General features: G+C 44.8%; 2 protein-coding genes and 1 non-coding gene across 3 annotated transcripts in view; 1 reads left to right on the forward strand and 2 right to left on the reverse strand.

The window, feature by feature from the left end:
• Positions 1-33,338: 33,338 nt before the first annotated feature.
• ZNF599 (zinc finger protein 599) lies at positions 33,339-47,071 on the reverse strand. The gene is made up of 4 exons (XM_047078278.1): positions 46,762-47,071; positions 43,935-44,061; positions 43,489-43,584; positions 33,339-35,338 (listed from the first exon to the last, which is right to left on the reverse strand). Exons 1-4 carry the CDS (start codon positions 46,777-46,779, stop codon positions 33,813-33,815), a joined length of 1,767 nt encoding a protein of 588 aa, XP_046934234.1. The 5' UTR covers positions 46,780-47,071; the 3' UTR covers positions 33,339-33,812.
• Positions 47,072-51,676: 4,605 nt separating this feature from the next.
• LOC124511964 (U1 spliceosomal RNA) lies at positions 51,677-51,840 on the forward strand. The gene has a single exon (XR_006962005.1). It is a non-coding gene; the product is annotated as a U1 spliceosomal RNA (small nuclear RNA).
• A 14,893-nt stretch (positions 51,841-66,733) lies between these two features.
• The window catches only part of LOC124511764 (histo-blood group ABO system transferase-like), an 8,255-nt gene continuing 2,899 nt past the window's right edge, over positions 66,734-72,089 (reverse strand). The window contains 2 exon segments of the mRNA XM_047079131.1: positions 66,734-67,554; positions 68,291-68,301. Of these exon segments, the coding sequence (XP_046935087.1) occupies positions 66,734-67,554; positions 68,291-68,301 (832 nt within the window).

Genomic DNA, 72,089 nt, shown 5'->3' on the forward strand with positions numbered 1-72,089 from the left:
AACTCACTGGGCTATTTCTACCAACTCTGAAATTACCTTCCCTTCGAATCCTTCTAATTTTTGGAGGTTTTTATGGATGTCTGGGGCCGACTGAGAAACGAAAGCCATGTTAATGGCTTTTCGGTTCTCTGTTGCCTCGGGGTCAATAGGAGAATATAAGTGGTAAGCCTGGTAAAGCCTTTCAAGGAAGGCTGCAGGCGACTCATTCGGTCCTTGGACCGTGTCAGGAGTTTTTGTCAGAAGGGTGGGCTTTTGTGCCGCTGCGCGAAGCCCCTGTTACAATCTGGCGATACTGAAGTAGACGCTCCCTACCATTATCCGTGTTAGGGTCCCGCTGGGGCGGTGCGGAAGGGAAAACATGCTCAGTTCTGTGAAGGTCTGTGGTAGGCATTCCATCCGGGCCAAAGACGGCTCTCGTTGCTTCCCGGAGCACTCGGGCCCTTTCCTCGGAAGTCAGTAAGACCTGCAAGAGTTGGTGACAATCTTCCCAAGTAGGTAAGTGAGTGGTGAAAATAGAGCTCAATAAGTCAATTAGGCCCTGGGGGTTTTCAGAGAAAGGCGGGTTCTGAGTTTTCCAGTTATAGAGGTCCGTGGTGGAGAAAGGAGTGTAGACAAGCTTCGGGCATGTTGGCTGCCCGTCTGGACCGGGAGCCGGAGCCATTTGCCTAAGAGGAAGGATGGGAACTGGGGCATCAGAGGACTGGTGTTCTCCTCTACAGAGGGCTCCTGATCTGGTGTGTGGGGGACTAGTCAAAGGGTCACCTGCGGCTTTTGGTTCCTGGGGAGCTAGTGGAGTCTGGGGATAAGGAGCTGGTTTCTAAGGATCGGATAACAAGTCCCTCCCTTGGGTATCTCCTGAAGCACCGGGTAAAGCCTCTTTGAAGGCTGAGTGATGGGAAGCAAGGGTTTGGAGTTTGGAGGAGAACAGGAAGGGGAGTGGGAAAGGGAGATGCCGGATGACAGCTTTTGGCTGTTTCTGGCACTCTCTCAGCCAGGAAGGTGGGTCTTCTAGGAGGTCGACCCAAGTCACAGCATATGGCTCCTGGTGGGGATGAACATCATGACAAATCCTGCGGACAGCATAAGCAAGGTTAAGATTCTAGGAGCCCTCTGGGGGCCAGTCAACCCCAGAGAATGTCAGCCAGTCCAGTTGGCAATATGTCCGCAGCCAGGATGGCTTTAGGTTACAGCCATAGTTCCTTCCTCTTTTTCTGAAACCAGAGAAGTTATTTAGCATGCATTTAAGGGGGAGCAAGGCTCGGACAAAGACTGACCCATGACGGAGGTTAAACAGTGGGTCACACCAGAGATAATGATAGGTTAACAGGAAACGTTTAACAGGGCACACAGAGCACTGAACGTAGAACAAATGGTTGGGGTGATCAAGCCCAACCCAGACGGTCCGAAGACCCGGACGGTCCGAAGACCCAGATGGTGCTGGGGACGTCTCCACCAGACACCAGCTAGGGGGAAGTTAAGCCATGTCCAGCCTTCCCTCCTAGAATCAGATCTGGCCAGTAACAGAAAACAGGCGCCACCTCGCATACCTTACTTAAGCCAGGTCTGAGAACGGAAGTCCGGGGCCGAGGAACGTCTCTCAGAGCTCTCCCCTAGCTGTTCCGCTTCAGCCTCCGAATCTTGGGTGGTCATAGAATCTCGGTGGAACCTCCAAATGAAACAGGGTGCTGTCGAGAGGCAAAAAAAAAAAAAAACCAAAAACCAAAAAACAACAACAACACCAGACGCTGAATAGAAGCAACACAAGATTTTATTCACAGCTGGGCCAAATCTCATCTCCTGATCTTAAGGAGAAAAGTGCAGAGAATGGCCCCCGAACAAAGGTAGCAGCGAGCTTATATGGATTTTAGCAAGTCAGAGTACGTCATTATTTAGTTAACCAATTACAATTTACAGCATTTCATCAGACTAACACACAGACGTTAGTCTTAGCGGGAACCTATCAATTTAAAGTTCTTTGTCCTAATGGATTTTTAAAATGACCAATGATAGTTCGACACCTAAGATACCGTGGAGCAGTGAGTTCGTGACTTTTTACACGTTGGTCTTGACCAGGCTATATCTTGGTAGAAGGGGTGGGGGGAGCGTTTTGCAACCTAAGTTATCTATTTAGCAAGCAGGCGAAGTTACAGAAGCGAGATAGGGCAGTTAGTAATTTCCGATAACCCTAATAGGGAACCACATAAGCTTTTATCTCAATTATTCATGAAAGGTGAGTTTAAGCCGAACTTCTATACAATAAGCTTTCTGATAGCTTATAAGTTGACCTATTACAATGACCTGAGTGGAAGTCAGATGCTCAGCTGACTGAGCCACCCAGGCGTCCAGTAACTTCAGTTTTAAATGTATTTGTTTATCCAACCGACCACTGTGTAGGTTGCACAGGCTCTTCAGATAGGACAAACCAGGACCCTCTGTCCAGCTGTTCTGCTGGCAGGTGGCTCAGATATTAATGGAGCACTTATAGCAATTTTGGGCATAAACATAATAGGAAATTTGGCCTTTGTCAATGTTTATGCAATAAACACCCCCGGTTCTAATCCTGCCATTTCATCCTTTCCAGCCCAACAAGGCTCAAACCATTTCTTTGGGAACAGAGAGAAGAAAGTACATTCACTTCTTAAGATAGCCCTAAAAGGTACAAGGAAGAAAGTGTTTGAGGGAGAAGACTCTAATTTACTTGAAAGAGGAAAACTTACCCAGTGAGCCCAAGTTACTACAGTTCTCCAACATCACATCTCTGTATAAGTCCCTCTGAGCAGAATTCAGACTCTCCCACTTCTGCTGAGAGAAGGCTACGGCCACATCCCTGAATGTCACTGATCCCTGAAATGGCAAACCCACATATTTCTGGTGCAGTTAAAAAAAAAAAAAGTTTTTAAGATGAAAGAAGAGGAAATAAAAAGTTTCAATGTGGCAAGGGAGCAATCAGAACAATCAAGTAGGTTCAAAGCTTATGACCTAAAAAGTATTATGAATCAGAATATCTGCATGTTCTGGAAGAACCCTGTTGCTAGGGACAAAATTTTCTGTATGTTGTAGGATACCACGGGACTTCAGACCTGTTGAGAAACTGACAAAATAATCCAAGTTTCTCTGTTAAAGTAAATAACAGACACAAAGACTGCCTGCTCAGTACCCAACCTAAAAAATTCTCAAGAAATATTAATCTCTGCACTATTTTCCCTTTAAGAGAAGTTTTTTTTTCCCAAGCATAAAATCTTTATTTTAGAAAATAGGTATTATACAAATTTGCTAATTTCTGAAACTTCAAGATTATTATGTCAGATTACATCATCAACATTTTCCTTTATTAATAGAAACATTTTCATGATGAAATAAAAGTACCTTTCATGAATATATGTCAGAGTTAGGCATTATTTTATATTTTTATAAGACTGGACCAAATGTCTCAGATTTCCCCAATGCTGGTAATCTATGTTAAGCTACTGTTTATGATAATATGCTCATAGTGTCATTTAACACTCATCACTCAACACTTCTGCTGTTCCTCAGTTAGACTACGATGAAGGTGATTCAAATCAAACGAATGCCACCCGAGTCTAGTAGGATCCCCCGCCACCACAAAACTGACCTAGTACACGCTCTCGGGCATCGCCTCGCAGGAACGGTATCAATGTTTCCAAGTCATAGTTATGTCCCCACTGTGTCCCTAAAAGCCTCACAGAGCATGCGATCTCATCATATTAAGAGACCCATTGGTACAAAATTGGTAGGTCTGTGGAGATTTTTTAACCTTCTGACGTATGGCCAAATGAGGCCAGTATCTCAAACTCACCAAACCACTGACTGACACAAAGGAGCTCCAATAATTCACGAAGCTTCACATCTTCACTGCTCCATCACAGTCCTTTAGCAAAGACTCATCACGTAGGGCCTGTTCTGTAATTTGCTCGATGAATTAATGAACACCAGTCAGAAAAGGCGACCTTGTAAGGAGGAAGCAATCGTTTGGCACTGTTTCAAACAGAAGGAACCAAGCAGGTAATTAGATAGTGCCCGCTTAGGAAGAACGCCTCAGGTTAATTAATGAAAATATCTACATAGTTTAGGGGCGCCTGGGTGGCTCAGTCGGTTAAGCGTCCGACTTCGGCTCAGGTCATGATCTCACGGTTCATGAGTTGGAGCCCCGCATCGGGATCTGTGCTGACAGCTCAGAGCCTGGAGCCTGCTTCGGATTCTGTCCCTACCTCTGCCTCTCTCTCTCTCTCTCTCTCAAAAATAAACATCAAAAAATGTTTTAAAAAGAAAAGAAAATATCTACGTAGTGTAAAAATCCCAGTATTTCAAGGAGTAACAACTTACACGGGCTATGCTTTTAGAAATGTAAGAACCGATCAGTCTTCCTGGGGATTCCTCTGGTAGAGAAGTTCAAACTCTAGAAAACCCAGAGCTGAGAGAAGAAAAGGAGGTTTTAGGGTTCCCAATAGCTTCAGCCAGTAAGCCTTCTTGTCCCTCCATTTCAGCTTCCACGTTGTGCTACAACCACCCTCACATAAAATTTTGGAGAACAGAGGGATTCTGGATAAAGCCGAACCCCAGTGAACCGAGCTGCACACAGCTGGATGCCGAGCCAACAGCACTTCCTCAAGGAAGACAGAGTTAGACCTTCAGCAGGACGCTTTCTGGCTAGGCCTTCATTCTGGGGACGCTGATCTGGAGCTAATATCCGGCTACACCGTTCTGCTTTGAACAGATTCTCCTCCTGACACTCCTACATTCTTTTTTTTTTTTTTTGGTTGGAATTTTTTTTTGTAATTGAAGTGTGGTGGACATATAATGTCAGTTTCACATAACCAACACGGTGACTTGACATTTACACACATTATGAAACAATCACCCCAATAAGTCTGGTTATCACCTGCCACCAAAGTTATTAGAATATTATTGGGTATATTTCCTATGCTGTACTTCACATCTCTGTGACTTGACTGGAGGTTTGTACCTTTTGATGTCTGTCACCAATCCTCCCCCCACCCCACCCCCTGCCAGTCAACCACTAGTTTGTTCTCTGTTATTTTTGAGTCTGTTTGTTTTGTTTGCTTGTTGTCTTGTTTTTATATTCAACATACAAGTGAAATCATATGGTATTTTTCTCTTATTTTACTTAGCATAATCATCTCTAGGTCCATCCATGTTATCACAAATGGCAAGATTTTATTCTTTTTTATGAATGAATACTATTCCATTGTATTCCAAGTATATACACTTCATCTTCTTTATCCATTCATCTATTGATGGATGCTTGAGTTGCTCCCATATCTCAGCTATTTTTCTTGGGCCGCCTGGGTGGCTCAGTCGGTTAAGCCTCCGACTTCGGATTTCGGCACATCTCCTGGTTCATGAGTTCCAGCCACCGCATGGGGCTCTGTGCTGACAGTGCAGAGCCTGGAGCCTGCTTCGAGTTCTGTGTCTCCCTCTCTCTCTCTGCCCCTCTCCTGCTCACGCTCTCTCTCTCTCTCTCTCTCAAAAATAAATATTTACAAAATTAAAAAATAAAATAAAATAATTAAATTAAATTCCCATCTCCAGATCAGCTCCGGGCTTTCCGGCGGCTCCTGCTGGGAAGCTTCATTCAGGGGCTCCCTAACCGACCTCCCTCTGGGGGCCTCCAGTCTAGGACAGACCACGTGGCTGCGAGGGGAGAGGGGCCGCAGGAACCTGGAACACGGGTCACAATGATACCCCTCCTAGCCTTGGCGGGCGCACACCCCTGGTCCAAACCACACAGTCCCCCTCCCGCCCCCAGCTGTTCCGGCTCACGCACGCCGGGGATGCGGGCAGCCTCGGCCCGACCCTTCGCCACTCCCCGCACGCCCCACACTCACTGTTTCCCTTCACTGAGGTCCACGTTGCCCTGTGGGCGGGTCTGACTCTGCAGAACTCTCTCCACGAGGCCGGGTGTTGGCTTTCTGCCGCGCCAACAATCACGAAACTGGGGGGGGGGGCGGAAAGGCTGAGGTCCAGGTTGCCCCCGCGGCCTTCAGGAAGTGTAATCCCAGGCTTCTTTGGCCTGAGCGCAGTAGCCTGCGGGAAACGTGGTCTGGCGCGCTAAAATCGTAAAACCTACGCGTTCCCGCCGCCCACAAGGACCACCCCACCCCGCTCCCGGGAGCCTGGGGAGTTCCCATCGGTCCTCGGATGGCGCAGGCGCAGGCGCAAGCTCCCGCTGAGCTGACGACCCGACCTTTTATGGGGCTGGGCGAGTTTGATGGGCTGCGGTCGCGGCGCAAAGGACGCGAATAAGTACCTGACCCCACCTGGGAAGGCAAGAGTTGAGGATTCAGGTGTTCGCTGTCGGCGGACGCTTGAGGCCCGAAGCAGAGAGCCAAGCCAGGGCACTGCCATACCAGACCTCCCCAAACCAGAATAATGTATTCTAAATTGTGTTTTTAGTTTAACATAAAAATATGAAAAATAGGTGTTTGAAATTATTTATCTTTCTGTATTGTTTACTTTTCTCTTACAGAAATGTTATTAAATAGAACATCAATAGAACTACTGGTGGCAATTAATAAGGGTAAGACAAACACGTGTGAGGGGCACCTGGGTAGCTCAGTCGGTTAAGCATCCGACCTCTTAGGCATCCCACTTGGGCTCAGGTCATGATCTCGCGGTTCGCGGGTTCGAGCCCCATGTCGGGCTCAGTGCTGACAGCTCAGAGACTGGAGCCGGCTTTGCATTCTGTGTCTCCCTCTCTCTGCCCCTCCCGCACTCTGTCTCTCTCTCAAAAATAAATAAACATTAAAAAAATTAAAAAAAAAGACAAACACGTGTGAGAAAAATGTTTCCATCCTCTGATACAGCAACTTCTTACTAGATATTTAAACTTTGTATGCTATATTATTGTGTATTTTTGTATTATGTATTCTTAAGATACATAAATGTAAGAACTTTAAAATGGAAAATGTAAATACAATAGGATTAATTAAACACATATCTTTAAAAGAAATGTTTCTGTACCATTATACATTAGGATATCTTTACTTTTTTCCCTTTTCCAATAATACTTGTCTGAATCTGTAGCCTTTATGGCATTCTTTTCTTTAATGTAGTGGTAAATCTGCATACAATCAAACAAAATTCGCTTTGACTTGTAGATCTGGTCTTAGTAAGCTTATATTACACTCATTTTTGGTGTTAGCTCAGTGTTATATCAAGCTAAATATCCTTTCAACAGTGTTTGCATATGGGATACTTAGGATTTTACTTATGAACAACAGTACATTTTTAGCCTTGTAGGAATTGGTTTCCAGCTGCAAATTAGTGGAAAAATTAAAGGGTCTTATAATATTTTTAGTCTCAAAATAACTCTCCCAAAATGTTTACTAATTAGACTACAGTTGTTTAAACATGTGATACTCCTCTCTTCCAGGTGGCAAAGCCTAATTTGTCTCCCATGGGGGTTGGGCATAGTGACTGGAATGTAACAAACAATATGAAAAGGGAAGAACATTAACTTTACAGTGGAGAAGTCTGGCAGGTACTGCCTTAACTAAGTGATCAAGGTTTGTATCACTGGACGTAAATCATGTTTATATTATGCATTCCTTGATATAATGAGGTGAAGACACTTCCCCTGTGTAGCGTTCTTCCCCAAAATATATAACATCAAATAATAATGAGAAAACATTGGACAAACCCAAATTGAGTATTATTCTATTTTTTCTGTTTATTTTATTTATTTTGAGAGAGAGAGAGAGTATGTGTGTGTGTGTGAGCAGGGGAGGGCCAGAGAGAGAGGGAGAGAGAATCCCAAGCAGGCTCTGTGCTGTCAGCCCAGAGCCTAATGTGGGGCTTGATCCCACAAACTGTGAGATCATGAGCCGAAAACCACGAATTGGATGTTTGACTGAGCCACACAGATGCCCAAGTATTATTCTAATATATATTCTAATATATATATAGCCTCTATATAGCCCCCTTCTCTCTCTCTAATATATATTATTATACATATCCATATAATACATACAATATATATGTGTATGTAGATAGATAGATACAGATTACTATTCCTCAAAAGTATACAGGTCATGAAAGACAATCCTGGAACAGAAAAGGATATTAGTGGAAAAACTGGAGAAAACCAAATAAGGTCTGCAATGTATTAAATAGCATTAAGCCAATATTAATTTCCTGCTTGGATAAATGTACATGGTTATAGAAGATGTTGACAATGGGAGATACTGGGTGACAGGCATAGGGAACATTCTGTATTATCACTAAAACTATTCTGAAAATAAATGTTTCAAAATAAAAAGATTTTATTTATCAAAATTTTTTAATGTTTATTACTTATTTTTGAGAGTGAGACAACGTGTGAGCAGGGGAGGGGCAGAGAGAGAGGGAGACACAGAATCCGAGGCAGGTTTCAGGGTCTGAGCTGTCAGCATAGAACCTGATACAGGGCTCGAACTCATGAACCGTGAGATCATGACCTGAGCTGAAGTCAGACTTAACCAACGGAGCCACCCGGGTGCCACTAAAATAAAAAGTTTTAAAACTTCAAAGAAATCTTTAAAAAAAATTTTTTTTTAACCTTTATTGATTTTTGAGACAGAGAGAGCATGAACGGGGGAGGTTCAGAGAGAGAGGGAGACACAGAATCTGAGACAGGCTCCAGGCTCCGAGCTGTCAGCACAGAGCCTGACGTGGGGCTCGAACTCACGGACTGTGAGATCATGACCTGAGCCGAAGTCGGACGCTCAACCGACTGAGCCACCCAGGCGCCCCAAAACTTCAAAGAAATCTTAAATTGTTGTATATTATCACATTAACAAAATTATCAGAATTTTTATTTGTAAAAAAATTAGCTTAAAGTAATAGTAGATGCAAATATAAAACCATAAATATTGAGTAGAAATTCTGCATTTCTAAATTGGTTCAAAAATATCAGCATAAACTTGAAGCATAATCTTTAAAAAATAGGTATATTAGCCCTTTCCACTGATAAGTTCTAAGTACAACCCAGTAGTTATAAGTCCCCCCTCAGAATGTGGAGGGAAATACTTATTGATTTATATGATATTATTTATTAAAATTTACAGTTATTACCATTACATTACCATATTATAATCAAACATTTTACACAATAGCCATTTTTATAGTAATCCAGAATTTGGAGTTTATTCCAAAGCGTTGGTGATTAGATTAATTTAAAGGACTGTCTTTCTTTTGGGGCTCCTGGGTGGCTCAGTTGGTTAAGCTCTCCATTTCGGCTCAGGTCATGATCTGAGTTCGTGGGTTCATGGGTTTTAGCCCCACATCGGGCTCTGTGCTGACAGTGCAGAGCCTGCTTGGGATTCTCTCTCTCCCTCCCTCTCTACCCCTCCCCTGCTCTCTCACTCACTCTCTTTCAAAATAAATAAACTTAAAAAAAAATAAAGAACTATCTTTTTTTTGAAAGCCATATCAAAGTTGCTCCTGGTATGTTAAATGCCTTATGTAATTTAAAATGTAAGGATGACATCAATGTTTTTAGTAGAAAACAATAGACTTTTTATAAACAAACAAACAAAAAACTCAAGTAGTTGGAACCGAAAAATTGGGGCATGGAGACACAGAGCTGACCAGCAATGATCTTTCGGCCTTCCGTGGACACCAATCTTATACATCTCATAGAGGGGTACAAGATGAATTACCACGAGGTCAAGTAGAGATTTAAGGGAGATTTCACTGAGAAGTAATAAATGAATAAAAGCCAATATTCTTTTTTTAATTGAAAAGCGCTTCTTAATATACACCGGTTAATGACACTGTTTACTCTTTGGATTCTTGAAATAGGAGAGAGGAACAGGGAACTTAGATAAAGAATATTCACATTAACTTTGTAAACATATGGATTTGTTAAAAATGTTTGTGAATACACTTTTTATGACAGCAATTAATATTAGAATGAAAATTTCAAAATAATAAGCAAAGTAAGACAAAAGACAGAGAGAAAGAAGCAGAAATCATTCTGAAGATGAGTAGGTAAATAACAAACAGGAAGTCATCTGACTTGGAGAACTCACACAGCTCATGTAAATCAGAGACAACTTTGCAGAAGCCTGTGATTCCAGAACCAGCTGTTTTCACTGATTGCTCCTGCCCTGCGGGAACTGGAGATATTCGAGGACAAATAAAGACCCATTGCATTCATTCCCCTGATCACAGGACTTTTCTTGGAGACTGTTAGAGCCTACATGTGTGCATTTTGCTCCCTGAGGTGGCGATCGGGAAATATCAATCAATACTTATCAGGACAAGAGTTTTATTTATGAGAACTGTCGGACTAATGTGTTCAGGGGTAAGGGGTGAGTACATTAGCAATTTGTATTTGGCAGAGGGGAATGTGAGTTCCTTGGTGGGAAGAAATGCAGTCAATTAGAAGGATAATTCTTAGATCAAAGAAATTTTAAAATCACGAACATTTTTGGGAAACAATTGTTAGTCTCATTTAACCATGACAGTCCCAATGGGGGGAGGAGCCTCCCCCACATACATACAAACTTATGTACATATCAGAAAATGTCCCTCAGACACCAAGTAACCGGTACTCCAGAATGAATGGTCATCATCTTACTGTTCTTCACTAGTGTTTAAAGAGTTCAGCATGAGCACAGTGATGTTATAAGTGTTTGATTAGTCAGGGGTAAGATGCAGATTTTGGACAAAGCTATGTCAGGGAGGAAGGATGCCTAGAAGCCCGAAAGCAGGTAGAAAAGCCCACAGCGTGTCTCAGAAAGCTCCCTGGTCTCTTTCTTTCTCTAACCCAGGAAAGCAGAACTTTTTGTCTATCTCGTGGTGTTTTTTTTTTTTTTTTAATGGCGTTTCCTGGAATATATTCTATTTCATCTAAGTTCATATATTTGTCTGAAAAGAACAGCCACTTATCAAATTGTGTTTCCTGCTAGGACAGTGGCTGCAGTTGTGGTTCATCTATACTTTCAGAGAATTAAGATGGTCTCTGAAACACATTTGAAAAGTGAGCCATTCCCAGCAGATCATTAATGTTGACTCATGAAGTGATCTAGAAAGACAGACAAGAATAGCTTGTCTATGGGGCGCCTGGGTGGCGCAGTTGGTTAAGCGTCCGACTTCAGCCAGGTCACGATCTCGCGGTCCGTGAGTTCGAGCCCCGCATCAGGCTCTGGGCTGATGGCTCAGAGCCTGGAGCCTATTTCCGATTCTGTGTCTCCCTCTCTCTCTGCCCCTCCCCCGTTCATACTCTCTCTCTGTCCCAAAAATAAACGTTGAAAAAAAAATTAAAAAAAAAAAGAATAGCTTGTCTATTATGTCTATAGCATTATTATCCTTATTAGTAATGGAGGGGCGCAGGGTCGGCGCTGTGATCCCAGCCAGCCCGGGGAAGCGCTGGTGGCCGGTGCGGCGTGGGGGCAGAAGGCGCGAGCGGTGTCAGCCTTAGGAAGGAGGTGGCGGCGAAGAGCAGGTGCGCGCTGCGGAATCTTCGGAGCGCGGGGAGACGCAGGCGAGGGGGTCTCCTCGCTCCCGCCCCTCCACCACCAAGGCCGCACTGCCCGGCGAACGTTGGGCTCCATCACCGCAACGGATGACAGAGAAAGGGTGCGCGAGCCAAGGGCGCGAAGAGCTAGCGGCTAAGGGCAAAGGGCGGGGTCCAACGGCCAGAGCCCGGCTGACTCGCTTGGGCTTCGAGCCTTCCGTCACCTAGCTCCAGACGTTGGGCACCAAAAGGGCCCCTCCAGGTGGGAGCTGTTCAGGAGGCTCTCGGGGCATCCGGCAGCCAGGCCTGTGAGCCCGCCAGCCCTTCCTCCTGGGGTCCCTGGAGGCAGAAGGGCCTCAAAGCCCAAGGCGGGAGCACGCCTGATCCTCCCACGGGGGGTTGCGGCTTACAGGGAGGGTTAGGGCGGTGCGGTCTCGCTGGGTGACCGACTGCGCCGTTGGGGGGGGGGGGAGGGGTGCAGCGGGCCAGTGCTAAGTGGGGGAGGACAGACCCGAGCAGCCGCGGCGCAAGAACAGCCGTGGAGCACACGCTTTCCCTCCCTCATCCCCACACAGGTAGTTCAGGCTCCCGACACCGCGGCCTCCAGGAAGGAACTGGTCTGGCGCCTCGCCGCGTCCCGCAGCCGGAGAAAGTACGAGGCGACAGCATCCCCGTCCGGCAGTGAGGTTTTCTGAGGCGGAAACAAGATGCCCCCGCCAGCCCGGATGCTGCTTTCCACATCTCTTCCTAGCAGGCAGGTCCTCTTCACGGCCTTTTTGTCAATTTGGTAAAACAGCACTTTCCCCAGGTTGTACAGGTGGCGGAGCCCCCATTTGAACCCAGTCCGTCTGATTCCAGAGTTCCTTAGCCATCCTTAGGCATCATGTATTACCATTACTTATAGTCCTCGGGGTACTTAGGACACCTGTAATGAGCCCATGGGCCGCCTACTAGGCGTCTGGATTGGTTCACCTCTTAAGTGGACCCTTGGCTACACTGGGCTCCAGGCTCTTGAGAAGATGCTGGGCAGAGACCCCAATTGCCAGCATATCCCCATAGGGCATTTCTTTTCTTACAGATCCTTGTAGCCAACCACATCGCTGTCTGTGCAGGGACAGGAGATACACATCAGATGAGTAAAGGATCCATCCTGGCTTAAAAAAGCCTTGTGCCCCAAGGGCACCCATATCCGTAGACCAGTTTTCAGGATCCTGGTCGAAACTGGCAATTTAACAATATTAATTTCTGCAGTCCACTGCATGGGACAGATCTGTATTAAATTCGGTGTTTTGAATTTTCTCTCCGCTATGTTTTGAAGCAAGGGTCAGCAAATTACAGCCTGTGGGCAAAATTCAGCTCATAACCTGTGAAGCTGAAGCCTGTTAACACACTAAGCATTGTGTTAACATTTTTAAAGAGCTGCAAAGAAAAATATGTGATAGAGACTATATGTGAGCCACAGAATTTATATTATTTGCTATCTGGCCCTGTACAGAGAAACTTTTCAACTACTGTTTCGTAGTTTTGTGTGTACAGGTCTTGAACAGCTTTTGCTAATTTATTCCTAAGTATTTTATGAGATTTGTGAACGTTATTTTTTTTTTCATGTTTATTTTTGAGAGAGACAGAGTGCGAGAGGGGGAGGTGCAGAGAGGGAGGGAGACACAGAATGTGAAGCAGGCTCCAGGCTCTGAGCTGTCAGCACAGAGCCTGATGCGGGGCTTGAACTCACGAGCTCTGAGATCATGACCTGAGCTGAAGTCAGATGCTTAACAGATTGAGCCATCCAGGCACCCCTGTAAATGTTTTTTTTTTTTATTTTATTTTATTTTTGAGTAATCTCCATACCCAACATGGGGCTCAAACTCACAACCCCAAGATCAAGAGTTGCATGTTCCACTGACTGAGCCAGCCAGGCACCCTGTAAATGTTATTTTAAATGATCTCTTTATTCTTATTTATTTATATTTTAGAGAGAGAGAGAGAGAGAGAGAGAGCATGGGCAAGCCAGAGAGAGGGGCAGAGAGAGAGAGAGAGAGAGAGAGAGAGTGTTTTAGGTAGGCTCCATGCTCAGCTCAGAGCCTACATTGGGACTGATTCCCACAACCCTGGGGTTATGACCTGAGTCAAAATTAAGAGATGTTCAACCAACTGAGCCACCCAGTGGCCCCCAAATGGTTTCTTTTAAATAGGTTATTGGTAGTACATGGAAAATACATTTATCTGTTTATCTGTATCTACACAACACTCACACGTAAAATATACACACTATATAGATACATGGATGATATATACATATACATATACATATACATATACATATACATATACATCCAGATATAGACCTTGCTAAATTTACTTTTTACTTCTGGTGGTTTCTTTGCAGACTCCTTTGAGTTTTCTACATCCACATAGTATTTTCTGTAAATCATGCATCTCTGAATAAACATAGCTTTATTTCTGTATGATCTGCATGTCTTTTGTTTCTCTTTCTTACCCTACATTTGCAGAGACCAACAATTATCCGCACAGCAATACTGGGCATTTCTCTTCCAGTTGAGCTTTGTAGCTGACAGCACAGCTGTCTATGAGTGATCTTATCCCCTCTGGGAGAAGGAGAGGAGATGCATTTCAGGTGGGTACAGTATCCACCCTGGCTTAAAAGCCAAGGACTGCAATATATCTTGTAATAATTGCATAACCAGCTTTTAGGGGCCTGGCTGAAAATGACTACTTACCAATATTAACTGGTCCAGTCCACTCGTATGATATATGGAGATATAGGTACAGCTAGAGATGGAGACATAGATGCAGATGATATATAGACATAAATATCTGTGTTTGTATCCGTATGAAGATAAGGTCTTTGCAATGATTTTTTGCATTTGACACCAAGAGCAAAGGCAACAAAAGCAAAAATAAACAAGGAGGACTGCATCACACCAAAAAGCTTCTGCACCGAAGAAAGAAGGCAATGAAATGAAAAGCCAACTTGCTGAATGAGAAAAAGTAATTGCACATCATATTCCTGATAAAAGATTAATATACAAAATATATAAAGACCTCGTACAACTCAATACCAAAAACACAGTATGATTTAAAATGAGCAGAGGACCTGAATAGACATTTTTTTTAATAGGTACATGAAAAGGTGCTCAACATCACTAATCATCAGAGAAATGCATCAAAACCACGATGAGAAAAAAAAAAATCGCCTGACACCTGTTAGAATGGCTGTCATCAAAAGACAAGGAATAACAAGTGTTGGTGAGAGGATGTAGAGAAAAGAGAACTTGTGCATAATTGGTGAGCATGTAATTAGTGCAGCCAGTATGGAAACAATTATAGACATTCCTCAAAACATTAAAAAATAGAAGGGCGCCTGGGGGGCTCAGTTGGTTAAGTGTCTGACTTCGGCTCAGTTCATGATCTCACAGTTCGTGAGTTCGAGCCCTGTGTTGGGCTCCTCGCTGCCTGGGCAGAGCCTGCTTAGGATTCTCCCTATCTCTGCCCCTCCCCGACTTGTGCTCGCATTCTCTCTCTCTCTGATAAATAAACTTAAAAAAAAAAACAAAAACAGAACTACAACGTGATCCTGCAATTTCACTTCTGGATATTTGTCGAAGAGAAGGAAAACACTGTCTTGAAGAGATATCTGACCTCATGTTCATTGCCACATTATTCACAGTAGCCAACCCATGGAAGCAACCAAGGTGTCCATCAATGTATTCATGGATAAAGAAGATGAATGGATAGGGATATTATTCAGCCCTAAAAAAAAAAAAAAAAGAATTAAATCTTGCCATTTGTGACAACATGGATGGGTCTTGAGGGGCCATTATGCTAAATGAAATAAATCAGACAGAAAAAGGCAAATAGCATTATGATCTCACTTCTTTTTTTTTTTTAACGTTTATTTATTAAAAAAAATTTTTTTTTTCAACGTTTATTTATTTTTGGGACAGAGAGAGACAGAGCATGAACGGGGGAGGGGCAGAGAGAGAGAGGGAGACACAGAATCGGAAACAGGCTCCAGGCTCCGAGCCATCAGCCCAGAGCCCGACGCGGGGCTCGAACTCACGGACCGCGAGATCGTGACCTGGCTGAAGTCGGACGCTTAACCGACTGCGCCACCCAGGCGCCCCATAATGTTTATTTTTGAGACATAGCATTAACAGGGGAGGGTCAGAGAAAGAGGGAGACACAGAATCTGAAACAGGCTCCAGGCCCCGAGCTGTCAGCACAGAGCCCAACGCGGGGCTTGAACTCACGGACCGCGAGATCATGACCTGAGCCGAAGTCGGACGCCCAACCGACTGAGCCACCCAGGCGCCCCTATGATCTCACTTCTACATGAAATCCAAAAAACAGTGAACTCCTATATAAAGAGAACAGATTGGTGTTTGTCAGAGGTAGGGGCTGAGGGTGTGCAGAATAAGTAAAGGTGAAGGTAGTCAAAAGGTTCAAACTTCCAGTTATAAAATAAATAAATCCTGGATATGTAATGTACAGCATGATGACTATAGTTAATCATATTATATTGTATACTTGAAGTTTTCTAAGAGAGTATATCTTAAAAGTCCTTGTCACGGGGCGCCTGGGTGGCGCAGTCGGTTAAGTGTCCGACTTCAGCCAGGTCACGATCTCGCGGTCCGGGAGTTCGAGCCCCGCGTCGGGCTCTGGGCTGATGGCTCAGAGCCTGGAGCCTGTTTCCGATTCTGTGTCTCCCTCTCTCTCTGCCCCTCCCCCGTTCATGCTCTGTCTCTCTCTGTCCCCCAAAAAATAAATTAAAAAAAAAAAAAAGTCCTTGTCACAACAACAACAAAAAATTATAACTATGTGTGGTGATGATCTCACCTAGAACTTGTGGTTATCACTTTGTAATATATAAATATCAAATCATTATGTTGTACATCTGAAACTAATATAATGTTATATGTCAATTAGAATTAATTCATTGCCAGACACCGTATCAGTAGAATTTTTAAAAAATCATGATCATCTCAACAGATGCAGAAAAAAGCGTGTGACAAAATCCAACATCCTTTCATTAGAAAAGAACAAAGAATAAAAGTGAATCTCCTCGACCTGGTAAGGCATGGACAAAAACCCACAGCAAATGTGTACGTAATGGTCGAAGATGGATGCTTTATCCCTAAGATGAGGAACAAGATTAGAATGTCCACTCTCCCCCCTTTTACTCAATATTTTACTGGAGTCTCTAGCCAAGGCAATTCAGCAAGAGAAAGAAAAAAAATGCCATCCAAATTGAAAAAGCATAAGTAAAACTATATCCACAGAGATATGCATCTTATATAGAGAGTATCTAAAGGAATACACTAAAAATATTTTTTAAAATGTTTAATGTTTATTATTTATTTTTGAGAGAGAGACAGACAGACAGAGTGCAAGCAGGAGAGGGGCAGAGAGAGAGGGAGACACAGAATCCAAAGCAGGCTCCGGGCTCTGAGCTGTCAGCACAGAGCCCGATGCAGGGCTCAAACCCACAAACCACGAGATCATGACCTGAGCCAAAGTTCAACGCTTAACTGACTGAGCCACCCAGGCGCTCCAATACACTAAAAAAATATTAAAACTAATAAACAATTTCATCAAAATTACCAGATACAAAACACTATACAAAAATCAATTATCTTTCTATATACTTACGCTGAACCAATAAAAAAAATGAAATTAAGAAAACCATTTCATTTTCAATACCATCATAAAAATAAAATATTTAGGAATAAATTTAACAAGAAGTTTCCTGTTTATACTCTGAAGACTGCAAAAACACTGTTGAAAGAGATTTTGAAAGATATAAATATGAAAAACAACTCCTGTTCATGAATAAGATTTGATTTAAGGTGGGAGACTTCCCAAACCAATCTGCAGATTCAACATGATCCCTGTTAGAATTCCAGTTGTCTTTTTTGTTGAGATTTACAATCTGATTCTCGAATTCATGAGGAATTGCAAAGGACCCCAATTAACCAAACATCCTGAAAAAGAAGCACAGCGTAAGACTCAGACTTCTCTATTTCAAAAGCTACTACAATGCAGTGGCAATCAAGACAGTGTGGTATTGGTGTAAGGTAGATAGATAGATGATGGAATAAATTAGGAGTCCAGAAATAAACCCATATGTCTATGGTCAACTTTTTTTTGATAAGCGTGCTAAGACCATTCAATAGGAGAAAAATAGTTTTTTCAATAAATGGTGGTGGAACAGCTAACTGTACAGCCACATGCAAAGGAATGAAATTGTCTTTTACCATTACCATTATCTTTTACCATATACAAAAATTAACTCAAAATGGATCAACTACCTAAATGAGTTAAAAACTTTATAGATAAAACTCTTAGGAGAAAACATAGGAGTAAATCTTCAGGACCTTTTGTTTGTTGTATTTGGCCAAGGATTCTTAGGTAAGATATCAAAGCACAAGCGAAAGAAACAGATAAAATGGATTAGATCAAAATTTAAAAACTTGTGCTTCAAAGGATACAATCAAGAAATTGAGAAGAAAAACCACAGAATGGAAGAAAATATTTATACATCATATATCTGATTAGGAACTTGTCTCCATATGCATGTAAGAAACACAACTCAATTAAAAAAAAAAACAGACGAAAAGAAGAATAAAAAAATAGGCAAAGTACCCTCAGACCAATTTGCACATGAGATGTTCAACAGCATTAGTCATCAGGGAAATGCAAATCAAAACCACAATGATATACCATTCCATACCAACTAGGTTGACTAGAATCAGAAAGTAAGATAACAAGTGTGGGGGAGAATATGGAGAAATTGGAAGCCTTAAACGCTGTTAATGGGAATGTAAAAGGGTGCAGACACTTTGGAAAACAGTCTGTCAGTTGCTCAAAATATTAAACATAAGAGTTATCCTATATCCCAGCAATTCTACTCCAAGGCATGGACACAAGAGAAATGAAAACATATGTCCACACAGAAACTGTATATGAATGATTATAGCATTATTTATAATGGCCAAAAGGTATCAACAATCTAAATGTCCATCAACTGATAAATGGATAAATGAATGTGGTGTATTCATACAATAGAACATTATCCAGTCATAAAAAGGAATGAAGCATCGATACATGCTACAACATGGATGAACTTTGAAAACATTATGCTAAGTGAAAGAAGACCATCACAAAAAAAAACACATATTATATGATTTCATTCATATGAAGTATCCAGAACATGGACTCTCTTGACACAAAAAGTAGATTAGTGGTTGCCTAGAACTTGAAGGGGTAGGGAGATAGAGGGTTGTAGCTGAACAGTAGGAGGTTTCTTTTTGAGGTGATAAAAAATCTAAAATTGATTTTGGTGATGGTTGCTGGCCCTTGGAATTTCCTAAGTAAGGAGAGTAATAAAGGCGACTTTTGTCATGTTAATGATGTGGCTTTTGGAAAACCCCCAGGTAACCTCAGGATGAGGGGGAAGTATGTCAATAGAGAGTTGAAAGTTTCAGTCCCTCCACCTACCTCTGGGGAGAGGACCTGGAGAAAATCAAGTTCAATCACCAATGACCAATGATTAAGTCAACCATGCCTATGTCACAAAGCCTCCATTAGAAACCCAAGAAGGACAGGGTTTAGAGAGCTTCCCTGTTTGTGAATCAGAATGCATTTATGTGCCTAGAGGGTGGTGTACCCAAATTCCACAGGGAAAGAAACTCCTGTATTTGGGACCTTTCCAGACCTTGGCCTGTGTATCTCTTCATCTAGCTATTCATTCATATCCTTTAATATCCTCTGTAGTAAAGTGGTAATCTAGTAGTGAGTAAACTGATGTCCTGAGTTTTGTGAGTTGCTCTAGCAAATTAATAGAACCTCTGGAGAAAGTCACGGGAACCTCCAGTTTATAGCCAGTCAGTCAGAAGCACGGGTAACAACCTGGGGTTTGTGACTGGCACCTGAAACAGAGGCAGTCTTGTGGGACTGAGCCCTTAACTTAAGGGATCTGACACTATCTCCTAGAGGATAGTGTCACAACTGAGCTAAATTTGTAGGACTCTGCTGAGAATTGGAGAACTTCTTGGTGTGTATGTAGAAAACCTACCCATCTGGTGTCAGAAGTAATGTGGCAGTGTAAATAAAAGTAGGAGAGAGACACACAGGAGCATGAGTTTATCCATTACAGTTGCACATATCTGTGATTCTACTGCAAACCATTGAACTATATACACTTTAACTGAGTAAATTGTAGGAGCATGTGAACTGTATCTCAATAAAGTTTTTTTTTTTTAAAAACCCAAATAACTACAAATATGAATAAAACTACAGCATGAATACAGATCTGACAGATATTGAAAGGATAATAAGGGACTAAAAAAAACCTTTCTAGGGGGTGCCTGGGTGGCTTAGTCAGTTGAGCGTCCGACTTTAGCTCAGGTCATGATCTCACGGTTTGTGAGTTCGAGCCCCGCATCAGGCTCTGTGCTGACAGCTCAGAGCCTGGAGCCTGCTTTGGATTCTGTGTCTCCCTCTCTCTCTGCCCCTCCCCACTCACGCTCTGTCTCTCTCTGTCTCTCAAAAATAAATAAATGTTAAAAAAAAAAAAAAACCTTTCCAAGAAAAGAACTGCAGGCTCAAATGGATCTACTGGAAAATTCTATCAAACCTATAAGGAAGAAATTTTGCCAGTGTTCTTCTTCTGCACATTCTTTCAGAAAATACAGAAAAAGGAATATTTCCTAGCTTGCTCTGTGTGGCCAGCATTACTCTAACACCAGAATTTAACAAGAAAAGAATACAATGGATTAGTAACTCTCTTGAACGGATATTAAAAATTCTTTCACAACATTTTAGGAAATTTAAATTCAGCCAAATAGTAATTTGTGTTCTCTTTCTCTCTCTTTTTTTCTCAGTTGGTCTGGTTAGGGGCTTATTGATTTTATTGATATTTCAAAGAACTATCTTTTGAATTCACTGATTTTCTCTATTTCCTGTTTTCAATTTCATTGATTTTTGCTCTAATTCTTATTATTTCTTTTCCTGTGCTTACTTTGGATTTAATTTTCTCTTTTCCTTCTAGCTTCCTAAGGTTGAAACTTAGATTATTGATTTTAGATCTTTTCATCTTTTTGAATATAGGCACTCAATACTATACATTTCCCCCAGGCACTGCTTTCACTATATCCCAAAATTTTTGATAAGCTGTGTTTTCATTTCCATTTAGTTCAAAATATTGTTTAACCTATCTTGATATTTCTTCTTTGATCTATGTGTTATTTACAAGTGTGTTGTTTAATCTCCTCGTATTTGGGGATTTTCCAGTTACATTTCAGTTATTATTTTCTAATTTAATTCCAGTGTGGTTTAAGAGCAGACATTGTATGAATTATAATCTTTTAAATTTATTAAGCTCATTTTATGGCCCAATATATGGTCTACCTTGTTGAATGTTCCAGGTGACCTTGAGAAGAATTTGTATTCTGCTGTGGTTGAATGAGGTGGTCTGTAGATGTCAATTATATCTAGTGAATCTATCATGTCGTTGTGTTCAACCTTGTCCTTACAGGTTTTCTGCCTGCTGGATTTGTCCACTTCTGATAGAGGGGTGTTAAAGCCTTCAACTATGATAGTGGATTCATTTCCTTCTTCTTGCTGTTTTACCAGTTTTTGCCTCCTGTGGTATAGCATGTTCTTGTTATGCGAATATATGTTCAGGATTATTATGTGCCCTTGGAGAATTGACCCCTTTATCATTATATAATGCCCCTTATCCCTGATAATTTTCCTTGCTTTGACATCTGCTCTGTCTGAAATTAATATAGCTACGCCTGCTTTCTTTTGATTGGTGTTAGCATGGTATAGTTTTCTCCATACATTGACTTTTAATCTATATGTGTCTTTACATTTAAAGTGCTTTTCTTGTACACAACATCCACTTGGGTTATGGTTTTTGATCCATTTTGACAATCTCTGTCTTTTAATTGGTGAATTTAGCCCATTGATGTTAAAAGTGATTACTCCTGTGTCAACTGAAAAATGTTAGGAGGCAATAACTAAGCAAAAGCCTTCATTTGGGATCAAATAATTACAATTTGGGGTACCCAGATTTGGGTAGCAACCCAAATAGTGTCCCACTAAGTAGGAGAAACGGGTGTTTGAAAGACAAAAGGAATGCATGTACATGTTTACAAAGAGTTTGTATTGGTGTTGGCAGCAGAAAACTAATCTTGGCCAAACGTAATTGCTTGCTAAAGCTATCACTAAGCAAAAACAAGTCGTTACTGTAGCCAGTTGTAGGTGTTTGTGCAGAGTCCTTGGAATATTTGCAGTTTGGCCCAGTTCAAGAGTTCACGGTTCCACTTGGTGAGGCCCTGCATTGAAGCCCATTTTGTTAAAGGCTCCTTTTTAAAACTCCTTGACATAAATGACTCCATTTTATTTCACCTTTTATATAGTTGGATTAACATTTACTTGATTTGTTACTGATTTCCTATTTATTGCCCTCGTTCTATGTTCCTGTTTTTTGTCTTCTACTCTCTTCCTGCCTCAACTGAGCATTTTATATTACTCCATTTCTTTTTTTTTTTTTATAACAGGTGTATTTCTCTTTTTCATTCTTAGTGGTTGCCCTAGAGTTTGCAATATACATTTACAACTGACCCAAGTCTACCTTCAGGTAACACTATACCACTTCACAGGTAGTGTATTTTGTAATAACAAAATAATCCAAATTACTCCCTCCCATCATTCATTTCATCTATATACAAGCATGTGTAATGATAGATAACATAATCCCATATAATCAAATTATTATTTTTAAACAAACTGTTATCTGTTAGAACAATTAAGAATGAGAAAAATAAAAACTTTTTTTTTACCTTCACTCATTCCTTCTTTGATGTTCATCCTTTCTTTGAGCAGAACTGAGTTTCTGTCCTATTTTACTTCTCTCTAAAGAACTTCTCTCTCTCTCTCTATATATATATATGTGTATGTGTGTGTGTGTGTGTGTGTGTGTATTTGCAAAGCAGGTCTACTGGAAACAAATTCCCTCAATTTTTGTCTAAGAAAGTCTTTATTTCTCCTTCACTTTTGAAGCATAATTTCACTGAATGTCGAATTACAGGTTAGTGGGTTTTTGTGTTTTTTTCCTCTCAACACTAAATTTTTCACTCCATTCTTCTGTTTGTACAGTGTCTGTGGAGATTCAGATGTAATTCCTTGTTGCTCTAGGTAAGGTGTTTTCTCCCCACACCCTGCCTCTTTCAAGATTTTTTTTTTTTAAATGTTCATTTATTTTTGAGACAGAGAGAGAGAGAGAGAGAGAGAGAGAATAAGCAGCGGAGGGACAGAGAGAGAGATACACACAGAATCTGAAGCAGGCTCCAAACTCTGAGCTGTCAGCACAGAGCCGGATGCGGGGCTTGAACTTACCAGCAGTGAGCTGAAACCAAGAGTCAGACACTTAACCTACTCAGCCACCCAGGTGCCCCTCAAGATTTTTTCTTTATCTTTGATTTTCTGCAGTTTGAAAATGATATGTCTAAGCGTAATTTTATGGCCTGTTGTTTTCTGAGCTTCTTGGATCCCTGGTTTGGTGTCTTTAATTTGGGGAACTCAGTTACTGTTTAAAATATTTCTTCAGTTACTCTCTTTCTTTCTCCTTTTGGTACTCCCATTGTGTGTATGGTACACCTTTTTAGTTGTCCCACTTTCTTGATTATTCTGTTGTTCTTTTTTTTTTTTTTTGTCTTTGTTCTTTTTGCTTTTCAGTTTTGTATGTTTTTATGGAGATATCCTCAAGCTCGGAGATTTCTGTCTTCAGTTGTGTCTGGTCTGCCGGTCAGCCTAGCAAAAGCACTCTTCATTTCTGTTACAGTGTTTTATCTCTAGCATTTGTTTTGGTTCTGTCTTAGGATTTCCATCTGTCGGCTCACATCACGCATCTGTCCTTGTATGCCGGCTACTTGATCCATTAGAGCTCTTAGCATATTAATCATACTTGTTTTATTGATAATTGGATCTGATAATTCTAACATCCTTACCAGTTCTGGTTCAGTTGCTTGCTTTCTATCTTCAAGCTGTGTGTGGGGGGCGCTTTTGGTTTTGGTTTTGTTTTGGCCTTTTAGTAATGTTTTCTTGCAATGCCTTATTTTAGTAATCCTTGTAATGTTTCCTTGATAGGTGAACATGAGGTACTGGGTAACACGGAGCTGCTGTAAGTAGGCCTTTAGTAATGTGGTGGTAACGTGTCGGGGGAAGACGAGCGTTTTAGAGTCCTCAGTTGTCAGGATTTTAGGAAGCCCGTGCTTCTGCACGGTGAACTTCACAAGTGTTCCTCAGCTTTTTTTCTCCCCTCTCAGGTGGGACAGGATGGCTGGAATAGGCTGGAGTTGGGTATTTCCCTTCTCCCACGTGGAAGGCTTAGAGTGGACCGGAGCGGGGTATTCTCTTCTCCAGTAATGTGGAAGGCTGGAGCTGACTGGCGTTATGTCTTTTCCTTGTTCAGATCACTTAGGCTCTGGTTAACTAGTTTCTCTGGAGGGTGGGCCTTGTTAAGAATAGAGTGCTCTGGGGGCGCCTGGGTGGCGCAGTCGGTTAAGCGTCCGACTTCAGCCAGGTCACGATCTCGCGGTCCGGGAGTTCGAGCCCCGCGTCGGGCTCTGGGCTGATGGCTCGGAGCCTGGAGCCTGTTTCCGATTCTGTGTCTCCCTCTCTCTCTGCCCCTCCCCCATTCATGCTCTGTCTCTCTCTGTCCCAAAAATAAATAAACGTTGAAAAAAATAAATAAATAAAAAGAATAGAGTGCTCTGGGGCGCCTGGGTGGCTCAGTCGGTTGAGTGTGGGACTTTGGCTCAAGTCATAATCTCACGGTTTGTGAGTTCAAGCCCCATGTCAGGCTCTGTGCTGACAGCTCAGAGCCTGGAGCCTGCTTCGGATTCTGTGTCTCCCTCTCTCTCTGCCCCTCGCTTGCTTGCTCTTTCTCTTTCTCTCTCTCTCTCTCTCTCTCTCTCAAAAATAAAACATTAAAAAAGACTTTTTAAGCATTTCAAAAAAAGAACAGAGTGCTCTGGCATATTTCAAAAATAATTCCTCATTCCCTCCTCACCCCACACACATCAGAGTACAAGGGGATTTTTCTCTGCTATTGACTATGGGGACCTGGTCAAGTTCCTGGAAATACTACTCACTGCAGGGGCCTCCCTGTGGAGGTTCTCCAGGAGTTTTTAACTTACAGATTTGTCCACATTGTGCTTCCAGTAATTTGTCAACAACGGTTCAGGTTTTCCACCCTGGCACTGGTTCCCACAGTGGTTCCCACTCATGAATCTCTGCTCTGGTAAACCACGACTCCCCATATTCACTTGTCTTCCCAACCTTGGACAGCTGTTTGCCCTGAGTCCTCACCTCTCTCACAGATCGAAGAAGAGTGGTTGATTTTTTCTAAGTTTATTTATTTATTTTGAGAGAGAGAGAGTGGGGGTAGGACAGAGAGAGAGAGAGAGAGAGAGAATCCCAAGCAGGTTCCCTACTATCAGTGTAGACCCCGACGGGGGGCTTGAACTCACAAACCGCGAGATCATGACCTGAGCCAAAATCAACACATGCTTAACTGACTGAGCCACCCAGGCACCCCAAAAGTGGTTGATTTTTTAGTCTGTTCAGCTTTTTTCCTTATTAGGATAGAGTAATGACTTCCCAACTCCTTAAATGTGGAACTGAAAGTCCCCTCATCTTCTTTTTTCGGTGGGGTTTCTGAGGGATAGGTATTCTTAGTTTTATGTCTTTCTTACCTGCTCCCAAATCCCTATCAGCAACCCCTCCAGTCTTATTCTTCTGTCTCTTCTACTATATTGTAAATTCCTTTGGGGAAACTCTATGTTATTAGGCTCTCGCAGCACAACGTCTAGTGTAGAATCATCACTGAATAAATATTTAATAAAATAATATGTAAAAGATGAGGAAAACACTTGTATTTTTCTTTTTTCCCCAGCTTTAGATAGTTCTTATAGTATGAATTGTCTTAGAAAATACGTTTTTAAGAATGAAGTCTACTGAAGACAGCAAGGACTCTACAGCCAGCCAGGACTGGGTGATATTATAACTATTGTAATTTGCTATTTTAGGGACTTAGAGTAATGCCAGACCAATTATTTCTTCCAAAAAGACTTATTATATCTCGTTATTCCCTGGAAAAGAGACTCTTTTCTGAATTTTTATGGAGCATGAAAACACTCCTATACAATATGAGACATTCTAGACCTAAAATTTCCAATAATTACAAAGCAGTAGTGAGCTTTTTCTTCCTTTGTTCTTCTAGGTGTGAGAGCCCACATGCCACATCCTTCCTCTCTAGTAGAGTTATTGAATGTGTGGGAATGATTGCTCAAGTCCAGATTAAAGAGAAAGACGCCGAGACACTTAATTCTTTTTATAAATTATTAAATGTGTTTTCTGAATGTACATTAGGGATGACCCGACCTACAGTGAAATCAGAGTGATGGGACAGCAGCACCCGCCTCTCCTCTGAACTTCACTTCCTTGTTTCAGACATTGGCAGATGCAATAGTAAAGTGTGGCTATACCACATCCATATATATATATTTTTCTTGTTCTCATTAATTAATCTGCTGCTCATACATTTTTGTTCTTTTACTCAACTGTGGAGGAAAAATTGACCTGTATGAGTGGTGATGTATTGAGCCAGGCTCAACTTTTCAAAGTTCTGTGGTTCAGCAAATAGGATGTGGTATATCCTTATATAAGATAAAATACATGTGTATTGGAGAAGCCTGCACCATAGATAATATACATATATTACATAATATATGACTATACACACGTGTGTGTGTGTATATATATATGTATATATATATATATACATATATATATATATATATAAAACATGTCATATTATATACTATTTAATCTTGGTAAGAAAGCGCTCATTGAGGCAAATGCAGAAGAAGACAGCTTTAGGCAGCAAGAAGTTCTGCCCATCCAAGAATAGAGGAAAACTGGCCCGCAGCTTGAGCCTGCCAGGCTAACAGTTGCAACCAGGGAGGACATGGTTGATACTTACTGATCTCTTTCTTCTTTCCACAGCATAACTTCTCGTGGCCAGCGTGTTGACTTCTGATCAGCCTCATCTGAGACTACACCGTTTTACACATACACAAATGCCCCGAGATATCGGGCTTCAGCTTGCTCTAGAAGAACAGAGTGTGGGTTAAGTTTGTTTGACATAACTGGAAGGGCCGAGCCTCTTAGGGGTCCCTCCCCATTTCTAGATATCTTTTGCGGAGATATTGTTTCTTTCGGGAGAAGAAAATGAATGGGTTGGTGATCCAATACTTCTGTCTCTAAAGAAACCTGGACAGGTGACAAAGGTGCCCCAAGGCAAGAGAGCTGCGTGCTGTGCTCTAAAAGATAGCAGCAAAAGTGCTGAAGTTTAGCTACTTCCTTAGTGGTGTTCATACTCCACATCAAAGAGAGTACTCTGTCTAGGCAGACCCCAGATGTTCTGAATGAAAGGGAAAATAGAGAATCCTCTTAAAATTCTACGGTGCTGTCCCTTGAGACTGCAACAGATGTACTCTGACCATGAGTGCCCCAGCCGCTCAGTGTGACTGTGGGAACAGAAATATCCAGGAGTGCAGGTATGACGCTGTCTTTTTCTACTGTGTCACCTGTGTTTGGACCGTGAGCCTCAGGTGCTCTGACATTCGCATTTCCAGTCACAGGTATGATGCCAGCCCCTTCAGACAGCAGTAGATGTGCTCTGGCCAGGTGGACGCTCGGTGTCTGATGGAGAGTGGGAACAGAAGGGTCTCGTGGCACGCATGCATTTCTTCTCAGTGGTGCAGCCTTCTCCAATAGTAACAGGGTTCCGTGATTAGATGGGTTCCAGGTGCTCAGACAGGATGCAGGAAGAGCAGTCCAAACACAGTTATGGGGTTGGGGTTGGCCCCTCCCATTGCAAAACACCTACTCCTTCAGGTAGGACCCAGGAGCCCTGACTGCAGATAGGAACGTAAAGGCCCCCAGGCGGAGCTATGGAGTCCAACTGACTGCAATAGACGTACCCTGGTTGGAGGGGTCCCAGGTGATCTGAACACAAATGTCTTATGGCACATGTACCTCCTCAGTGACGCTCTCTCCTCCAGTAGTAGTAGGCATGTCATGGCTGGGCTGGCTCTAGGTGCCCTCATTATAGGTAGGAAGGAAAGCGTTTCCAAGGACAGATTTGCCATCTACAGTGCTGGCCTCTCCGATTGCAACAGGGATGCAATAGGCTGACAGCGTCTCCCAACACGAGCTATGGCGCTGGGTGTCCCACAGGGTCTTGCTCCAAAGCTGAGTGTTCCAGACAAGGAGCTGCAGCCTGGGACATACACACTGACCCCAAAGCTGCCACGATCTCAAAGGGCGCGCAAGCCCCGTAACCCCAAGTGGGTCTGAAGTGCTACTGGCAGAAGGTGAGCTGCAGTTCTCAGTGCTGTGCGCGTCGGCGGCAGCTCCAGAGCAGGACAGAGCGGCCGTGCCAGTGGGGAAAACAACTGAAGTGTCACCAAAAGCTGGTTGGGTGTTGACAGAGATGTAAAATTTGGAATATGGGAGCGTCGGAAGCTGACGCTTCCCCAGAGCTGACTGCCGTTGGGTTCCAGGGCCGCAGTTCAGGCTAAGGTCCTGCTGGGGCTGCCAGGATTCCCAAAGGGAAAGAGCTGTTAAAGCTGTCAAGAAGAGGCCAGAATCAACAGGCTGGGAATTGAGGATGTTACCTATATTGACTTCATCAGAGTCCAAGGCAGGCTAGGAGGGTGAGTCTGAAGAGTCCTGGAGTGAGGCTACTGCAGAGGCAGTGGTGGGTGGGCCAGAAAAGACAGGGGCCTTGAAGAGAGTAGCTTCCTATTGCTGCCCATATAGGCTCCCAAATTGCAGCTAAAGGGTGACCCCTGCCCCAAAAGGAAGGGGGAAGTTTCCAGCAGGGCCGCTGGCCATCTAAGCAGGTGGGCTGGTGGCAGCTGTGGCCTTTGCAGGGGTTATTTGCTCCACGCTGAGAGCGGCCTGGTCACGTGGGAGGGAGCTCACGCTGGATCCTGGTGGAGACCTGGGGATGAAAGCCTGGCAAGGCAGAGTGCTGTCTGTGGCCGTCATACCAAAGTCCAAAGCACCCTCTGAGGTCCAGTCCGCAGATGGGCTGACTGGGCCATTGAGGGGGACTGCAGAAGCAGTGATGAGCTGGCTGGTAAAGACAGGGGACACTAGTGAAAGAGACTTGAAGAGGAGTCTGTAAGAAAAAGGGAAGAGAATCCACACACATAGATGTAGGTGACTCAGTTCTCCAGAGGGCAGGCCTGAAGGAGAAGGTGCTAGGAGGTGGTAAGCGAAGTAGAAGACCCTGCAACTGTGACTGCGGAACTGGAACGCAAAGGGCCTCTATTCTCATTATTAAGCAGAACCCCAAATATGGGCCAGAATCTATAAAGAGCGATGGTAGGAATAGGAAAAGGACGGTTAGACCCTCTGCGTCTCATTTCGTGATGGAGATCTGGTGTGGGGGTAGGTAAAGGGGCAGGTAGGATTGGGGCAAAACAGACAAGTAGGGCAGGTCAGTGACTGCTGATTTGGTAGTTTCTGGAATCTGCAAGGGGAAAGTGGCCAATGGCGAAGTAAGCGCATTCCCTGTGAGAGCGGGCGCGCCGAGGGGAACTGCTGTCCGAGGTGGTCTGAGTTGTATCCTCCAACCCTGTGGCTGCATCTTCCTTGCGGTGCTGTGTTTTCTCCAGGCTGATGTCTTCGGCAATGACCGTACAAGGAAGGTGGGGGGCGGAAGCCTCTCACTTCGACCCCACGGCGGTGGCAATAGCAGCAGCAGTGGCAAAACTCGTGGCGTTGGCATTTTGTTTCTAGGACCTGCAACCAACCGGTGTGGCTGGGGAATTTCTCCTTGACAGACTCCCTAAAAGCCTTTCTCTCTTGAGTCTTTTTCTTTGACTTCATAAGGTTAGAGAGCTGAGTCCGTGGCCTTCATCAAGCTCTTCCTTCCTCACCCTCTCTGGTAGCAGGGGCAGGAAATGGCGGGGCTAGACACACCTGCTGCCCCTCTGCCTCACTCCCGCAGACAAGCGGGAGGCCTCCAACAGGGCTGTACCGTCTTTGGGTAAGGAGTTCATGGAAGGCGTCTGTGGTGTCTTGCCCAAGCTACCTTCTTGGAATAGAAGTTTCCCTTCTGAGGCTCAGGATGCTCCCAAACGTGCGACAACTTCTTCTGTCGCCAGAGACCTAGATCTTGATGGTATGTGCTCACCCCTAAGGGGGCCCCTTTCTGGAAGTCCCGACTTATGCACGCTTTTCTATGGTCTTCTTTTGATATCCCCTTCCTTCACTCCCCTGGTGACTTCAGCTCAGTTTTTTTTTTTTTTTTCTTAAAGTGAAAAAAATTTTAATTTCTTTCTTTCTTCTGAGAGAGGGAGCATGTGGGAACAGCAGAGAGAGCAAGACAGAGAGAATCCCCAGCAGGCTCTGAACTGACAGTGGGGAGCCCGATGTGGGGCTCAAACTCACAAACTGAGATCATGACCTGAGCTGAAATCAAGAGTCGGATGTTCAACCGACTGAGCCACCGAGGCGCCCCTTTAGCTCAGTCTCCTTTAAACAAGGCTCTGGAGGGTGACTGGATGGCCCTGGCCTTACAGAGGTGACTACCTGATTAGATGACAAAGGAGGAAGAGAGTCAGTGTGTGTCCAGGAGGAGGGATCTTTAGCATTCCCGAGTGGACAGACACTATGAGGCACACGCAGAAAGCAGCGGCTCCTTCGGAGCGTCCCCCCGGGGCCACCAGAGAGGAGCACTGAGGCTGCCCGATCCGATACCACCCATTTGGCAAAGGGCCAGACCCAGGCAGAGATGCCTGGGGAAAGGGCCAAGGAGAGGTGCAGGGTGATCTCAGCCGGAATGAGAAGCACATGTGTGGGAGGGTGGGGGGACAGGGCAAGAGAGAAGCTTGCTGGGGAAGTTGCCCATGAAGGACGATTTGTGTGCTGTTGGGAGTGTGGTATGAAATGTGGAGGGCTCTCCTGGCTCCGCGCTCCTCCTTGGCGAAACGTGCACCGTTCGGCCTGAGGCTTGTGGCGCAGCACTGGAACCTGGGACAAAAAAGCACACCAGCTAAGCCCACACCCACAAAGGGCATGAGGAAAAGTTGCCAAAGGCAAAGGCAGGGCCCAGAGACCGAATCCCGGCAGGACTTTCTAGCATTTCCTGACCTCCCACTGCTGGGTGCAGGTTCCAGACGGGCCTGGCAGTTTGGTGAGACTGTTAAAGACTCTAAATTCCGAGAGCCCACAGGACTGCCACCTTGGTGCCTAACTGGAGGGCAGAGGCAGAGGCAACCTGTGGTTGGGAGTCAGCCAGCCCATTTCCCTACGGTCACCAGAGGACAGAGCCTGCTCAGGGCCACGGCAGGGGAGCATCCTAGATCTTGCCAAGAAGGCTGTGACGTGCCTGAAAGAAAATGCATATGTTAGATAGATGAGCTTCATTCAGTCATGAGTCATACTGCTATTAACTCTGAGTTCAATGTTAATGAATCAACAGTATAGCACATCCAAAAGGAGGAAGAAACTCACTGGTCTGTAGATGAAGCCACTCAAGAAAGTGTTCATAGTAACTTGCATAGTGTGTGGTGAAGCAATGAGAAAGATGTGAAAGCAGCTGAAGTTGTGGATTTGTGAGATGAAGAAAAAAAGATAGGAGAGCATTATTGTGAGCTGAAAGCCAAAATTGAGAGTCATGTTACCCAGATGGGGAAAATGTTAAAACCCTGATCCGCCAGTGCTAGTTGGCTTGCACATTTCAAGAGGCAATACATTATAAACAGTGTTAAGGCAGGTCCTGCAGATCAGGAAATGTTACAGGAAAAGCATTAGGTGGAAGAGTAGGTTTCAATGCCAACGAGACTGGCTTGTTTTACTAGGCTTTTGGCAAAGGAACGTATATAATGCAAATGGCCTCCAAATCACCAGTCTTCAAATTATTCAAGTATCGTGCAATCTTGCAGTTGTGTGTCAATACCAACAGCAACCAACTTTAAGTACGAGCCCATAAGGGTGTAGAGAACTTCAAATCCACCAGAACTTAAAAGGAAACTCTGGTTCAGGAGTTCAGCATATGCCATACACCAGTCCGCTGCAGGTGGAACAAAAAAAATTTGAGAGATGTCAGAAGCATTCTGGGATGCTTCCACAACTGCTCATCCAAGAAACTATATTTACTGCTATCTCCAGGGCAAATACTTTGCCTCCAGGGTTGTATTAATTTTGGATAATGCCCATTGGCCCATTGTTACAAACTCGCAAATGCCCACCCCAACCTAGATGTTCTTTTCATGCCCCTAAACACTGTCATCCAACCTCTCAATCAGGACATGACATAAAAGCTTTCGTGGTACACCACATGAGGGAGCTTTATACTAAAGCTTACAACACCAACAAAGAAACATGGTGGTTACCATGATGGACTATTGCAGTCAGTCACTATGCGAACTGTCACTGGTTACTGTGTTGGCATAGTCTGGAGACTGTCCCAACAGTGGCACAGCTTGGACAGCTTGTCCCAACAGCTTGGCACAGTCAAGCAGACTACTTTCAGGAACTTGGGAAAATGGCAAAACTGCCTGGAAATTTTCAAAGGCTTTGAAGGTGTTACATAAAACATAAAGAACAGTGTCAAGTACATAATGCCTATCACATGACAAGTAAGTGGAAAAACTCCCAACGACGTGAGGAAAGATGTGGAAGAAATACTGACAGAGAAGGTGGTAGAACCCACAAATAAAGACCCAGGAGAGATAGCCAAACAAGGCACTGAAGTCAGTGATGATGAGGATGGTGATGAAAATCACTCTACCACTGAATGAGTCGCCTTTCTCGCAGCAGCCATATATCAGAAATTCTACTTTGGAAAGATGTTCCATGACATAAAAGAATGTGACCCAATGGTTGAATGAAGCCTCATGCAATTTTTCAAGCCACTTCACAAAAGGAAACTGCTGATGTCAACAAATGACAAGAGTCAAATTCCTGAGGTAGAACTGATACCCCACACTCACTGTCTTCCTCTTCTGCAGAATAAATACCATCAACTATGCCAAGGTCAAGAGGTTTCTTCAGAGTGCACTGCTCTATCACCACATATCCAACAACTCTATCAAAATTAGTTTTAGTTAATGTCAATCTTTGATTAATTTTAACCTTTTTTCTGGACTTTCTTCGCATGACTGTACAGTATAACACAGTGTATGTGTTCACATTACTGCTTACTGTGTTTATTGTGTGTGAATACTAAATTATGTATACTTTCTGTGTGTATCACTGAGTTAAAGCAGTACAGTAACAGACTAAGTTACACAAAATGATGTAATTGAAATATTTTTATTATAAGGAAATACTGCATATAATTTATTTCTAGGGAACATGTATTAAATAAATGTCTTTTAAACAGAAAAAAAAATTCCATAATGGGTTACGCATTGATTGGTTGATGAAAATGTGAACAGAGGCTCACAGGAACCTAGGAGCTATGGCTCAGTATTCACCAATTCAGTGTTTGTGATCAATGTATAGAATACAACTACAATGAATAACAAGAATTGACTCTGTGCGTGTGTGTGCGTGTGCGTATTTAAGTATTTCATGACTCAGGCCTCTACATCTCTCACAAACGTTTATGCTCAAGGGTAAAAATCACAATGTTTTCGAATAAAAATTAAAAAAAAAAACAAAAGCTGGCAGCAGAGCTGCCTTCAATGGTCCAACTCTCCTGACTACGGGTATATAATAAACACATAAAGGAGATGAGGTATTTTTCATCTCTCATCCCCCCCATATCCCCACCACCCCCCAATGACAAATTATCACAAGCTTGGCAGGGAAATTAGAAGCCATACACGCATTTTGTTTTCCTTTCTTTTCTACATCTCCTTCACTATGTCTCATTGTACTTTTAAGATACTTTTGATATGGTTCTGTAGTATAAACATGGGAAGAATTCTTGACATTTTTCCTAAATGCATAACCACTGGGTCTCTCTTCTGGATCAATCTCAGGGGTAGTTAAAGCTCTAGGCTTAGTCAATTTCTAAGACGACCTTTGAGAGGACCTGCCACAAAGAAACTTTCACAGGGATGACAATTATGATGTTTCTCTTCAGTATGAATTATCAGATAGTAAAATACTTCTCTGGCCAAAATGTTTTCCTGAATAGTTATATTCAAAAGAAAAGGTATTTCACCAGTACGAGTTCCTTAAAATTGAAGTAAATGACTTGCAAAGGCCTTTACACTCTGGTATGAATTTTTCGATGGTGAGTAAAGGATGAACTGTGGCTGAAGGTTTTTCCACATACACCACATTCGAAGGGTTTCTCTCCAGTGTGAGTTCTCGTGTGTTGAGTTAAGGCAAAGTTGTCACAAAAGGCCTTCTTACAGTCTTTGCATTCATATGGTTTTTCTCCAGTGTGGATCCTATTATGACGAACAAAATTTGCCGGTTGGGTAAAGGCCTTCCCGCATTCTCTGCATACATAGGGCTTTTCGCCAGTGTGAATCCTCATGTGTCGAGTAAAGGAAGAACTATAGTAAAAAGCTTTTGCACACTGTTTACACTCCAAGGGTTTTTCTCCAGTGTGGGTCCTATTATGTCGGATAAAAACCGAGTGGTGTGTAAAGGCCTTTCCACATTCACTGCATTCATAGGGCCTCTCACCAGTGTGAATCCTCATGTGCTGAATTAAAGAAGAGCTGTCACAAAAGGTTTTCCCACATTCCTTGCATTGAAAGGGCTTCTCTCCAGTATGAGTCCTCTTATGCCGGACAAAAGTGGAGCGGTGAGTGAAGGCCTTTCCACATTCACTGCACGCATAGGGTTTCTCTCCAGTGTGAATCCTCATGTGTTGAATAAAGGATGAGTTGAGGCAAAAAGCTTTTCCACAGTCTTTGCACAGAAAGGGTTTTTCTCCTGTGTGGGTCATATTATGCTGGATAAAAGTGGAGCGGTGAGTAAAGGCCTTTCCACATTCACTGCACTCATAGAGTTTCTTTCCAGTGTGAATCCTCATGTGTTGAGCAAAGGAAGAGCTGTAGTAGAAAGCTTTCCCACATTCTTTGCACAAAAAGGGCTTTTCTCTAGTGTGCGTCATATTATGCTGGATAAAAGAGGAGCGGTGGGTGAAAGCTTTACCGCATTCTTTGCACTCATAGGGCTTATCTCCAGTGTGAATGCGCTGGTGCTCTGTGAGGTGAGACCTGCGTTTGAAGGCCTTCCCACACTCCACACACTTGTATGGTTTTTCCCCAGTATGAAACCTCATATGTCGAATGAAGTCGGCCATATAACGACAGGCTTTCCCACATTCGCTGCATTTATAGGGCTTCACTCCGGCGTGAATCTGTTGATGCCGAACAAGGGCCCAATTCTTGCTAAACCCTTTTCCACATTCTTTGCATTTATACAGGTTATTCCTTGCATCGGTCACAGGGTCTTTTCTGGGTCCTTGGCAATCATGTTCATGTAGATCATCCTGTATAGTGACTCGCTCCTGTAAAATGGTTAAACACAAACTATCATCTGTCTCCAAATCATCATGTTTATGGCTCAACTTCCTAGGGCATGTCTCCTCGTGGGGGTCTGTTCCTGGCCTCAAGTTTCCTTCCTGCATTTCTGATAGCTTTTCCCGATCCCTGGCTTGCCCCAACCTGGAATCCCTCGAGGCTCCCTGTGTCATTTGTTCCTCAAAAGGGGCTTCCTCAGTGAAGGCCAGCTGAGAAGCAGTAAACTCTGTGGTCTCAGGTTTTGCTTTTTCACCTGAAGGAAATCCAATACAGAAAGGTGTCTATTAGCGATGTCAATGCAGAGCAAATAAAATTACCATCTGAGTGGAAGAATGAAGATGAAATCAAATCCTTCTGACGCCTGTGGCATTTACACATCTATCACGCTCAGGTTTACAATTTCTTTCTTCGCTAACCCACGCACTCTTGACATCTTTAAAAGCTAACCCGGGAAGAAAAACTTGGGCACGGCATAGAGAATGCGGAGTGGAGACGACTCCTCACTCCCCAGAATGGAGGAGGGTGGGCAGAGCAATGACTACACTGTGCGTAACGACTGCGCCCTAACACGTCATGGTATGACAGCACAGGGAAGGTACACATAACTTGGCCCACGTGGGAGACAGAAAGAGATCAGTGGAGGCTACCCAGAAAAGGTTCTATGGGAGCTTATTTCCAGAGGAGAGTAGGGGCTCCCTGACAGAAATAGGAGAGAAACTGCAGTGGATGACAAAGTACAAGTGTGCAGTGTCTTGACAGAATGCTGAATGCCAGGCAAGGTGAGGAGGATGAGAGCACGGTGAAGATGAGGATGGAGAGGCAGGTGGGGACAGAGGAGACACTAAAGCTCGCGGTTCTGGGCTGTGCAATAGTGGGGGACGGTGAGAAGCTAGCGGGTGGGCATACAGAGTCTACTTTGTCTGGGTAAAGACTAGATGAACAGATGCCAAATAGATATCATCTAGATGAAGAGAATTATAAATGTATCACATTAATGAAGATCTGTGTGAAAAGCGAGATTAGTCATATAAAGTTCTCCTTAAATTCACCTACAAATTCTATACAACTTCAGATTAAGCGTTTAGCTTATAGAGTTTTTCAAGGATAGTGACAAGCTCATTGAGGAATTTATATAAAAGAACGAACACACCAGGATATCTCCACAGAAGAATAAAGCAGGGACATTTGCCCTTTGAGGAATTAGGATTATGATGATTAGATGCATCAAGGCAGTATGATGTAGGCATAGATTTAAGATAAACTGCCGAACTATCAAAGGAAAAAACAGAATTGAGAACTCAGAAATGTACGTATATACTTTGATATATGACAGAAGTAGCAGAGCGGCCAATGGGAAAAGGAGGGACTATTCAATAAACGGATCTAGAGAAATCATTTGCCATATGAAATTGCATTCTTAACCTCACACCGCATAAAAAACTAACTCCAGACTGGCTAAGACCTTACTGTCAGAAGCTCAATATTAACAGTTTTTAGTAAATAGTATAAATGAATATCTTTTAGATCTTGGGAAAGTGAAAGATTTCATAAGATACAAAAGCATTAACTGTAAAAGAAAAGACTAATCAAATTGACTAAATATAATTTTTTAAAAGGCAAACAAGGGTGTCTAAATATCAGATAAAGTAAATGAGAAGAAGAGGGTCATTATAGAATGATAAAAAGATCAAAATACCAGGAAGATGTAACAATCCTAAAATGCATGCAACAAATATCAGAGCCTCAAATCAACCCAAAAACTGAGTTCAAAGGAGAAATAAACAAAACCACAATTACAGGTGGGAAATTCAACACTCCACTTTTTCATCGCAGAAGATACATATTGGCCAATGAACACATAAAGAGGGGCACCTGGGTGGCTCAGTTGGTTGGGTGTCCAGCTCTTGATTTTGGCTCATGTCGTGATCTTGTGGTTCATGGGATCGAGCCCCGTGTCAAGCTTTGTGCTGAAACAGAGCCTGCTTGGGATTCTCTCTCTCTCTCTCTCTCTCTCTCTCTGTGCCCCTCCCTGGAGCACATTCTACCCCTCTCTCTCTCAAAAATGGATGAATGCACATTAAAGAAAAAAAATATGAAGAGGTGATCAACTTTCTTGGATATGAGAAAAGGGCAAAAAGACCACAATGAGATATCATATATTTACCTGACTGAAAATAAGAACATGACAATATCAGGTGTTGGAAAGGATGTGGATCCATGAAATCGTTATTATAATGCAGGTAAAGAAACAGCAGGGCAGCATCTAGTAATGTTCTCCTTTTGCTTACCTGATAATAATCGAAAAATTCTAGCCCTTGGGAACACTACTAAGAGAAATTCCTACACATGCATGAGGATATAGTGTATGTGAATTTTCATGGCAGCACTCTTTGTGGGTGTGAAAAACTGGAAACAAGAAAATGCCCATGAAGGTAAATGAATACACTGTGTTATATTCATGCAAATGACTACAGAAGAAAAAATAAGTGAACTATACCAACGTGCCGGGTGAGTCTTAGCAATACACTGTTGAATAAAAAGTACAAATCACATAAGACAATGTAAACTATGATATGCTTTTTATAATGTTCAAATAAAAAAGCAAAATATACACAAGTACAATGAAGTAATTTTTAAATTTGTTTTGAAAATGTCAGTTTATAATGGTATTATAAAAATGTGTGCATGGGATACACGAACTCCTATTTTTTTTTGTTTTTTTTTAAATTTTTTTTTTTTAACGTTTATTTATTTTTGAGACAGAGAGAGACAGAGCATGAACAGGGGAGGGTCAGAGAGAGAGGGAAACACAGAATCTGAAACAGGCTCCAGGCTCCGAGCTGTCAGCACAGAGCCCGACGCGGGGCTGGAACTCACAGACCATGAGATCATGACCTGAGCCGAAGTCGGACGCTCAACCGACTGAGCCACCCAGGCGCCCCTGAACCCCTATGTTTATACTAGCATTATTTACAATAGCCAAGGTATGGAAGCATCCATCGACTGATGAATATATAAAGAAGATGAAATACACACACACACATACACACACACACACACACACAATGGAATACTCAGCCATAAAAAAGAGTGAAATCTTGCCATTTGCAACAACATGGATGGAACTAGAGAGTATAGTGCTAAATGAAATAAGTCACTCAGAGAAAGACATATACCATATGATTTTGCCCATATGTGGAATGGTAGAAACAAACGAGCAGAGGGAAAAAAAGAGACAGACAGAGACAAACCAGGAGACAGATTCTTAACTATAGAGAACAAACTGATGGTTACCAGATGGGAGGTGGGTGGGGGGATGGGTTAAATAGGTGATTGGGATTAAGGAGTGCACTTGTGGTGATGAGCACCAAATGATTAAGATAAGACTGTAAAAACATATGTATATATCTTGCATTTATTTATTTACTGTGGTAAAATTTATATAAAATTTACCATTTTAAGATGAAACAATCTTAAAATGTAATAGAATAATTAGATGAAGTGGAAACATTCCTTGAAATAGTCAAATTACCAAAACTGACACAAGAAAAAACAGAACATATGAATAGCCCTATATTTACCCTCAAAGCAAATCTTGTTATGGATGGAATGTTTGTGTTCCCCCAAAATTCATGTGTTGAAGCCCTAACCTCCAATGTGAATTTGAAGATAGGGTCTTTGATAGAAGCAATTAAGGTTAAATGAGGTAATAAGCGTAGGGCCCTGATCGGATAGCATTAGTGTCCTTATAAGAAGACACACAAGAGTGTTCTCCCTTTTCTCCCAACCATCCCCAGCACACACACCACATCTGGAAAGACTATGGTCTCCCTTTGTCTTCTTGTGAGGATACCAATCCCATCATGGGAGCTCCACCCTCATGGTCTCATCTAAACCCAATCATCTCCCCAAATACCAACCTCCTAATATCACTCTGGGGGTTAGGGTTCCATCATATGAATTTTGGGAGGACACATAAAATGTTCCTAACGGTGTTACATGAGAAAAATCATACAAATCAACTAGCCCAGTATATGGCAAATATTCAATAAGGTGTAGACCACCATTTATTATCATTATTATAGGTGTTATATTTGCCAGTCAGAATGTCAACAGTAATGTAAGAACATTTTCAGTACTGCAGTGCTGAGAAACACTACTGAGTCTCAAAGAGTAAAGGGGAAGATGCCACCTGCTCCCCAGTATGCACAGCAGTGAGGACTACTGGGAATGTGAAATGGTGCAGTCCCTTTGAAACTGTTTGGTGGTTTCCACTGAAGCTAATCATATACCTAGACCATGATCCAGCCAGTCCACTCATTTGCATATTCCCAACAGAAATGTGTGCTATATCCAACAAAAATATCAAGAATATTCATAGCTGTGTTCTTCACAATATTCCAAAAAATGGAGCCCAAGCCAAATAGCAGTAAAATGGGTAAATGAAATCTATTCATTCACTGAGACACTGCACAGTAAGAAAATAACTCCAAATTTGCAACCGCATGACGGACTTCGGAGCAATAATGATTATCAAAAGAAGACACACATAACAGTATCATGTATTGTGGGGATCCATTTATAAGTCTTCAAAACTCATCTATAGTCACTGAGTTGAATGCCCATTATTTTTGTAGAAGGAGATATTAACAAGGAGGGAGCATAAGAAGCCTGTGAGGCACTGGAAATACTGTATTTTTTTGACCTGTGTGGTGGTACTCGGGTTTATATGTGTAAAACTTCAGGAAGATGAACCTTTAAGATTTGCACATTCACTATGTGTAAGTTACGCTTTAGTACAGCAATTAAAGAAAATAGTAAAAAATAGTAAAGGGGAGGCCTAGACATCCTGTGTAGATGTCTCTTCAGAGAATGAGAAAACTCCTCCCGGAAGCTTGGTTGTTCAGGTGAAAGAGAGTCATCAACATTTAGATGCTGTTGGAGAGCCAAGAGCAATTTTTTTTCATGTTTCCCCCAGGGTCAGAAACTTCACTGTGTTTTCTGAGAGAAGATGAATTAGGTGAGAAGGTGAAGATACAGAAGAGGCAAGAAATAAGTTGAAGACTCAAGGTCCCTGATGCAGCAGACTCTTGTTTGGCTTCCTGTAATTCCTAACTTGTGATGCTTACAAACCTATTACGATCCCTCTAGCTAAATGCTACAGGGCCTTGATTTTGCTTCTAAAGAACAGAATATGGCATTTGTAACAATGTGGATGGAACTAGAGTGTATTATGCCAAGAGAAATAAGTCAGCCAGAGAAAGGCAAATATCATATGATTTCACTCGTATGTGGAATTTAAGAAACAAAACAGATAAACATAGGGGAAGGGAAGGAAAAATAAGATAAAAACAGAGAGGGAAGCAAACCATAAGAGACCTTTAAATACAGAGAACAATCTGAGGTTGGGGGGTGGGTGGATGGGCTAAATGGGTGATGTGCACTAATGAGGACCTTTCTTGGGATGAGCACTGGGTGTTCTATGTAAGTGATGAATCACTAAATTCTATTCCTGAAACCAATATTACACTATATGTTAACTAACTTGCATTTAAATTAAAAAGAATAGAATACGCAAAATGACGGAATGTAAGAGATGAGGTTTTGTGTCCCATCCATCTTGCTGGAGTCTCTCCCACCATCACTTGATCTGAAGAAGGAAGCTGACGTGTTGTGAGGTGCCTATGACTGTGGCTTGTAGCCGACCCCAAGTTGTGCCTGGACCTCTGACCCACGGAAGGAAAACAGTAAATGAGTGATATTTTAACCTGCTATGTTTGTGGTAGTGTTGCCACACGGCCATAGATAACTAACACACCTGAAAAGGCAGGTGAAGGTGGGATCTAGATCCATGCTGTAGATAAGAACTCTGCTGCAGAGGTGAGTCTGTAAGGGTGAAAGAGCAAGAAAACCAAGCACGTAGCCCCTATTCTCAGTGTGAAGTAGGCCACAATGCTGAGTTACCGGTAACGAGGCAGGTGGCGATACCTGGAAGAAGGGGAGTGGTTGGAAGCAGACGGAAGACACAGAGCAGACCAGAGGCACACAGCAGATCCGGGAGACCAGTTAGACTTCTGTTAGAGTCATGCAGGCAGGAGACGACTACAGCTTGGACTAGGGTGCTGATGCAGAACTGGCAGAGTTGGTGAAGGTGACAGATTCAGGAGACATGGATGATGAAACGTGATCAACATTCAGGAATGGCCGGATAGAGGGTATGAAGAAGGTAGAGGTGTCGCGGGGTCTACTTTAGTTGCCGGCTTTCTTGACTTATTCGATGGTAAGACCATTAATTGAAAACTGGGAGATGGGAGGCGTGGGCCAAATCGTGAGGTCCCTTTTAGGATGACAGTGTGAAGTACCTCTGGAACATTCAAGTGAAGATGTGGAACTGCAGAGCGGGGTGAAGATGTGAGACAGATTCTAGGGGTGAGGAGGGGGTGGCCAGATACTCACTGGCTGAGCAGCCAGAAGGAACACGAGAGGAGAGAGATCATGAACCGGCATTGGCACCTCTCTATCCACGTGATGGGTCCACCTGCCCTGAGCAGCTCAGATGTGGGGCTGACAAGGCAAATGTCTCCCTGAAGTTTTATAAGACAGGAGGGCCGGAAGACAACAAGGCTAGGGATTGTTTCTGAATAGGTTTCACAAATGGACGGACGGATGCATGCACGGATGTACTGAGGAATAAATGAATGAATAGGGAAGGTGGAAAAGGGAGGGATGCAAGGTACAGCTGGAGGTAGTAATCTGCAGCAAAAGAAAGGACTATCTTTTCTGAATTCGGAAGGGAGTCTGAGATAACATTATTCATTATGACTAATAATGCACGAATATTACTCACCTGTAACCTTTCTTACTTTGTCACTTACTTTGGGTCAGTTAATAAACTCGTTAATTACAAGTTTCCTGCTATCTAATTACATTTCCAAACGATCCAATGACGCAGAAACTATCATTACTGTGTTTTCTAATGTAGGCTAGTTTAGCAGACCGAGTGTATGTTCATCATATTGCTGGCCCCTTCCTCTTGGGCATAAAGCTGAACCACATTTCCCAGTCTGATGCAACATGTAGCCTAATACCCAGCTCTTGTCAATGGAATGTGAATGGAAGTGAAGTATGTGTGCAGGCGGATACGACTACAGAGCTTCCTCAACCTAGGATGGGGTTACGTCCCAATAAATCCATCAAAATGCCTTTCATATACCTAACCTACCACACATCATAGCTTAGCCTGGACGACCTTAAACATGCTTGGTACACTTACATTACCCTACAGTTGGGCAAAATCATCAAAAGGAAAGACTGTTTTCCAATAAAGCGTTGAATATCTCGTGTAATTTACTGAATATTACACTGAACGTGAAAAACAGAATGGTTGTGGGGCGCCTGGGTGGCTCAGTCAGTTAAGTGTCTGACTAGCTCAGGTCCCGATCTTGCGGTTTATGAGTTCAAGCTCCACGCTGGGCTCTGTACTGACAGCTCGGAGCCTGGAGCCTGCTTCAGATTCTGTGTCTCCCTCTTTCTCTGCCCCTCCCCTGCTCACACTCTGGCTCTCTCTCAGTCTCCCTCTCTCTCTCTCTCTCTCTCTCTCTCAAGAATAAATACACATTAAAAAAAATTTTTTAAGCCAGAATGGCTGTAAGTGTACTGGTTGTTTACCTGCAGGATTGCATGGCTAACTGGGAGGTGCAGCTCACTGCACTGCTCAGCATCGGGAGACACTACCCTGCTGCAGTATCACCAGCCCAGGAACAGATCCAAACTCAAAATTCCAAGTCCAGTTTCTACTGCATGTGTACCACTTTCACACCATTTTGAAGGGGAAAAATCCTAATTTGCACCACTGCAAGTTGGAGGCCGTCTGTCCTCTCGTTCTCTCCTATTCCCCTTGGCGAGTTGGACGGTGCCAGGGCAACCTTATAGCCCTATACCGACAACAGAATGCACCTGGGTCCCTGAATACGTGGTACAGAGTTCCCCTGCTGATCCACATTAACCATGGCATGAATGAGAAAAACACTCGTTATCTGTTGACTCACCTAGATTTGGGAGTTTATCTTTTATAGCAGAGAGTTAACTTAGCCTAACTTGTCTATCAAAGGTATAGTGAGGTCATGCAACTTCCCCAGGGTCATGAGGCTGGTGAGTGGCTAAGCATTTAGAGCTGTGTCTTACTCAGTATACCACATTCTAACCCTAATAAAGGCAGAGTGTGATGAGGAGGAAAGACAGGGGAAATAAGGCTGGAGTACTCCATCATCAACCAAGACCCCAGGAAGGCCACAAGAAGCAGCTACCCATGGAATTTCAGAAACAGAGATCCCCCGGTAATCTGTCAGTTGCCATGAAACCCATCTGCCATGACACCCACCTGCCAGATTCTCAGCCACCTACCTGTATAGGTGCTTTTGGAGACGCCTCTCTTCCCTGTCCATAGTTCTTGCCCAGGCTCCAGTGGGTAGATCAGTTCTGGTTTGGGAACAGGATGTCCTGTGCATGGAAAAATAAATGGGGCATGGGTATATAGGTAAGGACAAAGGAAAAATTCTCAAGTATACAGGGTTCAATCTCATGAACCATGAGATCATGACCTGAGCCAAAATCAAGAGTCAATCCTTAACCGACGGAGCCACCCAAGCACCCCGGAGAACTATGTTTCTTATACAACAATCCCTGTCATAGACACAGGGATAATAATCAAAAGGTTAGACCAGAATTATGGTGAGGCTGTGAGGAGAGAGGAAGTTGGGTCCCAGAGGCCTTCTCAATCAGCCATGCTTAGAGAAAGAAGATGGAATGAAAGTCCATGGGTATCACTCAGGAGAGTGATGAGGTCTTACCCAGTGAGACCAGGAGCCCACAGGTCTCCAGCATCACCTCCTGGTATAAGGTCCTCTGGGCCAGATCCAGTTGTCTCCATTCCTCTCCAGTGAAGGTCACAGCCACGTCTTCGAATGACACTAATGCCTGCAACGTCAAAGAGAGGTGGTGGGTGGCTGTACATCTAATAAATGAGATGATAACCAATTGCTTGGCCACCAGCACAAGTCCAGAAAGACCTGAGGCCGGAACCCCTGAGTAATTCCTGAGAACCTAGTTCTGTGCTGGGCTCAGGAGAGAGGCAGAGAGGCAGATGGTGCCTCTGACAGAATAAAAGGTGTGGGAGAGAAAAGCCTCCTGTGTAGGAAGCCACTGGAGAAAGACACAAACAATGCTCATCTCATATGGGTTGTGAGCAGCAGATCGAAAGTGCTCTGGGATGTTGGAAGAATGGGGAAAAAGAACTCAAATAATGACAGTAGCAGCGGAGCCTTTCTGGTCCACACTGCTTGCCTGCATCTGAGGGCTTCAGATGCTGTGTTAAAGCAACCAAAAGCTCCGTAGGTCTGGAGCTAGACTCCTGGAGTTTAAATCCAGTCTTGGGGGCACCTGGGTGGCTCCGTCAGTTGGGCGTCTGACTTCGGCTCGGGTCATGATCTCACGGTTCGTGGGTTCAAGCGCCGTGTCAGACTCAGTGCTGACTCAGTGCTGACAGCTCGGAGCCTGGAGCCAGCTTCGGATCCTGGGTCTCCCTCTCTCTCTGTTCCTCCCCTGCTCACGCTCTGTCTCTGTCTCTCTCTCAAAAATAAATAAACATTAAAAAAAAATTTTTTTTTTTAAATCCAGTCTTGTGAACCAACACATGCTAACTTCTTTCAGCCTTGATTTCTCTATCAATACAGTAATAGTTTATGCTTCATCAGGCTGGTGTGGGAATTAGAATGTTCTAAAAGCAAACACTGCAAGAGTCCAGCACATACAGTGCTCGATGGATTTGTGAATTTCTTAACTGTTTCACAGCCCACGAGGTAAGCGCCATCTTCTCCGTTTTTCAACCAGCAAACTGAGGCTCAAGCCACGTCAACCAGAGTTGTCATGCCTAATGAGACGGGGCAAGATTTGAACCCAGGTCCCTCTGGTCCAGCCATGGGGGGGGGGGTTAGATTTAATCTAAGTATGAAAGAGTCCCAGAGGGAAAAATCTTTCTTTCTTTTTTTTTAAGTTAATTTATGTATTTTGAGAGAGAGAGAGAGAGAGAGAGCACACATGCGTGAGTGTGATGGGCAGAGAGCAAGGGAGAGAGAGAATCCCAAGCAGGCTCTGCACTGTCAGCACGGAGCCCAAATTGGGGCTCTGTCTCATGGACCGTGAGATCATGACTTGAACAGGAATCATGAGTCAGAGGCTTAACCAACTGAGCCCCCCAGGTGCCCCAAGGGAAAAATCTTTCACTCATCAATCACTTATTGGGCACCGGTGCAGGCCCAGCGCTTTCTAGGCCTAGGGACAGAACAGACAACAGGACCTCACACTCCAGGGCTGGGGAAAGGTCCCCAACAAGAAACTAAATAAATGAGCAAGATCAAGTCACACGGCCCTAAGGGCTCCAAGAACCAACAAAGGACAGTGAGGTGACTGAAAACATTAGGGGACTTATGTCCCCAAGGCAGGGCAACCCGGGAAGGCCCCCAGGGCAACCGGGGAAGGCTCCCCTGAGGGGTCACTGGAACAGGCAGAAGTGAAGTCGGGGAGCGGGCCAGGTAAGAAAAGATTAATAACTAAGCCAAGTGGTCGGAGGCAGGATGAGAGTAAACAGGGTGACGTGCTAGAGAGTAACTGAGGGCCTATTGTGTGTTTACATCCCAAGAGACACAGCATTCCTGTACACCGTCATTAATGAGAGTCACTTCACAAGCACAGGTTTTCCCCACTATCTGAAAGCAAAGTGTTCCTATGAAAACTTTTCTAAGCCAAAAGGGCAGTAAGGTGAAGAGTACCCCTCACTTTCTGGAAGTTCCCTTTACTGCCACTTTGCTTTTAAGAAAAACTTACATTTGCAACTCTTTTCACCAACCAAAAGAAATCCAAAGAAGATTTTTGTGTTTACCTTACTAACGTAGGTCTCTCCTAAAAGCCAGTGGCAAAATCCACACCTTTGGAAAGTGTAGGAATCTGTATAAGAAAATGTGTTCAGCAGGAAAATGGATTCACTGCAAACCTTCACTTGTAATACACAGACGGCACCTGCAGAGTTCAATCCAGGGACTGTCTTGTCTTCCCACCTGTCCAGGAACCTTCTACTGCTATCAGAAAAGCAGCAATTCAAAAAACGCGACTCCCCCCCCTTACCTCTGCTCTAGAGCTCCCATCCCCTACAGACCTGTGGCAGGGACGAGCCAGACTGTCCCTGGAGTGAGCCCAAGAGCAGAGCAGGGCCAGGGAAGTCCCTCTCAGAAGCGCATCCAGAGTGATGTTCTCTGGGTCATGCTGAGCACTGAAGGGCACACGTCACAAGTGTACCCTCTCTGATTCCCTCAACTGAGAAAAATCGTTAATACACGGTATTCCAATTTCAGATTCGACGGAATGGAGGCCAAGGGCAGTGAAAGGCAAGCTGAGGTCAGAGGCAGAAATGGGGGTCTCCCCTGACAACCCCTGGCCTGGATTCAGAACCCGGGGTTGGAAGTAAGTAAGATCTGCTCCTCTCCCGCCCCCATTCCTCCAAGACTCCCAGATCCAAGAGCATTAAGAAGGAACGGCCAGGAGTCCCAGGATCTATATCCCATTGAGTGGAACCGTGCGAACACCGACCGCAGCGCGCGTGGGCATGTGGGACCCACCACTCACCAGCGCCGGCGCCGCCATGGGGCCCACGGCCGAGCGAGACTTCGCGAAGCTGCGACTAACGCCCGTCCCAGCGGGCTCAGCCGACCCCTCGCCCCAGCCCTGGGCCGGGTGATCTGGCACCTCGGCCTCCGCTGTGTAAACGCGCAACAAGGTCCAAGGGGCCGCCTGCGGGTACCGCAGGGACGAAGGGCTGGTGCCGAGGCGGGGGGCAACCCCGTTACAGGTGGAGTCAGGGCTCAAATAGCTCAGTCTGGAAGCCCCTTCTGGGAAGCAGCCTTCCCCGGTGCTCCAATTACAAGCTCCGCTAAGCACAGACCCGTTACAACCAAAGGAGGTCCTAGAGAGGACGCCAGAAGTCCCGCCCACTCTGCGGCAGGAAACGCCCCTCTCCGCTCTCCGTCATTGGCTGAGCGCCCGCCTCTGACGTCAGAAACACTCCCTGCTGGGTAATGTAGTTTCTGACTGAATCTTAGTGATGGGGCGTGTACTTCCCATTCTCTGAGAAACGTGGTGTTTAAGTTCCAAAGACAGGGCTATGGCTTTTAAGAGGTTGAAGGAGAAGCACATAGAGTTTAGCAGCCCTTCAGCCATACATAAAAAACAGATCCAGAATCCAACCACTTCTCCCACTTCCATGGCCCCCATACTAGTCCAGCCACCACCAAAACTTACCTGGACTAGTGTAATAGCCTCATCCCTTGCCTTCCTGCCTCCTCCCTTACTCCCAGAATCTGTTCTCCACTCCGCAGCCAGAGAGGCCACATAACTTCACTGTTCCCATCACATTCAGGAAAACATCCAACCTCTCAGGCTACCACTCCACACCCAACTCTTACTCTCCTGATCTGCCAGAAAGAAAAGAGAGCCGTGATTCTCTGAACATTCCCAGCTCAGCCTCACCAAGTATTTGGACATGCTGGTACCTTTGCCTGGGATAACTTTCCACTGGTTGCCAGACATAGGAACTGTTCCATATAAACTCAGGACCTTGGGCTTGGGGTTTCCATAAGCATGTTCCCAGCTGAGGTCAAAGAAGATGAGACTCTGCCTTCTAATTTCAGCTCAATGCTGTAAATAAGAGTCCTGTGAATGATATAATTACTGCCACATTTTTAGTGAGGTTGAGCTTTTAGTTGGTGATTTTGCTGTTTAAAATGGGCCGTAGACACAGTGCTCAAGTGCTGTCTGGTGTCCCAAAGCACAAGAAGGCTGTGATGTGCCTCATGGAGAAAACACATGTGTTAGATAAACTGTGTTCATGCATGAGTTACAGAGCTGTCGGCTATGAATTCAATGCTAATGAATCAACAATATATATTAAAGTGTGTCTAAACAGAAACATATATAAAATGACATTAAACATTGATCTATTGATGAAAATGTTGTGCAGGGGCTTACAGGATCCTAACCCTCCAATTCCCCTAGGAGCAGTGATTCCATATTCACTAATTCAGTGTTTGGGGTGACTTTACAGAACATAAGCTATGGCAGAAAATGCAAATAGACTGTAGCTGGTTTCCAGGGACTATTTAGGGGTACATGCAAATGTACGTCGTATCATGTGTAGGCCAATGTTGGAAAGTGCTGCAGAGAGAACAGTGGAGAATAGGTGAGAGATGGAAACCAGACAGGTGGGGGACTCAACAGGGACCAGAAGCCAGAGTAAAAATGACAGGCTGGCAAATGGGGAAGCAAAGGTAGAAATTTGGTGTGGCTAGTGACTTTGATAGGGAAAAATCTGTTATGAGATGGCCAACAAGGACTGATAGGGGAATTCCAGTCCCTGCCCGAAGACTCCTGTTCCGGGTTTTTCTTCCTACCCCGCTTGCCTCGCTCTCGAACAGGCTATAAATTGTCCCTGCTACTGATGCTCTGGGCTCACACCTCTGGAGAATGATCTCCTCTGAGCCCACCGGTGTAAAATAAACCTCCTGCCTTCCAAGATCTCTGAGTGCCGCTTGGTTCTTCCGCCCAGTGATCCAGACCACTATCCGTTACAACTTTGATATGAAAAAAATGGTAAACATGGGGCAGTTTGCCAGTACATTTGAACTAAGCCTTTACATTATACCCTCCCCTGGTCCCCACTTAGCAGGACCCGGCCCACTGTGAACTTCCCAGGCTGCAGCTGTACTTGTGTCTGCCTGACCAAGCGCTGGGGGCTTCCGCCTGACCCTGCGCCAGTCGGGAAACTAAACGGGACCTGGAGGACACACAAGTCCTAAGGAAACATAGGGAAGATGAACAACCTAGCACACATAGAACGTGGGAACTACAACTAACATAAAGAACTGTTGAGGAAGTATCTCAGGCATAGCCTGGCAGTCCCTACAAGCATTGACCACGTCAGTGCCCAAATTCTTGGCACAGGCAGACCTCAGAAATATCGGGCAGAGGGAGGGGGAAGAACTTGGGGTAGAGAGGTGCCGCACATCCGGACACAGTCACGTGACTAGAGAGAGGCCAAGCTGGGTGGGAATCATTGAGCAGACTGGAAGAGTTCTGACTCCTAAAACTTCTGCTGGCCTTCCAGGCAGCAGACAGCAGGGCTGCTTGGGAGAGGGAACAGTGGAAATAGCCTATCCCGGACACAACACTTAACATAGGGAATCTGGGAATGAAGCAGTCCTCATTCCCATGGTCTGACTGTGGGAAGGATAGAATAGTATCTGGGTAAAAGGGGAAGTGAAGAGCCCAGGCCAGGATGGGGTGAAAGTGAGGGCCTTAGCAGGTGAGACTATAAGGGCAAAGTTCTCAGCATCATGTCATGGTAGAAGAGTCTCTGAGCCTCATCAAGAAACTCCCACTCTTCCTAGGAGAGGGACACAAACACATCCTCAAACATCACATGGTCCTGCCATGATGGAGACAAGCAAGCCAGTGGTCAGCCTCTCTCCAGAGGAACCCTGTATTACCCTCCACATGCACCCACTGCTCATGCTTCTGCCCAGATCCCCAAATCAGGAACATGGGCCGACTCAGGCCCAGGCACTCAGGCCGTCTCAGGCCCATGAGAGGTGCCCACTCTCTCATCATGGTGATATTGACCGCTGTGTCCAGCCCACAGCCTCAAGAGGCAGGGGGAAGATGGATGCCATCTGAGCTCTGGGCCGTCCCTTCCTGAAAAGAACTGAATTGCCAGGTCCGAGGTTGAAGATTTACCCCTATGCTTCCTTCTAAGAGTTTTGTAGTTTTACCTCATATATCAGATCTATGCTCCATTTTGAGTTGAACATTTTATACGGAGTCAGGTAAGGTTCCAACTTTATATCTTTCATGTAGATATCCAGTTGTCCCATCACCATTTGTTGAAGAGACTATTCTTTTCCCATGGAATGGTCTTGGCCATCTCATCGAAAATCAATTGATCATATATAATCATATATATATATATATATATATATATATATATGGGTTCATTCTTGGACTCTCCTATTTTACTGCCAGTACCACACTGTTTTAATTACTATACATTTGTAGCAAGTTCTTTTTTTAAAAAAAATTTTTTTTTAATGTTTATTTATTTTTGACAGAGAGACAGACAGAGCATGAGCAGGGGAGGGGCAGAGAGAGAGAGGGAAACAGAATCCGAAGCAGTCTCCAAGCTCCGAGCTTCCAGCACAGAGCCTGACGCGGGGCTCGAACTCACAGGCCGGGAGATCATGACCTGAGCCGAAGTCGGACGCTCAACCGACTGAGCCACCCAGGCGCCCCCATTTGTAGCAAGTTCTGAAATCAGGAAGTATGAGCCTTCCAACTTTGTTCTTCCTTTTCTAAGATTATTTTGGCCATTCTTGGTTCCTTGAATTTCCATATGAATTTGAAAATCAGTTTGTCGATTTCTACAAAGAAACTAGGTGGGATTTTGATAGTTGAATCTGTAGATAAATTTAAGGAGTATTGCCCTCTTAACAACATGGTCACATGAGTATGGATGTCTTTCCATTTATTTAAGTCTTCTTTAGTTTCTTTCAGCATGTATGTGACTTTCCATATACAAGCTTTGGTTACATTTATTTCCAAGTATTTTATCCTTTCTGATGATTTTTTTTTTAATTTTTTTTTCAACGTTTATTTATTTTTGCGACAGAGAGAGACAGAGCATGAACGGGGGAGAGGCAGAGAGAGAGGGAGACACAGAATGGGAAACAGGCTCCAGGCTCTGAGCCATCAGCCCAGAGCCTGACGCGGGGCTCGAACTCCCGGACCGCGAGATCGTGACCTGGCTGAAGTCGGACGCTTAACCGACTGCGCCACCCAGGCGCCCCTCCTTTCTGATGATTTTATAAATGAAATTGTTCTCTTAAATCCATTATGGGTTGTCCATTGTTGGTGTTACCAACACTCAAAATCAGTTGGTTGATTATGGATTGATTTCTTTAGCTTTTTAAGATGTTATCCTACTGCCTTGTGGTATCCATGATTTCTGATGGGAATTGGCTGTTGATCTCAGTAAGAATCCCTTCTACCTTTTGCACTGCTGGTGGGAATGCAAGCTGGTGCAGCCACTCTGGAAAACAGGATGGAGGTTCCTCAAAAAAATTAAAAAAAATAGAACTACCCTACGACTTAGTAATTGCACTACTAGGTATTTGTCCAAGGGTTAGAGGTGTGCTGTTTCAAAGGGGCACATGCACCCCAGTGTTTATAGCAGCTATCAACATAGCCAAAGTATGGAAAGAGCCCAAATGTCCACTGATGAATGAATGCATAAAGAAGATGTGGTATACACACACACACACACACACACACACACACACACACACACACAATGGAGTATTACTCAGCAATCAAAAAGAATGAAATCTTGCCATTTGCAACTACGTGGATGGAACTGGAGGGTACTATGCTAAGTGAAATTAGAGAAAGACAAATATCATATGACTTCAATCATATCCAGAGTTTAAGATACAAAACATTTACCTGGCAGGGGAGATACCATGATCATGAAAGTGGTTTTCCCAGGGCGAGGTCTACCCATTGCACTCAGAATGTGCCGACCCCTGTGATTTTCCTAAATGTGGGACACTCGACTGCATAACTTGTGGTAGTGGGGGACTGTGTTTGTGCTTTCCCCTAAACAAAAAAAAAATGTTTTTAAAGATACAAAACAGATGAACATAAGGGAAGGGAAGCAAAAATAATATAAAAATGGGGGGGGAAACATAAGAGACTCCAAAAAATAGATAACAAACTAAGGGTGCTGGAGGGGGTGTGGGTGGGGGAGATGGGCTCAATGGGCAAGGGACATTAAACAGGACACTCGCTGGAATGAGCACAGGGTGTTATATGTAGGTGATGAATCACTGGATTCCACTCCTGAAATCATTATTGCACTATATGCTAACTAACTTGGATGTAAATTAAAAAAAAAAAAAGAATCCCTTCTACATGATGAACCACTCCTCTCTTGGCTTTCACAATTTCTGTGTTGGGTTTATGACAATTTCATTATAATGTTACTGGGTGTGGATCTCTTTGAGTTTATCCCATTTGGAGATTTGTTGAGTTTTTTGGTATTCAGATTCCTGTCTTTCTAAAGTCTGGGGAATATTCAGCCATTTAAAAAATTTTTTTAAGTTTATTGATTTATTTTTCAGAGAGACAGAGACAGTGTGAGCGGGAGAGGGGCAGAGAGAGGGGGGAGAGAGAGAATCCAAAGCAGGCTGTGCACTGTCAGCCCAGAGCCCAACGTGGCGCTCGAACCCACAAAATCATGAGATCGTGACCTGAGCCAAAACTGAGAGTTGGACATTTAACTGACTGAGCCACCCAGGTGCCCCAAAATTCAGCCTTTTTTCTTAGGATATTCTTCCTGTCTCCTCTCTCACTCTCTCTACTCTTCTTCTAGGATTCCCATTATGTTAGTATCTTTCATGTTGTCCCATAGATACACAAGGCTCTGTTCATTTTTCTTTGTTCCTTTTACTTTCTTCTCCTTAGACAGCTTAATTTCAATGGACCTATCTCTAAGTTCACGGATCATTTCTTGTGTCTCCTCAAATCTGCTGTTGAAGCTCTCTGATGAAGTTTTCATTCTGTTATTTATTGTGGGTAGTCACTGAAGTCTGTTTTATTAGCTTAATGGTCAGATAGCTATTTGATAGGGACTTCTTTAAATGCCTGGAGACAAAAGACAAATATATACTCTCCTATCCTTTATAAATTTGCTTGGAGTAGGGCCTCTCCTTCACTGCTTAGTCATGCCTTTTACATTTTGGCCTTAGCCTTCATTTTCTTTATGTGGAGCCTAAAGATCATCGAGAGGTGAAACTCTGGGGTCTTTTCAGGTGTCTTCTAAGCACATACTTGCCCTGGGAATGTACATGGCCTTCTAGATTCTCTGGTATATGTGGGAGCTTTTCAAAGCCCTTAGTCCTCCTTGTACCTCCTCCAACAGGCTTCTTCTAGACATTCTGGTCTGTCTACTGCTTCCGATGTCTGTTATCCCAATCCCCTGGCACCAGTGGCTAGTATATGCTTTTAGTTGTTTTTGGCAAGTGCTGCTTGGAAGACTACTCCAGCCTTGAGAAAATCCCAAGGCTGCCAAAAGAAAGGCAAATAAACCCCTGTGTCAAACCCTCAGAGAGCTGCAGTTGGGTCAAAACGCACAACCACAATTCTCTGAGAATGGATCCATATGGCCCCCTTCATAGGAAAAACACCCATCCCCCTCTGTCAGTAGAAGCCAAGTTGACATCAACCAGAAAATGTTTCATTCCCAAAGTTTCCATTGTCTGAAGGATCCTAATGGAGAACAGCCAAGACCCGTCGGTTAAGAATATGGTCTATGGGTCTGAGGTTGTCTCTAGTGAGCAAACTCATGTTATAAAGAAAAAATGAGGGTGGAGTTTTTTAGGATGCCAGCTTTCTTTTTTTTTTTTTAATTTTTAATGTTTATTTTTGAAAGACAGAGAGACAGAGAGACATAGCATGAGCAGGGGAGGGGCAGAGAGAAAGGGAGACAGATTCCAAAGCAGGCTCCAGGTTCTAAGCTGTCAGCACAGAGCCCAACGCAGGGTTCGAACTCATGAACCGAGAGATCATGACCGGAGCCAAAGTGGGACGTGTAACTGAGTGAGCCACCCAGGTGCCCCCCAGCTTTCATCCAAGTGAGGAATATAATCCACATTTCTAAGCTGGTCAAATCTATCACATTAATATCTAGGGAATATGGATTTTAATTGTACTCACTGAAGTCTAGAGAAAAATCAAAATATACTAACTTCTTCCTTATCCCCTCATACTTAACTCATATCTCCCATTTAAAATTAACATTGATAATATGTCCTATAACCATACAAATACTTGTTCATTGAAGTAATATCTCAAAAGTAAAATAAACGGGAAACCACAGAAATGTTCAATGACAGGGAATTTGCTGAACAAACAAAGCCTCATTCACACAGTATATGACTCAGTACAGCAGCTTCAAGCCATTACAAAAGGAGGAGAAGGGAAGGGGGAGAAGAGAAAGAAGAAGAAAAAGATGAAGGAGGGGGAGGAGGAGGAGGAGGGGGAGGAGGAGTTGTTAATATATTCCAGTACAGTCTCTCAATTTTGCAACTACTTTTCTAAAGAAGCAGAAAATAATGTGTTTGGGAGTGTCCTTACATAAAAAGAAAACATTTCAAAAACAAATAAAATTAAAACCTAATATATTGGGAAAGAGAGGGGACATACTGAACATAGTGAAGGGGCACATTTGAGAGACAAACCTTTTGGAATCAACATTGTTTTACAATTTTTTGCCTTGGGTAAACGTAGCAAACAAAATTAACCTACAATAAAAAGAGTTAACCTACAATAAAAGTAAAAATGGGTCATAATAACATGAAGCAGAATTTTAAAATGACAACACGTTGCAATAAGTACTTTTCCTCTACCCACAGAAAAATTATGTCCTTTTATTGTATAAAAGAGAAATTTGATTACACATCTGTCGGAGAATATAGCTCTCAGACAACAAAAGATGCAGATTCAGGCTTCTGCTCCAGGATGGAGGAGAACATTTCTACAACAAAAAAGCTTGGTGAACATCAAATTTGTGACTCTTTATTTTCAAACCCGTCAGAGAGCTACCGATGCAGAGCAAATAACTGGCCTAAAATTTAAAAAGAGACTTTCCCTTAACAGAGCAGATTTGGACACGTGCTCCCCTTGTGTAGATGCACTAACCAAACACCCTGCTTCGACCAGACTGTCTTGATCTCAGCACTGAAAGTCCCATGTACTGGAAGTGCCTTTCCTGGGACAGAAGTCCCAGTGTTCCGTGACAGGTGCAGAAGTTTGCAGCACACCCATACACTAGCCAAAAAAATAGGAGCTGAAAGCAAAACCGTTTTTAATGCCAGGTATGGTAGAGATTATTGGCTCTCTGTAGTTGCTGTGGCTGGCCTGGTTCACACCTGAGTGATTCTGCGAGGAGGCGTCCGTGTAAATTATACCTTAACCTAATGTATTTTGCCACAGAAAGTGAAGCAGTTTCCTTATCCACGTTGGTCCCGCCTCATATCATTCTTCTGTCTCAGTTCTTTCCTCTTGTCGCATGTCTATCCCTGTATTTGTTTTCTGTCACTGCTCTAAAAGAGAAATGACCACAAATTCTGTGGTTGAAAACACATGATTTATTATCTTGCGGTCTCTGAGCACTTGAACTCCTGATCAGAAGTTCAAGGGCTCTGCTGGACGTTCTGAATAAAAATTCACAGGGACAAACTCAAGGTATTGGCAGGGGCTACAGTTTTCATCTGGGGCCCTGGACCATCTTCCGCAATCACTGTTTTGTTTTTATTTTCAGAATTCGTGTCCTGCTCAGCGTTTCCATGCGTCCTCCTTGACTTTGAAGCCACAACAGTGGGTCGAGGGCTTCTCTCATGCTTTGAATCTCTCTTACTTCCTTTTTCATCAACCAGCCAAAGAAACTACTCTGCTTTTGAGGGCTTCTGAGATTAGAATAAGTCCACCCAGATAACCCAGGCAAATCTTATTTGAAGATCAACTGATTAGTAATTTACTGACATATACAAAATCTCATTTGCCACATAACACAGCATTCATGGGAGTCACACCTGGGGCAAAATATCATGGGTTTCAAAATTCAATCTACATGCTCCCTTTGATGTATACATTTGTTTATATCAAAACATATAGATATATCTACAGCTTCTTTAGCAGATTTACATATATATTTTAAATTTTTTATCAATTTTTTTAATGCTTATTTATTTATTTATTTATTTATTTTCTTAACGTTTATTTTTGAAAGAGAGAGACAGAGTGTGAGTGGGGGAGAAGCAGAGAGAGAGGGAGACGTAGAATCCGAAGCAGGCGCCAGGCTCCGAGCTGTCAGCACAGAGCCCAACGCGGGGCTCGAGCTCACGAACCACGAGATCACGACCTGAGCCAAAGTCAGATGCTGAACCAACTGAGCCACCCAGGTGCCCCAGATTTATATTTTCTTAATAGTAGGTCTGAAATTATTTGTATGACTGTAATAATTTTCCACACAACTCAGCTAACGAGTATCTTCACATCACCGTTACAGGCTCTAGATGCCAGGCACCTTTACACAGCACAGCTTGACTCCGATTATGGTTTGTCCAAGTTCCAAACAAAGACCTTAATCATAATACTTTGCTTCTAAATAATGCAGATTTTCCCTGGTTTTTGAAAGCAAGTGAATCATCTTGGAGACGTTTTTACCTACTTATATGGGTATTTTCTCTGTTTCACTTGATACTCACCTGGAGGCTTACATGCTGGGTCTGTGAGGAATGAATCCTGGCTTGACATCTTACCCCTGTCGGTGACAACAGAGATCTCATCTGTAAAGGACCTGGGATTGAAGCCTAATATCCAGACTTTCTTAAGGGTTACATTTACGTAACTCTAGTTATTTCTTGTTTTCCGTGCAGTCACGTATTTTCTTAGCTGCATTAAAATTCACGTATTTGTGAATGAAAAAGTTGGATTCCATACGGTTGCACTTCTGTAAGGATACACTTATATTTGTCCCAAGTTTCTCTTAAAGAAACTCTTAGTGTGTGCATAAGTTCGCTAGGGTTGCCGTGACAAAGTATCACAGATCGGGTGGCTTAAACAACAGAGATTTCTTTTCTCACGGCGCTGGAGGCTAGAAGTCCAAGATTAAAGTGTTGGCAGGTTTGGGTTCCTTCGAGGTCTCTCTCCTTGGCTTGCAGACAAGCTACCTTGTCACTGTGTCTTCACAGGGTTGTCCCTCAGTCTGTGTTGTCTGTGTCCTAATGTCCTCTTCTGATAAGGACACCAGTCATATTGGATTAGGGTCCACCCATATGAGCTCCTTTTACCTTCATTACCTTTCAAAAACTCTATCTCCAAATAGACTCACATTCTGAGGTAATAGGGGCTAGGCCTTCAACTTATTTTGAGGAAATACGATTCAGTCCGTAACGTTGTGAATTACGGCACAGCTATCAGAAATTTAAAACTATGTAGATTTTCATGAATCTTTTTTACAGTTGATACCTATGCAACCACCACTAAAAGCAATGCAAAGAATATTAGTCATGTCCATAGTCCTGACAACTCCATCCCAGTCACCGTGTGCTCCTCCCCCAACACCAAGAGGATTTCCATATCCTGACTTGGAAAGTCGGTATTACCTTCCTTGTTGGACAGGTTTTCCTATTGGGTATGAGTCCCAAGAATATGGTTTCGTTGTGGCTGTTACTGACCTCTATGTGAAGGGAATTATAACTTATGGGCTCTTTTTGGCCAAAGTAAACATAAGACGCACCCATGTTATCTCGGGTGTATGTGCAGTATCCATGTTCATTGCTGTTGAGCTAGCGAGTTATTCATTCCGCTGCTGATGCTCCTTTGTACTGCTCTGTTACCAGTAACACACCCACTGGTTATTTGGTTATAACCACTGCTGCCGTGAGCTTCAGTCCATGTGCTCTGATGCACACAAAGTGCATTTTGTACCGCAGTAGTTTGCGCACTTAAAAATGTTCATCGGGAAGATATAAATAAATATGTCCAGGAACTTAATTGCAGGCTTTCAATATGTAAGGCCAAAACTGACCAAACTAAAGGATAATGCACAAATTACAATCGTGTTTGGGGATGTTAATGCTTCTTTCTCACTAGTTGTCGGACCAAGTAGACAGAAAGCAAGTAAGAGTTCAGAAGATTTATCTTGACTTAGTGGCATTTGTAAATCACTATATCCAACAGTAGCTGAAATACTTCTCAAGTGAACGTGGAGTGTTCATAAAGTTGGCCTATATGGGGTCAAAAACTAAGTATCAACAAATTTCCAAGGATTGAACATATAGAGGGAGGTTTTTTTCCTGAACACAGTGGAATTAAAGCAGAAACTAATAAAATATCCACAAAATCTGCAATTATTTAGAAATAACATAAAACAGACGGTTACGTGACCAAAGCATCAAAGAAGAAACAACCAAAAAATTAGAAAACAGTTTGAAATGAATAGTAATTAAAGTGGAGCAAATTAAACTTTATGGAATGTGGTTAAAGCAGGGCCTAAGAGAATGTTACAGCATCAACTGTTTACATTCATCAATAAGATGTAACAACAGTGATTCAAGTTTCCATCCTAGAACCAGAGAAACAGAAAGCAAGTTAAATCCAAAATAGAAATGACAGAAATCAGAAATAGAAAATAGCACAGAAAATCAACAAAATTAAAGTTAGATTTTTAAGAGACTGATAAGATTGATAAATGTCTACTGAGATTAATCGTAACATCAAAAGTGAAAATTCAAATTACTACCAATATCAGGGGAAAAGGAGGCATTGCTACAGACCAGGAATTGTTAAAAGGATAACAAGTGATTATAGACACCTTTTCAGGAAGAAAATTGCAGATGCAAATAGTTTTCCTGGTGAATCTCATCATACACATAAGCTATTTTACCCGTGTTCCACAAACTCTCAGAAAATAGAGAGGGGGCAGACTCTCCTAATTCATTCTATGAGGTTAATACCACCTTCATACCAAAACATAATAATAAAGAAATGTACAGATTAATATACCTCATGAAAACAGATAGGACAATCTTTAATCTTTTAGGAAAACTTGTCAAATGCAAAAAGGTAATCAAGAATGGCCAAATGGAATTTGTAGCAGGAATTCGAAGTTGGTTTAAAATCAATCAGTGTAATTCACCACATTGAGAGAATATGCACATCTCAAAGCTGTGGGGAAGTAATTGATGAGGCTTAACATAGCTTTCAAAAAAATCCCTCAGTACGGTAGGAATCGGAGGGAATTTCCTTCATCCCAAGGCAAAGCAGGGTTAAGGAGTTACCACAAGAGATTATGCCTTGGGACACAGACTTTTAAGCCAGAGTGGATTCTGCGCCCAACTGCAGTGCAGCTTGGGTCCTTGCACCCGGGAGAGATTGCTCACGGACAGCTGTGTGGTTTGCCACAAGGCTAAGACAAATGCCCCACGGGATATGCTGGCAACCGCTGATCTCTGTCCTACACCTTCTAAGGACACTGGAGCCCAGGGTGGCCTGTGGGTGCCTTATGAGTGCTACCAATTCAGACCTAGTAGGCAGCGTCTATGATGCTTAGAGGTGTGCCAAGGTGCTGAGCGCCTGACTATAAAAATGGTCGTCCATGATGCCCACATGATGAGGGGGCACCATAGTCAGGTGGTGAATGCATGAGCTCTGCAATCAGACAGACTGGGTTCAAATCCTGGCTGCACTGCCACATGGGGGAGCTGAGCAAGGTTCCAAGGGTTAAATGCTGTTTGTAATTTGTAAAATTTGTAAAAAGAGGTGAAGAGAACCCGCCTGCATGGAAGGGATATTGTGGGGTACGGCATCTGGGCACATTAGGGCACCCCATCCGCCCCCACCTCAGGACATTTTGCAACCCAGCCTGTGATGCTTGGGACTCACGCTTTTCCAGGACCGCCACAAAGGAGGTCTGTCTTGCTCCAGGACTTGCACCAGTCTCCTTAGGAAAGAGCCAACCTCATATCCTCCCTCCCTCAGGTTCTCTCTTACACTGACCTAGAGCGAGCCAGGCCCCCACCACAGTAAGACGCAGCTTGCCCCAGTGCTGGGCTCTGAGCAGGCTCTGCTTCCTCTGACCCCGGGACAAATGGCCAGTGGACCCAGAGGCAGGGATGGCCACAGCTTCGGCCCTGGGCCAGGTGCCGAGGGGGCTGTAGACCCCAAGCCCCGGCGGTCCCCGGGCCGCTGGCAAGGAGCATCTGCAGTCCTGAGCTGTGCCCGCAGAGTGCAGGGGCACATCTGGTCCCCAACACCTGCAACCAGGTGCGGCTATCCCAAAGGGACTGCAGAAGGGACACCGGCCCTGCCTTTTTGCTCTCCGGTGCCCTTTCTTCCACTCATCCTGGCCAGTCCTTTCTCTGTCACACATTCCAGGGAGGAGTCACCAGCATCAGGCTGAATAGTGCATGGTTTGCCTCGGGAGAGGCGGTAGTTGGGAGGCACGTCAAATTACGTATATTCGTTCACGGGAGCAGACGTGAACACGCTGCTCTAGGTGGGCAATTTGTTAAAGCAAGCTTCTGCCCTTCTGCAACCCAGCTCCTGTCCCCTGACCAGCTGGCACCCACCCACTCGTCCAGTCCCAGTGTTCCTGCCTCACTTCTACCGATACCTCAGTTTTCACTGGCCAGTCCATCACAGATTCCCTGTCACTTCCACTGAAGCAGTCAGTGCATCCGCAAACATGACCTCCAGCCTCTTTTGGAATTGGCCGTAACCAACATGGGCTCGGCTCCCCATTTCCAGGCATTCACCTCCTGATTCCCCCGGGATCCGCTGTGAGTTATCTCCTCCTGACGCAGGAAAATTCAGTGTGCAACACGTCCAGTCTCTACTAGTCCACTGCATTTACGACCAGGAGCCCTACCCCCAATTCTGAACCTTTCCTTGAGCCTAGGAGCCACCCCTCAGTCACATTTGGAGGCCCTGATGGGCAGTAGCAGAGAGGCACTCTCCCCAATGTCTGTCTTTACCAGTCGATCCGTAACTGGTTTCGCAGTTACCTGCTTTCCAGCGGTCAGGACCTCAGCCACCTGGGCTTCCAAGCAAGCCTGCCTTTGCCTCTGATGAAACTGATATGGCCACAAAGCCCCTCCCAGGGTCCATGTGACATGCCCCCCCCCCCCCCCGCCGATAGATTTGCTAGCTCTCACCCTATGGGCAATCTGGCAGTCAGACTTAACCTCTACTGATGCACAGGCACCCAGTGGGAGCACAGCTCAGTCAGCTTCTGCATGCCTGACACGCCCACGTTCCCCCTTTGGCATCGGTCAGCCGGGCTTTGGTGGCACCTCCGGGTTTGTCTCCATTTGCACAGCTGCTGCTCCCCGTGCCTGGAGCCATCATCAGGACGCCCAGCACTAGGCACGGCTCAGCTTTGGCTAACATCACTCCAGGCCCCTTTCTTTGCAAGGGACCCGCAGCTCTTTGGGTAAGGACGCTCTGGGGTCAACGTGTCCGCCACCCGCCCCAGCTCCATGTCTGAAGCTCTCAGCTTCAGGAAAGGCCTGAGGGCCACACCGGGCACCTCAAGTCTTGTTGGGGAGGCCGAGGCCTGAACATCAGAGTCCTGCCAGCCGGTAGCACCTCTGTTTCATCTGCAGAGAATAAGGCTCCCCTGGGAGACACGTTCCTTCTTGCCCCACGTCAGACCACCTGGAACCCCCAGGCACCCACACCTGTTCCTACTGGAGGAGCCGCCATCATTGACAACACATGTGCCTGACGACACTTCTGTTCCTTCCTGTGTTCCAGGCACCCGACCACCATCTGGTGCAAACGCATCACTGCAGTAAGAGGGCAGCGCCGCACCTGCGTGTGGAGGTTCTCCTAGTCCCACCTGGAATCAGAGCACTTGGGTTCCACCTGGCCGGAGCACAGGGACACTTCCAGTGAGAGGGGCCGGGACAATAATTGTGGTGGAGGATCAGTCATCCTTCCGGCGGCCAGCCAGCACCCTTGGGCCCCATATGACCACAGCAAACCAGTCACTATTGGAGAAGCCTGCACCCCTGAGAAGAAACACATGTCTGGAGATACTTCTGTCCCTGCCTTCTGTCACTCCTCAGGACCGGCTGGCCAGGGCACCACATGTGTGGCTGGAGGAACTGTTGTCCATGAATACAGTCAGGGCGCCTGGGGTCCACAGGTCCACAGGACGGGGAGTGTAGTAGTGGGACGGGACAACCGTAGGGTTTGGGGACACTTCTGTTTCCAACATCACTCAGAGCAGCTGGCTCATGGCCAGAGCACATCTGTTGCAGTCAGATGGGACAACATCACTTTTAGGAAGACATTTGCAGTCTTGCCCTCAGTCGGAACACCTGGGCCTTCCCAGCCAGGATCCCCGCCCCCCCCCCCCCCAACCGACTTCGTAGAAGCCACCACCACGGAGAAAACACCTGTGCTTCGGGCACTTTTTTACGAACTTTTGAGCAGGTCATATGTGCCTCTTCAGTGGGTCCGGCCAGGAGCAGCCTTGCTTTGGGGTATCCTTGTCACCTGCCCAGGGATTCCTTGGGGACACAAGCGTGGGGGCAGCAACCCAATCATTGTCTTCTTGGGCAAGAATAGGATCTCGGCAACCAGGAAGCAAAATCCTTCTCTCCAAATGGTGGGCAACCATCGTCCCCGCCTAATGGATTTTCTGTGCTGGGAACGGTCCAGGCCCAACTAGTTACATCAAACAATCTTAACCTGTTTCATTTCCCTAGAGCAAGCGGGAGCCCCACCAGCTCAGTGTTTGTGTAGGTATCGAAGATTGTGGATTCCGCTGAGACTGGCCAGAGGTCAACACACTGCCTTGAAAGGTCCACTGTGGAGAGAAGGGAGAGATCTATGAATATCAAGCGTGCAACACTCTGGTTTCGACTGTTGGCTTGGAAGAATCCAGCTCTAGGCCATAGTCTCAAAACTGGCAGGACACCCACTGCTGCCTACAGCTGTTCCTCTCCTCTTACCCATTGGCTTCAACGGGTCCTTACCTTCTTTCCCAGATATAATATCCTTACACATACGTCGTTCTTGTCCATTTGTCCTCCGCTTACGTATTTGGCGGCTTTAACTCAACGAGGGAGGAAGAACTGACCTGTAGAGGTGGCGATGGGTTGAGGTGGCGATGGGGTGAGTCTGCAAAGCTCCGGGGCCCAGGAAACAGGGGGTGGAGGTGCCCCACTACTGACAGCATGAGCTGCCCTCCGAAGTCTGTGTGGTGAGTGTGAGGGACAGCAGCCCAAGAGAAAGCCAGGTGCAGACGGGGGAGATAGGGCGCAACTCTCTCTCTCCTCTTCCTCCTGTGCTTTTCCGAATACCTGCCCCCACTGGAGGCCACGTCACCCTCACCAAACAAACCACACTGTTCAACTTTAGTCATTTAGAAATAGTCTTGGAAGCATTTAGAATCTTGGACTCACTTAGACATGAGTCTTCCTTAAATTTTGACTCTGCCAATAATCCCCACGCGTTCACACTTTGCACAGTGAGCACGGGCTTGGCAGGAAACAGGAAGACTCATGCCTGCTTTATAATTTTGTAAAATTTAAGTCGGGGGTCAACATACAGACATTGTGCTCATGCTGCTTTAAAGAATCAGAAATGGTTGTCTTTTCAGGTTAAACAACTGCATAAGTTCTATTTGGAAAACCGACAAGGCTTCCCCTCCTCTAACCCACAGAACTATCAAACTGCAAGATATACAAAGTCACTCAAGCTTGGCTCACCTTAGAGTCATGCTGTGTGGCCACTAGACTTTACTACTGAAAACAGAATCTTTTCTAACACATTTCCAACCCACAGAAACCAGCTTAAGATGGGGGAAAGAAAAAAACGCCGGCATGTCCCTCAGTCTCTTACGTATATGTTATTAAACATTTGTTTGGTGGTGACTCTGTCCTACACATCGCGGTTGACCCTAGTGATACAGAGTTTACAGGTGTCCCTTGCTGCACAGGAATGTACAATATGGTGAGAGTCGGATGAATCAACCGAGTATCACACGGGAGGGGCAGTGGTGGGGGTTTCGGAGCAGGTAGGAAGGACGTAAAACGAAGTCTGGGACGGATGGGACATCAGTTACACCTCAAGAAGAAGAAGGAAGTGGCCAGGTAGACACAGATTATTATCAGGCTGGGGAAATACCACATGAAAAGTCAGGGAAGGAAGAGCAATCATGACCCAGTGGACACCAGGTAGAATGTTTTCTGTGACTACAATATAATTAAAGTAGAATCAATAATAATATGAGTAAGAATTCTCAAATATTCAGAAAGAATACAAAACACACTTTTTCATCACGAATGTGTCAAAGAAAAATAAGGAAAATTGGAAAAAAATTTTTCATTTTTTTTAATGTTTATTCATTTTTGAGAGAGAGAGAGAAAGAGACAGAGACAGAGTGCGAGATGGGGAGGGGCAGAGAGAGAGGGAGACACAGAATCTGAAGCAGGCTCCAGGCTCTGAGCTGGCAGCACAGAGCCCAGCATGGGGCTGGGACTCAGGACCATGAGATCATGACCTGAGCCGAAGTCGGACACTTAACCCACTGAGCCACCCAGGTGCCCCAGGAAATATTTTAAACTGAATGATAATTAAAGGAGACCAAATAAAACTGTGTGAAATAAATAACACAGCTAAGCAGAATGCTTCAGAGAATTTTGCAGCTTTAAGTGTCTATATTAAAAAACAAGAATAATCAAAAACAATGGTTCAAGATTCCGTCCTAAGAGGAGCTAGCGTATATTAAATCCAAACGAACTGGAAATGAAGAAATAATAAAACTAAGAGTAGAAATAGAGATTACACAGCCCTGAAAACTAAGCTAAAGGAGGAATTTTTAAAAGGTTGATGAAAATTTATAAACACCTACTTAGACTGCAAAAGAAATCAGAAAATTCAAATTAGCAATACTACCAATATAAAAGGGGGTCTGACTGGCCATCTGCAAGACAGGAAAATGATAACAAGAGATCATAAACACCTTTCAAGGAAGAAATTTCCACCTCCAAGGGTTTTCTTTCCCCCCGGATGAACTCTATGCAACCTAAAATGACATTATTTTACCAATGTGACACAAATCCTTTCAGAAAGGAGAGAAGGAAAGTTTGCTAAGTCATTCTAGGTCCAAATCGCAAAAGAGAAGAAAATTACAGGGGCACCTGAGTGGCTCAGTCCGTTAAGCATCAGACAGTTGATGTGGGCCCAGGTCATGATGCCACAGTCGTGGGATCCAGCCCCGCATCAAATTCTGTGCCAATAGTGCACAGCCTGCTTGGGATTCTCTCTCTGCCCCTCCCCAGTTGCACTCTCTCTCTCTCTCTCTCAGATTAAATCTATAAACTCAAAAAAAAAAAAAAAAGAAGAAGGAAAAGTGCCTTTAGGCATAGAACACATGATTGCCCATGTAGAAAATCCAAAGGCACGTACAAAGAAACTACCAAGAAGCACGCAATGAATTGAGCAATGAATTGAGTTTCCAGTATAAAGGCCAATACACAACAGGCAATTGTTTTGTCTGTGTACCAGCCAAGACCACCACGTGTATACGGCCCATTGCACAATATATGTGTATATGCACACATCACACTTGTCACTGGGAAATATTGGTAAATTGTCATTTTCAGTCAGGACCCTGACAGCCGGTCTATGGAATTACTGTAAGTGATGTGGGTGCCCTTGGGTAAGGCTTGAGACCCTGCACCCACCTGCCGTGTATCGCCTGTCCTTGTACCCGCGGGGCCATTCACAGACAGCTGTGTGGTCGGCGGTGCGTCTTCATTGGAAAGAAAAGCCTGACGGTGCCGTGCTGACAGCTGTTGCTCTCTGCAAAGGTAAAAGTAAGAAAGAGAAATACCAGGCGTGCAGATTGAAAGGGAAGGAAAACTAGCTCTATTCATAAAATCATGATTCATAGGAAACATTATATATTGTAGAAAATCTTAAGGAACCTACAGAGAAACTATCAGAAGTGAGGTGATTTTCACAAGGTCCCAGGCCACAAGAGCATATAGAGTATTTCCTGAAAACCACCAATGGACTATTGAAAAATGAAATTCACAAACCCCATCGAGTACTTACAAACAAATTGGCAAAAGCCGTGGAAGACCTAGAGTCCCAAAACCATAGAGCGGTGGCTTCAAACTTTCTCGAAAAAAGCCCGATAATACATATATATTATAGCTTTGTGGATGACAGATCTCTGTCACATATTTGTCTCTCTCTCTCTCTCTCTCTCTCTCTCTCTCTCTCTCTCTCTCTGTGTGTGTGTGTGTGTGTGTGTGCGTGCAGGGGTGTTACAACTAAAGTTGCCAGAACGGTTCTTAGCTCTGGGGTCTTACAAACACAGGCCATGTGTGGAATCTAGCCCACAGGCCTCAGTGTTATCCTAGGTACCAAATATTGCCGAGAGAAAATTCCAAAGCCCTGAACAGATGGAGATAGATACAGAGCATCTTTGCCGCCTGGATAAGTTAGCGTTAGTAAACTGCCGAGTCGGACTAGGATTCCGAAGCCTGGTCTATGGACTGATTCTAAGAAATGTCGGTGCCTTCCGGGCAGGAGTTTCCGGGGCAGGGGACCCTGGGCCCCTCCCCCTCCCCATGTGCACCCCCGTCCCTGCACCTGGGAGAAGACGCCTCACTGACAGCCGCGGGGTTTGCTGCGCGACTCAGTTCCGGGAGCAATCTGCCACGGAGGTGTTCTGACCACGCGTGGCCCCGCCCTCATCTTCTGAGAGACGGAGGCCCGGTGTGCCCAAGGCGCACTTGCAAGTGCCCCCGAGTCGGCCCTCCGGGGCGCTCATCCATCACTCGTGTGCCCCGGCGCCGAGCGCCCTAAGGACCATCGAAACAGAACACAACGAAGTCATTCGTGACGTGCGCATGACGAGGACTCGCCAGGATCTGATGGTTCCAGGTGTGCCAGGCAGCCCGGGTCAAGCCCTGGCAGGGCCGCCACCACCTGGGCGAGCCGAGGCAAGTTCTGGGCCTTGAAGACCGTGTGCCCACATGCGTAGAGCTAAGTGAAGAGGCCCTGCCCCCCGGGACCGGCTGACGTGGGGGCGGCGGGCGGGCAGGTCGGGGCACCTGGGTGCCACCTCAGGATCCCGGCGGCCCAGCTGCGGGTGCCGCGGGCTCAGCTTCCCCGGGCGGCCGCGCCGCCGCCGGCTCCGGGATGCCGGGCCACCCCGTGAAGCATCTGGAGGTGGCTGTCCCGGGCCCTGGGCTACCCGCACGCGGCGGCGGGGCGCCGGCCTAACTGCTGTCCTGTGCGGCGGCGCTTGGAGAGACGCGCCCGGGGCGCTCTGTCCCGTGTCCCTCAGCACCTGGACGCTGGCCCCGCTGCCGCCTGCCCGGCGACCTGGGGCTCTCCCTCCCGGGGCCAGCTCCCCCACGTCCCCCGCATCCGGCCGAACCTGGCTGGCCCCGCCGCTGAGCCCGGTCCCCCATCGGAGGGTCCCGGCTGCCGGGACTCGCGTGCGACAGGCGCCGCCCTCGGGGACCCAAGGGAAAGGGCGGAGGACCCAGGGCGCTGAGGCGGCGGTTGGGCGCCCACGCCGCGGTCGTGGCCGGTCCCACCGAGCGAGGCGACGCCTGGTCCCTCCGACTGCAGCCCGGTGCGCGCGGCCAGAGGCTAGCGAGTCCCGCGGGGCCAGACCGTTGGCCTCGCCCTTTGCTCTCGTCGACTTTTCTGGAGCCCGTGCGTGGCCCGCTGCGCGCCCGTTCTCTGTCACCCGGCCCGGTGGCCCTCGCGAGCCTGGGGCGAAGGGCGCGCTGGCCGCCGAGGGGGTCGCAAGCTAGGACACCCCGCTGACTTTTCTACAGAGTCCAGGGATTCGCCCGCAAGCGGACGGCTCTTCGTGGCACCTTGTGCAGGCAGCTCCCCCGCCCGCCGGTGCCCCCCAGTGTCCCCATGGATCGTGGGTCACCCCTGTCCCGCCCCTCACCTCGGATGCTTGCAGCCTCCTGGGCCTGCACCCCTCGCTGTTGGGTCGCCCCCCAGAGGCCGTATCTGGCCCCGCGGCCCCGCGGCTCCCCTCGGGGTCCCTGCTGGGTGAGCAGGCGGGACTCCCAGAGAGAAGCCACTGTGTCTGCTGGCACCTCCAGTGCGTTCGCCGCTCAGGAAGGATAAAGATCCTTCCCCATGGGGCGCCTGGGTGGCGCAGTCGGTTAAGCGTCCGACTTCAGCTCAGGTCACGATCTCACGGTCCGTGAGTTCGAGCCCCGCGTGGGGCTCTGGGCTGATGGCTCAGAGCCTGGAGCCTGTTTCCGATTCTGTGTCTCCCTCTCTCTGCTCCTCCCCCGTTCATGCTCTGTCTCTCTCTGTCCCAAAAATAAATAAACGTTGAAAAAAAAAATTAAAAAAAAGATCCTTCCCGAAGGGCGCAAATACTCTCCTCGGCCAGCCCTCCTGCCCCACCGGGGGAGAGGAACTTCTATGAAGCTCTGCTGTCCCAGTCACTCTCCCAGACCCTCGTCCAAAGGAGGCTGACCTGAGAGACACCTGGAAGGGCGAGGACGAGGATGAAAAGTGGCAGTGGCAGTGGCAGGATGATGAGAGAGGGGCCACACCAGAGCTGGAGCACATCCCATCCACGTCTAAGTCCTTGGAGACCACATCTTTCTGGTGAACTCCTGGATTCCAAGGGAAACCTCCATTTCTAAGAATACTCTGTGGTAAGGGTAGATGAATTCCAGACCATGGGTCAGGTATATGTGTCATCTCCGGACCCTCCAAAACCTCATCATATGTCTGGAGATGACAGCCAAGGAAGAATTCTAGAAGACACGTTTGGTGCAAAAAGGTGATTTTATTAAAGCACAGGACCAGGCCGGTGTTGGCAGGAAGGGCTGCGGTGGGATTGTGTAGAAAGGCTGGTTATATATACCATGGACTTGAGGGAGGTAAAGTCAAAAGGGAAGTTTCCAAGGACTTTCATATGCTAAAGACTCAGAGATCAGTGCAGGCCTGCTGTTGCCAAGCTAAGGTTGTTTTTCCTCTAGCAAAGCATTAACATCAAGTAGGTAGGGAGTCCCTGGAGAAATGTTTTCCTCTGCCAGCCTCAAGTATTTGTCAATGGGCCCCAGGTTATAAGGAAATTCAACACTGTCTGCCATTCCCTTCTTGCCTTTGTTCCCTACCTCACTCTGGAGGGGAGGGTGAGGTTGGGGCTCCAGGAAACTGAGTCTATAGGGCTCTGGAGATCCGCTGGCTGGCCGTTGATAAGATTGCCTTTTTCTTGTAATTTACTAAGATATGTGTAAACTAATGAAGACCCCCCCCCCCCAGTCCTGCAGGACCGTGATCTCTATCAGTTAAGCATTTGTTTTCTTTCCTTTCCTTTGGTCTTGGGCAGCCAGGAGTGACTAAGGGATATCACACAGATCCCACCTGTGGGGGAGAGGTGTGCTAGCTTGTATGTTGCCCTCATCCTGTCTTATGCTCCCCCATCTCATATATATATATATATATATATATATATATATATATATATATTCCTTTTTAGACACATTACAAGAACAATAAGAGATTCACATTCTTTTTAAAATTTTACCTTTCATATGTATGTTTAATGTCTTTAAATGCTCTTAAAAACATTTTCAATATTCCACCATTCTCATTTCACTTTTAAGTGGCTTTCTTTTTTTGCTGAGTTAGATTACATTCTCGGGCTGTATTTAGGAAGTGGCCATCATTGTCATGAAGATGCTTTCCTTGCTGGTGGTAATGATGTGAAATGTTCAGGTCCGGAGCAAATGGTCAACAAAGAATTCTTGCAGGGTTTTCGGTGCAAAAAGGGAGGTTTTAGGAAAGCACAGGGACAGGACCGTTGGGCAGAAAGAGCTGCACTGGGTTGTGTGAAGTGGCCCATTATATACTTTCAAGTTGGGAGGGGGTTAGGGATAGCAGAAGTGTAACGAATTTGAAAGGAAAGTTTCCAGGTCCTCCAGGTGCTCACTGGTGTTAGGAAAAGGTCATTTATTACTTTCTAGAAACACCTCAGTCATGAGATACTTCAGATGTATGTCAGTGGACCATATGCTTGGAGGATGATTGCTAACATACATCTGGGGGAGGGTGGGTAGAGATAAAGGAAGTTTCCAAGGGAATTTTTATTATGTTAAAGGAGACTTACAGGATCCAGGAGGTTGGACTAATGTTAAGCTAAGATTGCTTTTTGCCCTTAGCAAACTACTAACATCCAGGCAGCTGAGTTCCTGGAAGGTCACTGTCTGTCGTCTCAAGGCCTTATCAATGGGCTCTAAGTTGTAAGCCTGTTCAATTGTTTTTCTTCTGCCTTTGTTTTCCACATCAGTAAATGTGGCCTGGAAGCTGGAAACAGGAGGAGGAAGAGGTGCTTCGTGAGCGTCCCCTGGGCCCTGGGCAGGGCTTCCCAATCCCCTCAGAGGAGCAACCACAGCCCCCTGACAGACCCCCTTCTCTCCTGTTCCTCAGAGTTAGTTTGCCTTTGGCACAACGGAACAATGGCCAAGGTACACAGAACATTAGACCTGCTTTCTTCAAACTTAAAACATGGTGAAGGCAGATTATTCCAGGTAGAGTCCACATTAAAAAAAAATTTTTTTTGTTTATTTGTTTTTGAGACAGAGAGACAGAGCATGAACGGGGGCGGGTCAGAGAGGGAGACACAGAATCTGAAGCAGGCTCCAGGCTCCAAGCTGTCAGCACAGAGCCCCACGCGGGGCTCAATCACACGGATCGTGAGATCATGATCTAAGCCTAAGTCGGATGCTTAACCGACTGAGCCACCCAGGCGCTCTGGTAGAGTCTACATTTTAAACAATAGATGGCTTTCAACAGGAGATGGTCACACTTTACAAAAGCAACCAATGTCTTAGCTAAAGCCCAACGTGAGAAATGAGAAGGGATAGAGCCACAACCCTTTGGCTGTTCCTTTGCAGCTGAGTTGCGAGGTCAGAGGTGGGCATGAGGCCTCTGGGGGTAGACAGGGCTTGAAAGGTCTGAGAGGCCAGCTCTGGGACCCCCTCCACTCTGAAGATGTGGCTGCAGGACAGAGGGAGGAAGGGGACAGGAAGGCCTGAGAGCAGGATTTCCTTCTGCTGACACAGGGTCTGAAGCTCCACTAGCCCCACAGGGACACTGCAAGTTTGCATTAGGGACTGTAATAGGTCAACTTATGAGATATCAGAAAGCTTGTTGTATATAAGTTCGGCTTAAACTCACCTCTCATGAAAAATTGAGATAAAAGCTTATGTGGTTCCCTATTAGGGTTATCGGAAATTACTAACAGCCCTATCTCCCCTATTTCCCTTCTGTAACTTCGCCTGCTTGCTAAATAGATAACTTAGGTTGCAAAACGCTCCCCCACCCCTTCTTCCAAGATCTGGCCTAGGCACGACCAACATGTAAAAAGTCACGAACTCACTGCCCCACCAAATTTTAGGTGTCTAACTATGACCTCTGTAAGTTTAGAAGGACCCCCGAGTATGAGATGCTGAACCAGTGTTTGTTTTGGGCTTTCATAGAAGTGCTGTTCCTGTTCCCTAAATATTAGTTCTGCTTAAAACCACATTTGCTGAGTTACTGAGAAATAAAACTTCCTCTTAACTGCTTGTTTGAGCTTCTGTAAACCTGCTCGGCGTAATCACCCTTCCCCATTTTCAGGCACGGCATCCTGTTCGAACTAGATAGAAGACTAATATTGTAAACCACATGATTCAGCATTCAACTAGCTACAGTCATCAAGTTATATTTTAAAATTCTTCAGGACTGTGTGATTGGTGCCCGCCTTATATTTTAAAAACCTACAACATTGTGTGATTGGTGCCCGCCCTTTCAAACTGCCACCCTTTGCAACCCAATTAGTCGATACAGGCTTTATAAGACATTCCCAAAGCTTGTTCGAGGCCAGATTTTCAGGACCTGTTGTATTTCCCTGTCTGGCCTGGCCGTAATAAACTTGTTTTGATCCTGTTTTTGCTGTCCGGAGTTCATAAGTGATCGTGACCTACAACAGGGACAAAATACATTCCTGAATGTTCTTATGGAAAACTGGTTACTCAGCAGTGGCACAGAAAAACATACAATTTAGAATTAGAGTTTAAAAGCAAGAAAGATAAAGATAAAAAATAAAAATAAAAAAAATAATAATAATATTAAAAAAATAAAAAATAAAAGCAAGAAAGAGCCACTAACATTAGGAAAACTGAACAACCACAGAAGAGAAATAAAGATTGCTAGTGGTGACTTCCCTCTGTGTTTTGCGTGTGAAAAGGAAAAAGCAGGTCAGGGAAATGCAGGATTCCAGG

This window comes from Lynx rufus, unplaced genomic scaffold (genome assembly GCF_022079265.1).
Source record: "Lynx rufus isolate CCGP_SWC_20201006 ecotype Redwood Valley unplaced genomic scaffold, mLynRuf1.p SCAF_16, whole genome shotgun sequence".
Classification (NCBI taxonomy): domain Eukaryota; kingdom Metazoa; phylum Chordata; class Mammalia; order Carnivora; family Felidae; genus Lynx; species Lynx rufus.

Coding starts and splice junctions, on each gene's coding strand:
- ZNF599 (XM_047078278.1), bottom strand. Junction 43,585..43,934: donor TGGGCTCCTGGTCTCACTGG/GTAAGACCTCAT, acceptor TTCCATGCACAG/GACATCCTGTTCCCAAACCA. Junction 35,339..43,488: donor CTCCAAAAGCACCTATACAG/GTAGGTGGCTGA, acceptor GATTTCCTTCAG/GTGAAAAAGCAAAACCTGAG.